Genomic DNA, 72,089 nt, shown 5'->3' on the forward strand with positions numbered 1-72,089 from the left:
TTTTACCTTATCAGATAAAAACAAAACATACATACATACAAAAAAATAAAAACTTTTTTTCATCTTACTGCTCCTGAAGCAGATTGAGATAGAAAGTGAGAATCCAAGCTTGTTACTGTGTATTTTCCAATTATTGTCTTCATTTTTATGAGAACGAGAATATAAAAAGAGTGATGCTATTTTAGCCAGGCTACTATGTATTGTAAAATAGATGTTTTTAGAAGAGCCCTTTTTGCATTCCCTTGGAACGAGAACTTATTTCCGTCCGCAGCTGCCTTTGGAAGCTGTGCGAGTATAATCGGTGCACTGCAGATGCCCGAGTGTCTGCCAGGAGTCTCCGCAACAAAGCGGCAAAGCTGGTGCCCTCTGCCTGTTTGTGTCCATGCTTTGTTCTGGCTGCTGTTGTTTTTGGAAGGGGTGACATTAACGCAGTGAAATAAATCCGTTTTGTGTGACACTAAATATTTTCATTTGCTGTGTAATCATGTATATATAATCCCTACTCCTTATGAATCCTGAAATGTGCTCATGAGGATGCCCCCATTTATTTTTTTGCAGAGCAGGAAGACAGCACAATGTCAGTTCTACAGAAGGCAAGTTCAAAGATGCAACTTTATATGTACTGACCCAGAATTTCCTTAGTTTATTTATCATATACCTCACTTTCATTCTGGTGACCAATTTGTCCATAATATATATGACTAATCCATACATCCAAAAATAAAATCTGTATAATTCATAATACAAACATCAAAAAGTATAAGAGATATTGTGACTGTCATTTCAACTTAATGTTTTGTGACTTGTTGACTCCAAATGTTGCTATGAATATTAGTAATGGAGATGTAGACTAAGAATTTCTATTTGGAATAAACTATTCTCTGTGTAATTTACTCCAAAATTTTTAGGAAATAAGTGAGTGCTCAGATAAGAGAAATTGTGAAAATTTGTCAAATGGAACCAGTAGACAAGAGAAAAAGTGCCAAAAAAATAGTTAAAAATTAGGTCTTCTCCACATATGAAAGGCATTTCAGTATGAAAGCATTCTCACAGAATTGCTAAGCTAGGGAAAGTTATAGGAGCAAAGACTGAAGTGTGAGTCTTCATTTCAGCTAATCCATCACCTAGTGCTTAATTTGAAATCTTTCAGTCATATTAATGCTGTGTCAAGTTAATAAAAAATTTAAAAGAAACTGAAAAAATTTAACAAAATAGTCATCTCTCTAATTTTGCAGAAAGCTTCATGTTTATGCATTTATAAAGCCGTAGTATTAAGAAAAGGAAGAAAGAGATGAAAAAAGATCAAGTATGTTATTATGTTATTTATAACAGCAAATGGCTTTTTGAGTCCTTTTATACATTGTGTGGCAAAACTCTAGATGTTTCAGTAAATGCTTACTTATAGATAATTTGAACAATAGGATGTTCTAATAACCATTTTCTTTACATATTAGGAGATAATTTACACTGACCTTGAGTCACTGCAGCATTCCAAAGTGCCTTCTGAGTTATCAAAGTTGCAGTTATGGTCAATTTAATTTTAGTGCTAAGAATATGTTATTAATATGAATTATTTGAAATTGTTACACACGACTAATAACCTATATAAAGCTGCTTATATTAACCAGAATATTAAGATCATAGATATCCTCATGGATCAACATATGGAATTTGCCAGACTTGAAATTTGGAAATAAATAATAATGACAGTGCTCTAGAGATGTTTCCCTGAAGCACAAGTTTCAACTCTTTCGGAATGCCATTTTTTATCGAAATTTTTCATAGTGAAATAAATGATGCTTCCTGGGCACCCATATAGCTCCTTTCACTGCATGTTATATTGCAATTGTTCGCATGTTCATCTCTCCTCTAAGGCATTCAGTGTCCAGAGGACAGTGTCTGCCTTGTATGGTACATGAACATATGTTGCATTTAATTGAATAATATGGCCATTTCCCATTTCAGTTTCACCGGTGCCCTGGCCTTTATTCAACAAACATTTTTTGAACTCCTGCAACATGATTGTCAGTGTGTCAAGACCAGAGCAGGAAAATTTGAAGAACAGAACCTAGAGATGCTTTTTGTTGATCTCCATTCAGTGTCATCTGATGGAAGAGATGAAGAGTAGGCAGTAATTATCATGCCTGATGAGTGCTGTAGGGATCAATTGGAATATAGGGAAAGAAGAATTCTAGCCTGGAGAAGAAGCGACACTCAAGAATCTTCCTGACAATTGAACCACAGTTCTCATGCACTGGAGAAAGCAGCCTGTGCAAAGATGTGGATTCAGGAGAAGTCAACAGTGTGGACTGTGAAAGTTTTGGTGGGTCTGGATGTTAGAGGACATGGGAGACAGATGGGAACTGACACCAGAAAAGGACTGAATTGTGACACGGAGGGCTCTGTGCACCTTTGCCCTGGGCACTGCGAGGTGCGGATAGGCAGGGGGAGAGTCAAATGAACAGTGTGGAGGGTTGACTGAGAGCAAAGGAGAAATGGAGAAAGGAAAACAATCTTTGAAGCTACCTATGGAAACAGCTACCTTCTATAGCACTGGTAATTAGCTGCGTTACCTACCTGTGTTATTTAATTTAATCCTTGCAACAGCCCCGTGGGCAGGTGCCATTACCACCATTTTCCATTTACCGGTGAGAAAAATAAGGCTTAGTGGTGTTCAATCACTTGCCCAGCTAGGCAAGGAGCAAATGGTACAATCAGTTTCAAATCCACATGCATATGATTCTGAAGTATATGCATATAATCACTAACCTACGCCTTATATCTAACTTAAAAAAAAATATGTTACTGGGAATGTGATCAGAGGGGATTAAGATGAGAAAACACAACAAAACAAGGAATATGTGCCCTAGCCACTCTCATGAGGCACTTTGGCATTCCCTAGGGTGGTATGTCAGGAACTCTTGCTTTGGAGCCATGGTGACTGGTCCAGAGTTTGACAGTGATTGCAGTGAGAGCGTTGTATGGAGTGATTCACTGTAACACTTGTTGTTAGGCTAATGCAATTTTTAAATGAAGGAGCATAGTAGAAGATGCTTCATAAACTGCACTGGTTAGAAATTTAGCAGAACTCTAAAACCACTGAAGAAAAAACCAAAACACTACAACAGTAGCAAGGTGGCATAAGCAAATGAACTTGAGGTCACCCAGAATGTGTACTTTTTTGGCAAATTGCCTGACATCCTTGCTATTTTATGTCCACTATTGTCTGAAGATCCATAGCATTAGTTTGCTCTCCTTTGGCCTGTGAAATTGATCTTATGAATTTTCTTTTCAATCCATTTCAGTAGGTGTTCTAATTTACATTTAGAATATTCAGTCAGCGGAGTAACAGCCTGGAGAGACTCTCTATTACCGTTACAGCGAGACGGGTGAGTACGAACATGTGCACGTTGTGTTTACTAATGTTTCAGTGAAGGGTGAGAGAGGAGCCCAGAATAGATGGAGGCCTCTCAACCATGGCATATTTAGTTATGTTTTCCGTCATCTGATTTGCCATTTCCGTCTTGAAAAGCAAGGCATCAGGTAAATGCTAAGGGCAGAGATTTATTTATTAATTTGTGTTCTGGCAGCTGAAAAGTACAGACGGATTAAATGTGCAATTGTAGAGCTGCAAAGCTGCTTAGGTCTATCATCACATGGGTTTGATTTTGTGGACGGGAGTCTCAATCCACATTTAATTAAACTTCTTTACTTTTTCGAATGAAAGCTCAGAAACACACACCCCAGAGTGTTTGTGTTTAGTGCAGTGCTTCTGTGGCTTCCAGAGTTGGACTGATTCATGGCAGCCTGACTGATCTATCTCAACAGGAAACATCTAATTGGCTCCCTTCTTGCCTGTGCCTTCTCTAATTTTATTTTAGAAGAATCTGAAATTTGAGTTGTTTGAACACTTTTGAAGGTTCACTGCTCTAATTTTGTGTGAATTTTTATTATAAATTTGCAAAATTCTAGCAATAATGTAAATGTGAGAAAATAAAATGTTGACCCAGAACATTTAATTTTATAAAGGATGTTTGCATAATATATAGAAATCAGTATCAACATCGTTGTCTTTCATGAGGCTCTGAAACTTCCAATAGTTAAAAGATATGAAGAATATGAGAAAGATATTCAATATTCAGTATTCAATAAGCAAGTTACATTTCTCTCCTATTCCCACCAGCCAATGTAAGCACAAATATATTAGGACCTGTATTAGGTGAGATTAGAAATGTGATTGGACCTAAATAAGAAGAACATAGTATATTTTATAATCAGAATATCATAGATTTTCTACTAATTTCCATTTATAAAGCACTGTTCTTCTGAGGATCTCAAAGACTTTTATATGAGTTAATAAGCCAAATCAGCATATTAAAAGAAGAATTACATTGTTGTTACAATACATTCTGCCTTGAAACAAGCAACTTTGTATATATTAATTAACTTTTATCATAAAGAATAAATATAAGTTATTACTCCTGAGACAGGGAACAGGCCGGTACTGCTTTGGGCATTGCCTTGGGCATTGCTACAACATTGCCTGAGTCAGGAAGTCTCAAAACAAAGTTTCAAATTACTCTGATCAAAACAGGATGGAGGCAGGGCAAATTCCAATGGGTTAGAACCAAGAAGGTGAAACTCTGCCCCCTTCATGAATATTCCTCCCCTTGTTTAGCCAATAATTATGCCATTGCTTAAATAACAATAGAAAGGCAACAGGAACCAGGGAGCTGGTTCTCTTCTATGAGGGAAAACTTGTCTCCCTGTCTGTGCAGTAGACTTTCTACAGTTTCTGAATAAATCTCGCTTTAGCTTTATACTGCTGACTCGCTCCTGAATTCTTTCTTGCATGTAGCCAAAGACCCACATGGACTTCAAGTGGCTCCCAGCATTGGGAGGGCACTTTCCTGTGTCACCCCCATCACTTTTCTCTAATGTTTTGATGAAAATTAATACTTCTTATAAATATGTCTAAATATCTGCTTTTTATTGCTCCCTTTTGCATTAGTAGTCTATTATAAAATAAAATAGTCTCTTCCTGATGATAAGGATTGCAATTGTAAATGCATACTTAAAAATAAGAAATTGAAGCAAAAAGTAGCATTCACTAAAATTTAGAAAACAAGAAAAATTAATGTAATGTCTGAATTATTACCACATAACTGGTATATAAAAAATTAAGTCAACCAAATTTTATGATCCTCATGAGAAAGAATTACCTTATTAGACAAATATTTTATGTCAGCCTACACAAGCGATTTTGAATATTATTTTTGTTGGTATTGATGTAAAAACTACATTGTTTCCAAGATGAAAACTGATGCAGTCATTTGAATCATTTCCTTGATGTCAGCTTAGCCTGCAGTCCGTGCTAGAGTCAGATCGTAGATCCAATTACCTTAATCTGTCAGGGTTTTTTTTTGTTTGTTTTTTTAAAGTTTTTGTTAAGGTAGCCTAGAAATTATGGGAAATATTGATAGGATGGCAGTATTACGAAATAAATAAATAAATGTATCATGCAGATTCATTATATATTTGCCCAACTTTTTCAGTTTAATTGATTATGCAAGTATTTTGTCTAGTCTTAACAAACATTAAAACTTACCCATCATACATGAAACAAACAAATTGTCAAATTTGGACTGCAGTATGTTCTGTGAGGGCAAACTGGCCAGGCCCAAACTCAAGGGATCATATGGAGTCATTGCTTTTGGGACAGGGTCTAATCAAACTAAGCTCTTAATCACAGAGTGTAGAAGACTCTGCATTAGTCATGGTTTGTGTGTTGGCATTGCATAAGAGCTGGCTTGGTCCAAGGCTCTTGTGTCCCATCAGGGAATATTTGGCCTGTATAAACAGGATATTGGAGGAGAGTTTAATAAAGAGCCTATTTACAGAGGTGTGGGCAGGGGTATGGGAATCGGTCAGGGATATTGAAGCATCCTGGTAGCAGCAGAAAGGAGAGCAGCTTAGGAATTGTAGCTGCAAGACGGGGACGCTGAAGAGGACCTCTGGCTTTTGACAGAGGCCACAGCCACTTCTGGCTCATTGCTTGGTAGGAAAGAAACCTGGGAACAAATATTCCAATCTCATTATCTTGTGTCCTCTGACAATCTGCCTAAATTTTCCATTGGCTGAGCCCAATCAAGAAGTCTGAGAATAAGGAAGACCATTAGTGCAAGACCTTATAGGTCAGCCTCCCAGGGCACAAAACAAGTTGGAAAAGTGTGGAGACAGAATCTGGTTGGACAGAGTTTAGCCTGCACACCAGGCCTGCAGAAGGATCAGCACCTGGACTGTGCTAAGCCATACGGAGTCTGCAACTAAAGGAAATCCCTGCAATGACCATCCACACTTTGTTTGAAATTTTGATATTTTGTTCATCATAGATTCTTTTGCATTAATTTTATTTTTGAAATATAGCATTATAATATTATTTATTTTGATTCCTGAGTTTTTTTTGGTGACCCCTAAATTTTGCACTCAAGTTCACTGTCTCACTTTCAAAATCTGAATCTCAGCCCAGGTAATTATAATCAACATATTGCATTTTGATTTTTTGATGATTACCCATAATTTTACTATATGCTTCGTTATGTGTTTCTTTCATAAATACATTGTGAATGATTGTTTTAAAACCTAAGTCCTGAAAAAATGTGTGCAGACCTGATATATTTTATGACAGAAAAATCTGAGAAGTTCCCCTGTTTTGCTATAAGCAAGATTATGCATATTTATAAACTTCTACCAGAAAGCTTGTTTTTGATCCCATGTATGATCTGACTCCAATAGATAAACACACTTGAATTAAAACTGCTGTAATTAAATTATCAGTAGCAGTTTATTCTATGACTTCTCTGTCCCTGGAACCCACTAGGCTATAAAATTTACGAGGGCAGGGGTAGTGGTTTGTTGTTGGTGTTGTTTACCATAGCAACCAATATTGATTGAATAAAATAAATGAAAATTATACATTTTAAAGTATATTTAATTGAAGTTTCTTAAATATGGCCTTATTTGATTACAATTAAATTAAGGAGGCCTTCCAACATGAAAAGGTTCCCCAGCCCTGGCCTAGGGGGTGACCTGGGGCAGTTTCAGAAGCAAAGAAAAAGAGATTGGAGTCGAAAGGTGGTGAAGGGCAGGGGAGGAGAGAGAGGAAGCACCCGTTCATGTCTCAATCTAAGTTGCAAAGACTCCCAGACCAAGGACAGGCTGCACATGTTTATGTGTAATTTTAATATCCAGGAATGGCACAGTTGCTCATAGTGCTATATGTGACATCTCAATTTTTTAATTTCCATTGATGATTTTTGCAATATAATGTTATTCTCGCCCACGTTAACGAATGTGACAACCTGTCAGTTCTAAGAATGGGTATAAAAATATTTTGACCCATATTCATCCTTAAATGAACTTATTAAAAAGCTCTTGATAGTCCTCAGATATTCATGTCAGGGACAACTGATTTTAATTTGTCTTTTTGAAGTCTTCTCAGAACATTCATTAAGGAAGAGAGGGGCTGCAAGAATTCATACATCAAGGATTGTATGCGTGACAAGTTTCTTGAAGAAGACATAAGTACTGCATGATTCTTAAAAACATTTCGTCTCAGATGACTGCAATTTGCTTACATTTGGAAAAAGAAAAGTATGTGCATTTAAAATTATGGTGGAATCTTTAATTTGCTAAGACATAAAGTTAGAAATGTACAATCTGTAGAAAAAAAGAAAAAAATGACTTTAAAATGTAATGTTTATCATTTTAAAGAAAAAAAGCATATCCAATTTAATATAAATGAAAATATCTGTGCTGTGGCAATACTGCTGATTAATCCCATTATCTGGTCAGTAGTTGAAAGAGAATCATGATGAGAAATGTATGAGAGAGTTACAGTTTTCAGCAGATTTTTAGTTTTATTGTATCTTTGCAGAAAAACATTAAATGAAAAGTTGTGTTGCTTACTTTGAAGTTTTTAAAAATAGATTCATTATAAATAGTGCTGTGGCATGTAAGCTTCATATTGCATCCAATGCCTCTCCCCATTTCCCTAATTTAGGATCTTGCGATTTCCTAAAAGCTACTGCGAATTCCCAATACTGAACATTAATGGGATCTCCCACCTCCTCCTTTCTCCACTGCCAGCTATTATGGGCTGAATTGTGTCCCTCCACAAAAGATGCTGAAGTCCTAACCCAGGGGTGGGGAAACTTTTCATGTTGGAAGCCACTTTAATTAGCTGTAATCAAATAAGGCCACATTCAAGAAAAGTAGATATATTTAAAAATGTACATTATTTGGTAAAAATCTAACTACTATGTACTTAATAATTTCAAAAAGTGAAAATTATTTGTTAATTTTAAAGTTAACTAAACTTTTAATGACTTTGTTATGTCTGGTTTTTGTTGGAAAGCATTTGAACATTTGGTTGCAGCATGGAGGTCTGTAGTTTCAAGAGATCCTCCAGAGGGGAATCAGTCATTTGTGACCTTAAGGGCGTCTTGATTTGGGTTAGGTAGGACAATGTAGATTCTCAGCAATACATGGTTGAAAAGCAAGAAAGTATTTTTTGGGCATGTTGCCGAAGGTGTGGGTATTTTGCATTTTTCCATATTTCAATTGGATCTTTCGTAGCATCAAACAATGACTTTAACATGTCATCTACTAAAAGCTCAATCAATTCCATCTGTAATTCTTTAGGTGCCTTGGTGATATGAACTAAATGAGGCTGAAATGCTAATTTGAGTGTGATGTTATGATTCTCAAAGTCAGTGAACCTTTCATTGTATTCTTCAATTAATAGGTCTATAACAGCTGAGTATTCTTCAAATGATTTGCATAAATCATCCTGCTCATCAATGACCTTTGCTTACTAGGGAAAATGTTCATCCAAAATTTCCTTTTGAAAAAGTGTTTTGAAAAAACACTTTGAAAAAAAGATAGGTTTTTTTGAAATGCTTGGATTTTTTTTTGTCACATACCATGTAGTTTTACTTGCAAGCAAATATTCAAGTCATTTTCATTTGAGATGATATCACACAGAAATGCAGCATTCCTATAGAAATCTTCTTTCAATAATTCACACTGCTGATTCTGTTCTTCATAAAATTTAACCATCTGTTCTCACAGAGATAAAATTTTGGCTAACACTTGTCTGCAGGAGCCAACACACTTTAGAATGATATGGTAAATCCACGTCATTCAACTTTAGCATGTTATGAAACTGACCATGCTGTGTTGCATTTGCATGAATATAGTTAACAATACTTATAACTTGCTGCAAAGTGTCACTTAAAAACTAGCTTTAGGACAGAGATTTTGCTGATGCAAGACACAATGGAAAGAAACGAAAGCATCTGGATCTGTTAATACTTTTTTTATCTGTGCAATAAACCCTTCATGTTTTCCTGTCATGGAAGGTGCACCATCTGTATTTACACTCACTAAATTTACTATATTCAGCCCAATTTCACAACATTTATCTTGAAAGTTGTTGAAGGTATCTATTCCCCATGTTCTGTTCTCAAGATTGCCCAAAGTGATTAACTCTTTGTAGCAAAGAAAATCTTCTATTATGACCTGAATGAAGTATAAAACGTGTGCCATGTCAGTAGTATCAGTTGATTCATCCAAAATGATTGAATAACATGTAGTTTCCTTTTGAAGTATTGCATGAAGTTTTTCTGCTAAGTTGAAAGCTAATTCATGTTGCCGATCAGTTATGGTTCCCCTTGAGCGAGGCAGTTGTTTGCACTTTGAAACATTCTCAGGGTCTAAGCATCCTACAACTTCAACAATGCATTCTTTCACAACTTCTACAACACTGAATGGCTTCCTTTTGTTACTGAGTATATAAGCTACTTTATACGTTGCTTCAGTGGCTTTGCTTCTAGGTCTTATTTTTGCTTGAAAGACTTGTCTTTGCTTTTGCTTTTCATCTTTTAACTTCTGCAGTACAAACTTTTGTGCCTCTCCCTCTAATTTAAAATATTTGTGGTCCTTATGAGTGTTATAATTCTGATGAGCATTGAATGTCTTTAATGTTGATATTGCAGTATCACAAAGCATACAAATCATCTTATCTTTAGCAGAAACAAGATAATATTGCAATTCCCGATCCTCATTAAAAAATCTGTTTTCTTCCTTCAATGTTCTCTTGGTCTTTTTTGACATGATGACTTGTTAAACAGACAGAATTAAAAACTACTGTCAAGCTGTGCAACTATGTACAAATTCCATTTCAAACAGAAACATAGTACCTTGTTGTCAAAAGCTGATGACAGACTGTCATACTCGACCCCCATAAATTCTTGCCAACTGGCCTTGTGTGGTAGTGTCACCAGTCAGGCAGGAGAACTTAAAACTAATCATGAGCATAGCAGCCATCAATTTAGCCCTTATGGTTTACTAATGTTCTAATTGTGTCGGTCAATCTGGGAGGAGTATTTTGTTAAAACTTATTTTATTATTTGGTAAGTATGTTCATTTTACAAATAAAATAAAAATATAAAAGATGAACAAAAATGTATTAATGAAAGTGAAAGGATTTGTTCAGCAAAATTTGGATTCAGTCAAAAGACCACACTTAAGGACCTAGAATGCCACATATGGCCTTAAGGCTACAGGTTCCCCACCCCTGCCTGAGGCAGCCAGCCAGTCTAAAGGAATCAAAGTAGCTGTTCCACAGGGCTTTGGTCATTATTATTTAACAAACTCTTTCCATGTTCTGTGTTTCCCTGATGCACTTATCAAAAGAATGAAATTGGCTCATAGTCATCAGAAATTAATGTTCGTATGACATAATTGCCTTATATCTAAAGTGACCTGACAAGAGTCTTCTCACTCTTACAGTTAGAAGTGGTAGAATGTACTTGGCCATTCCAATGCCAAGAACAAAACTCAAGTCTCTCAAACTTCAAGATTCATTCAGGGCTGGCAAACCAGGGTTTCTTACTGCAAAGGGAAGCAATCTGAGAAGATTTAGAAGAGATGTTATAAGGAATTAGGATGTTACTATTTCTTGCCAAATCAAATTTTGCTTAGGTATAACTATTTTAATTAAAAATAGGTTACATTTTCCTTGAAATATATACAAATTTCAAATCCAAAGGAAAAGCACTCTCTTTGTGCCCCCTTTTTCTCAACAAATCTCTCTCTTTCTCTCTCTCTCTCTCTCTCTCTCTCTCTCGCTCTCATCCCACTAACAAATTCAGTGGGAACTAAAAAATAACTTTGCTTACTTCAAAACATTCTCCGTGTCTAGCCCCAGGACTACAACTTTTAACAACTCTCAGCGGTCTTGAAAAGGTGATGACAAGACAGCTTTGATATTTCATGCAAATTTTTCCCCTGCTGGGAAAACCATTAAACCTGGTGCATCAATAATCTTTGTGTCAGAGGTGAAGACCCAGTAAAATTAGCACTTAATGTAGATAATTCTCCCTGGCCTTCCCAGTAAATATGTGAAAGGAAGTGGATTAGTCTTCCTCTACTCTTAGCTCTTCTATTTTAATACATTCTTTCTTCCTTAAAGACAAGTTCATTTTCATGGATTTCCTAGCAGCCTCTTCATGGCTGACTTCTAGCTCTCTCTTTAGCATGGCCTGCAAGGTCTAAATTACCTGGCCCCACTGTCACTTTCCAGCCTCACCTCCCTGCCTCCATTCTCTCCCCAACTCCTGCCTCTCTTGGTCTTAACACAATGGAATTCCTCTGCTTTCTTCAATGTGATGTTCTTTCACATTGCTGTGCTGATTATTCTAACATCCCTCTTTAATTTCTCTACCAAGAAAAAAATGCATTCAGTTTGGTAGTTTTCTCCCTTATGGAGTCTTCACCTGAAACTTTCTATCCTAAAAACAAGATAAATTTTTCTTTTTTTAACTACCAAAATACTTTATTCTAGCATTTACCATATATCACTAAATCTATACAAGAATTCACACTGAGTAGATGCTCAATAAAAAAATTCTTTAATTTGGCCGGGCGCGGTGGCTCACGCCTGTAATCCTAGCACTCTGGGAGGCCGAGGTGGGCGGATCGTTTGAGCTCAGGAGTTCGAGACCAGCCTGAGCAAGAGCGAGACCCCATCTCTACTAAAAACAGAAAGAAATTATATAGACAGCTAAATATATGTAGAAAAAACTAGCCGGGCATGGTGGCGCATGCCTGTAGTCCCAGCTACTCGGGAGGCTGAGGCAGTAGGATCGCTTGAGCCCAGGAGTTTGAGGTTGCTGTGAGCTAGGCTGACGCCACGGCACTCACTCTAGCCTGGGCAACAGAGTGAGACTCTGTCTCAAAAAAAAAAAAAAAAAAAAAAAAAATTCTTTAATTAGTTCATTATGTATCTTTTATTTTCAGCACTTTCTTTATCATATCACCAGGGCATTAGAAACTCCCTCCTCTGTAACCCAGGAGAGCTCTACATTTCTCTGGTTTAGCCTGTATCGCAGTGCATTGCAAGTGCTCCCTGACGTTGTTTCTCCTCTGATACCCACTGGATTGCACACTCCTTGAAGTCACAGCCTGTGCTATACTCATTTTTACATTCTCAGAGCCAAACAGCGTGGTTGGCACATAGCAGTCACCAGGTAAGTATTGAATGAATGAGTGAATAAACTCAAAGGGCAGCATATACAATCTCCAGGGTTTATGGCTACGATGACCTTTCTGTCCCATGATGTGAGACCATACTTCTCATTTGTGCCACTCTTTCTAACTTGTGGGTATAGTCTGTTTTCCATTTTCCATTTATTTATTTATTTTTGCTGTTTGTAAATTTTTTCCTCTTAGCCAGTAACTCACTGTATAAGTCAGGGTTTTCCAGAAAAGCAGAACAATAGAATATACAGAGGTATATTATATATATATATGTAGAGAGAGAGGTGTCTATATAGATATATAGGAGGGGATTTAATATGGGATTTGGCTCCCATGATTATGGAAGCTGAGAAGTCCCCTGATACTCTGTCTGCAAACTGGTATAAACCAGTGCAAGGCTGAAGGCCGAAGAACCTCAGTCTATGAGGATGGATACCCTAGCTCCAGATGACAGAGAGAATTCACCCTTCATCTGCCTTTTTATTCTAGCAGGGCCCTCAACAAACTGGACGATGGCCATCCACATTGGTGAGGGCAGATCTTCTTTACTCAGTCGACTGCTTCAAATGCTAATCTCTTCTGGAAACGCCCTCACAGACACACAGAACTTGGTTTTTACCTGCTATGTGGGCCTCCCTTAGCCCAGGCAAGTTGACACATACAACTAACAATTAACCATCCCACTCACTGAGGTCTTAGAGCTCTCATTTCCCTAAGAGTAAAGAATGGATGGCTGTAGTGCTAAGGGTTCGTAGAGAGTCAGGATTTTCCCCCATCCAGAAATTACCCCTGAATTAATCCTGACTGGAGGTCAGGGGGCCTCCAAAAAACATAGTCGGTGTTCAGCTAAATTGAATTATATTATGGGAACTATAAAAATTCCATGAAGGTGTCAAAGTGCCTTCTGAAGGGATCTCAGTGGAGATCCTGACAGCACATTAAAAACAAGCTCATTGTCAGTTAGTCTTACTGGTGTTAGATTTGGTTCACAGTCCTTAAATGTTATAGAAGTTTTCGTCTGAAACTACAGATTGTTATTTTGATTCTCATCCAAAACACTGTGCATTGAATAAGGAATCTAAACCTATGATCTGTATATCCATGGCAAAACTTCTTCACTTTTCTGTGGCCAACTTACAAAAAGTTAAAACCAGAAAAACATTTAGTCTCAATTAATATTAATGAGTAAGCAAAAGATATTCTATTTTACCTTAAATTATATTTAGAGTTGACTTCATTGGATCACTTTAGTCAGTTGAACAGATACAATTAGATTTATAATTACCTCTTTAAAAGTTGTTGTAATTAGTGGTAATTTAAATGATGTGAGTATTCAAGTATTTTTCTTTACTATCACATATTTAACCATTTGACCCAGAAATAGCCTATTTCTTTTTTTATGCTTACTTTTGTTTTCTGGGGGTAACAATGAATAAAAGAATCCCTAGAGAATAAAGGATTAAAAAAAAAAAAAAAAAACATGAATTACCTGAAAGACTCAGAGGTTGATCACGTTTGGAAACTGAACTTAAATTATGTTTTTGCAGGAAAAAAGCAAGTCTAGAAGGTCATTCCACTTAAGTGGGGATTGTGCTGAAGTGCTGAAGAGCTGTGGAATGTAACTTTTTTTTTTTAAGTTGGAGGCAGCTATACCTGGAATAATTACCATAACAACACAAGGCTAAGTTTAAGAGCCAGAGTGAAAAATAGAATCAGTTTTATAATTGATTCTCTGTGAAATTACTGAATCCACAGTTTCAGAATTATACAACTTTAACTTATTCTCTATTTGGATTGCATACAGTTCTCCAGATTATGTTTTTACTGCAGTTTTAGCGCTTCATTTCTGGAGAAGAAAACAAGGTTGTTTGTCAACTATCTTAAACTATAAAATAATACCTTGACTCACAGAGCTACGCTTCACATGGCTTGTTATATGGTGTGATAGATGAGAACAGGACATGGTCATTCGCACCACAAGGACATCTGCCACTTACTGTGTGACCCTAAGCAAGATAACCTCCAAACATCCCTTTTTATCCGTGTGAGGATACCAGTGAATCCCCTGTACTGTTGTGATGATGAAATGAGAGTTTAAAATTGTGCCTGGCATATTGAAGCCACTTAAAAAATAGTTGTGCTTTTATGCATTGAAAAGTACAATTGCACCAAAGTCACTGAAAAAGTGGCTAGTCAGATAATATAACTGAATTGGTCACTAGATCCACTGCATTTTAATGTATTTTGTGATACTATCTTTGGGGAAGAGGAGGGGATTATTAAAGTACAAGTAACAGAATATTTAAAAACTAATAGATTAAATAAATAAGGGATTTCCAGTTCTCACTTGGAAATGTGGAGTTGGCCCAGGACAGAGTCAGCTCCTCAAGGATGTTATCCAGGGCCCAGGTTCCTCCCGTCCGTCCTTCCCTAGTCCATGACTGTGGGTCTCATCCCCTTGATAGCGAGATGCCTGCTGCACAGCCAGGGGCATGTCTGCATTCCAAGCACAATGAAGGCAAAGTGGTAAAGAGACAAAAATCTTCTCCACATATGGACTTTTTCCTTTGGAAAAGTAATCATTTTCCAGCAGACTTTTAATTATGTCTTATTAGTGAGAAGAAACAACACAAAGAGGGCTGAGAGGTTTTAGATATTAATTAGAAACATGTCCATCTGTGTTTGTGTAGAGAGAGAGTGAGAGAAACAGAGAGAAAGAAAATTAAAAGAGAAAGGAGACTGTATATTTGATAGCCAACCAACAATGTCAGCCCAGTCATATTTAGACAATTTATTTTGCAGCTTATAAGAAAGCATGCCTGAATATAAACTCAGAAGACAAGCATAGTTAAAACATTTTCATTAAGTTTTGCATTTCATGAAGGTATCCTTTATACTTATCTGTCTCCGGTTTACTGCTTAGCCTTGTGCAAATTAACAAATTATTTGGCATATCATTTTCCTTCTCCATTAAATGTGGAAGTCAGATGAGATGCTATCTAACATCACTTTCAGGTCTTAAATCCAGTGGTTTCATGATTATAGTATTTATTCTTCTTCTTTATAAAATCAGTTTTATATTTCTAAAAGCTCAATAATTTTTTGAAAAACTTGAACTTTCGTTAAGACAGTCATCCAAGGATTATTTCTTGTTCTTAGCACTATTCTAGGCTTCATGTAAGACAGAAAACAAATTAAACATGTCTGCTACTCTTTACTTATGAAACTAAGAACATATGAGATGGCCATAATTCACTGTTAGTGCAGAAGTTCCAAGAACAGATGGGTTCGTATGACATGAGAAATTTGAAGATGGCTTCACAAGTGAAATGGAATTGGAACTCAAGTCCATCTTTAGCGTTTGAAAATATAATACAAAGTAGAGTAAGAGAATTTGGATAGGTGGAGAAAATATGAAGGAATATCTCAAACAAAGGGTTACAGCATTAACAGAAATACAGATTAGAAGGTAAGTGCTACATAGAAATCTGATCCTAATGTTGGAGGTGGGGGCTAATGGGAGGTGTTTGGGCCATGGGGACAGATCTGTTATGAAGAGATTAATGCTCTCCCTTGAGGGTGAGTGAGTTCTCACTCTATTAGTTCCTGCAAGAGCTGGTTTGTAAAGTGTCTGGCACCTCTCCCTTCTCTCTTGCTTCCTCTCTCATCATGTGATCTCTGCACACAATGGCTCCTTTTGCCTTCTGCCTGAGTAGAAGAAGCCAAGCAGATGCTGGCACCATTCTTCTTGTACAGCCTACAGAACTATGAGCCAAATAAGCTTCTTTCCTTTATAAATTACCCAGCCTCAGAGATTCCTTCATAGCAACACAAAATGGACTAAGACAGCAAGTTTGATATTTTGCCGGCCAAGGAAAAAAGCTATTCCAGTTTGGTGAGAAAGCATATGTTGGTGACTGATAAAAATAAGATTGCCCAAAGACTTTGTAAACCTCCTTCCTGCATCTCTTATTCTTATACAAATGCCCAGCTAGGACCAGGGTGCTACTTCACCTCCAAGTGTCTCCACCACTTACATACACAGCACGTACATTTAGAACCTGAGCAACCTATACCTGGGTATGAGTTCCTGTGATCCAGGAAGTACTACACATCCCTTAATCTAGGTGTCCTGTATCAGACTCATGCTCACTCTGCGTTGATAAATCAGATCTTGACATAGCTGACTTCTCATTCCTGGATTCTAAGCTGGATAAAAAAATTTTAAAAATTCTCCCTATATACTTTGGTTGGATCTTAATTGTGAACTAGTCAATCATAAATTCCAACCTAATTCTCCCTAACTCTTGTCTAACTGGTCATGTCATCCATGCATTTGTATGACAAATGGAAGAGCATAGTATTGATTCATTAAGCAATGAAAAGCCACTATTGGTACTTGAAGAGAAGTGGACTGTTTTATCCCTCAGCAGCATTCTAAATAAAAAATGACATTGTCATCTCATCAGCAAGGTGAGATAAAGGATTGCTGGGTTTTTGTTCTGTTTTGTTTTGTTTTTATCTTAGAGTAAGACCATAAAGATCTATTTTAAGGTGGTGAGCTTTTGAGTGGTGGCTGAAAATGGATGGGATTTGAACTATAGGTTAAGGACACAGAATGAATCAGATTATAAAGTGTATAAGTGTATTTATTTCAGATTTCTATTTGCCCAATATTTGTCCATTTCCTACCTCAGCAATAGAACCCAGAAAGTGCTAGAATCTGAAGTTCAAGCTGAAATGAGGGATTTCACTAAATCTATGTGATTGGGAGGAAGTCAAGGGTGATCACATGCAGTGGTTGTTCCTGGACATGCTTGCAGGCATTGAGAAGGAAATCTGGCTAGGTCTGAGATTTAGCTTTGTCACCTACTTAAAATTTAGATCATGGCAAAAAATTCTAGTGGTGATATTCTTTGGTTAGTTATGCTTACAAGTAAGAAAATGGAAAGGGAATGGGGAGAGGTTGGTCAAAGGACACATAATTACTGTTAGGAAGAATAAACTCAAAAGATCTATTGAATAGCAAGGTGACTATAGTTAATGATGATTTATTGTGTTCATAAAAATGCAAAGAGATTGGATGTTAAGTGCTCTCACCACAAAAATGATAATTATGTTATGTAATACAATTGTTAATTAGCTAGATTTAACCATTACATTATATATATATGTATATATATATATGGATATATATACACACACACATATACACACACACATATACTTCAAAACATCAAGTAATATATACTATGTTATCTGCCAAATTAAAAAATTAAAATAAGAAAACAAACAAAACTTCAAAGCCTGCATTTTAATATTCTAGTGCCATTTAAAACGTATCTTATCTATATGTTTTACATTTTTAGATGTAATATACCTGATACCTTTATAGCCTCTTCAATTTATAAACTATTCAATTGTAAAAATATTTGACCATATATATACCTATTATGTTGATTTGTGTGGCAACTATAAACTTTTTAAAAAATCTTCTTACTTTTGGTAAGTAATTTAATACAAGAGGAAGAAAGAAAAATATATGAAAATATTTTCAAATAATGGAGTGATAATTTTAGTTCAAATTCCATAGTTAACATATACTTAAGGTATTTTTTAAAAAAAACACCACTTTATAATCACCAAAGGCTTTTAAGCACTGACTAATTGAGAATCATACTTTTTTTTTTATAGTCTAAGTTTCCAAAAATACTTTTTTTTGAGTAACTTTTTGACATAATGCTATGGCTTCTTTTTGCTGTTAGAATAACTTTACCTATAAGTCCCTATGGGCTCTCATGCCACCAGCCAAACTTAGTAGCTCCTGGGGAATCATTAAAGGTGATTTCATCAACTCTCTGGCTACACACATGGCCTTAGTTAATGTTACAAGTGCTTTTTCCCCCATTTTGGGTGTTTTCTTTTTTCCCATTGTATTTGAGAAACTGAACTTTCATATTTCAAAGGTAAAGTCAACGTATTGTTTATTCTCAGAGTATTTCTTAAAATTTGGGGCTCAAATCCCCCTTTGAGATCTTGATGAAACTCCTAGAGCCTCCCCTAAAATGAAGCATTCCCCCACACAATTTCAGGGGAACTCATAATATGAAAGCCACTCTGTGAAATGTAAGTGAAGACACCGCCAAACTGTATGATGAATTAGTCACTTGTCAGGTGCGATTTAACTGAAGCAGGACTTCCAGTTGGAAGAGGCATACATACATTCACCAGCACTCCGGAGGAGATGTCCTAAAGATGATGACATGTGTGCTGTCTGGAGATGAAAGCCACAGAGCCATTGCTGCCGACAGGAGGGCGCTGGAGCCATGTGCTTGTGCAGATGACCACAACCCCAGGCACCTTATGTCCATGTTACCCACTCCTCTTTCTCCGTTCTCCGGTCATTTATGTAGCAAATACTTATTAAGGGTCTACTGCAGATCAGGCACTTGGGGCAAAAAACAACAAAACAAAACAAAACAAAAAACTCCCTGATCTATGGAACTTACATTTCAGAGGAGAAATGACAAAAAACAGAAAATAAACTTGTTAGAAAGTGATTTATACCATGAAAAAAAATAAGAGCTAGCCAAAAACACTGTGACCTTCCTTCCATCAAAAGTGGGGTGCAGGTCCTCTCCCCTTAAAACTAGGTGGGCTCTCCCTCCGCTTTGCCTGACAGACCCTGTTGGACGTGGCTCTGTGCAGGTTCTGGTCTCAGGACAGCAGAGCCTGGCTGTGTCCTTTTCCCTGAGCCACCCTGTTAGAAGTCAGGGTGCTCAGATAAGGAGTCCGTGGGAAAGGTCTCGAGAGTACATGGAGAGACAGAGGGACTCAGGCATGTGAGGCTTCCAGACGTCAGAGTGAAGCCTTCTTGGACACCCCAGATCCCCCCAGCCACCAGCTGAGCCCCACCAAATGACCATGGGCAATGCCACATGGAGCAGAAGAATCACCCGGCATGCCCTACCCTGACTTTTGACCCACAGATCGTGAACATAATAAAATCATCATTGTTTTAAGCCACTAAATTTGGGGCGGTTTGCTAGTCAGCAGTCGATAACTGGAACCGTGGTGGTTGCCTCCGCAAAAACAAAACAAAAGCCCAAGCTGTGTTATTTCAGGCACGGCCTCAGGCGCCTTGTCAGGTCTTCCCTGCACACCAGCGGACTCCTTTCTTACTCCCTGTGGCACTGCTCTGGACTTTCTCCACGCTTTTCAAACCCAAACCACATCCTCCGCTTTTCTTACAGTCATCACCAGACCTTGTCTTGCCTTAAAGGAAAGTATCAAATATGTCCTAAATGAATTATCAATGTCAACCTTCTCCACCCAGCTTCACCTCAGAGAGCCCCCAAACCCTCAGCCATTTTCTCCTCATCCTTTCTCCTCTTTCTCTCTTTTCTTAGAGGAAAAATCTACACGAATTTCCAAGGCTCATTCTCCCACTTTGCTTGTAATCTCAGTTTCCTTGGTCTCTTCTGCTGATGGCTAGGAATATTTTCATTCCTCTTCTCCACTCTCCCAATCTTCCTTTGCCAACAGGTGGTCTGTTCTCCAATTTTGCCGTGGCACCATTCTTTCTGAAATTCTTTCTTCCTTGGCTTTCTGAATTTTAAACCATCCTGCTACAATAATTATCTCCCTAAAACAAGCATTATACTATAGAATTTTCTTCTCATGAACTGTCAATGGCTCCCTAGGGCTTTCTAAATTAAGACCACAATCTTCTTAAGATAGTCTTAACTCCCCATAAATAACCTCACTCTGCTTTTCCTGTCTTATTTTGTAGGCCTCTATTCAGTCCACTGTTTCAGACACCTCTGCTTTTCTTCGTGTCAAATCTTCATTCTGAAAAACTTTCCCTCTTTTCCTGAATCTGCCTGTTCTGCAGGGCTCTGTTGAGATCCATCTTTCCAAGTCGGGCTTCACTGATCACGAGCACATTATAAACGCACCCTTCCTCCAACTACATTTCACTCCTGCCCTTGCATTTCTACTGCAGCATCCTTTATTTCTTCTGCTTTGTTAAATATTTTGTATCACCATTGTTTTTTTCATTTATTGATCTACTTAACATTTTTAAGGGCTACAGGACAACAGGCACTGGGATCTGTGCTAAGAAAACAGAGGTGTTACCAAAAACTTGTCCACTTGTCCACGAGGCCAAATCAGAAGAACGAGGACAAGTGGTTTGGGGAGGAAGGAAAGAGAGTTTACTTTGCAAAGGAGGAAAATGGCAGACCGTCTCATCTCAAAATCCCACATTTCCTGAACATAGGCAGAAATACAGAGCTTTTAAAGGGAGAATTCTCAGCTTCAGGTAATTATTGTGGTTAACTATTCTAGTTGTCCCATCTCTGCCAAAGACAAAGGCTGTAGTGCCACCTGGGAGTTTTAACAAAAAACTTAACCTGCCTCAGGGATGCAGGCCAGGCTGCAGTTCCCAAAAAGAGTGGGAGAAGTTTTAAAGAGACAGAAAATCTTCCCCGCCCCCCTCCCCCCAGGCCATTTCCTGTTCCGGAGGCACTAGAAGCCATTTGTCCTCAAGAAGCACCCACATGCCAGTACAAAGGCGGCGACTTGCAATAGATTTCTTTTGAATCCTGATGGAAGTAAAGCTTCAGTGGGGGCTTTGAAGAATGCGCGTTCAAGATTACATAAGAAACTCAGAAAAGACTTCTGGAAGGAGGCTGAAGTTGAGTCTTTTAAAAACTTGTAGGTAGTTGGGATAAATGAGGGAAGGGCGTTCTAGATGAAGGGGCAATAGAGATGAAAAGCACTGCAAAATGCTGAAGAAAGTTCAAGAAGCCTACTGATGCTACAGGGTTGGAGGACAGGCCGAGCAAAGGGACGGATGAGGTGGGAGAGACAGACTGGACTGCACAGGCTGGGGATGGTCTCGTTTGCCAGGACAAAGAGCCTGACTTGTCACTGGGAGGAATTGAGGGTACAGGGAGAACGTTTGCACATACACATGAGAAATGACATAATTGCATGAGAGATCACTCTGGCAGTTCTGGTTTCTATATTCGACTTCCCCACACAAAATGAAAGCTTTGGAAGGAGAAGGAGCTGTGTTAACTCCACATTTACGTCACTCACTCCTAGAAGTTCATATAATGCCTCTCAGAGAAGAGCTACTTAACGTTTTTATTTTGTGAATAAATAAAGATCTTTAGAGTTATTATGTTTAAGTAGTCTGTTCACTAAATCTATAATTATTTTTTAATCTTGCAGTGAAGGGAGAAAATTAATGTTTGGGGCAAGGTGCTTATGATGACATGTTCTGCTGAGCTTGCATTGGAGAAATATGACTCTCTGGACTGACTCTGCCTAGTGATGAAGGCTTTGGAGTCCTGATACAAGACTGACATCCATGACACAGCTCTCAGGGTGGCAATGCCCATTTAGGAAGCAGGATTTCTGGTCACCCTTCTCTACACCTTCTGCTTAGAATAGGAGAAACTGAATGGGCCTGCAATGGCAACTGCTCTTTTCCTGAATGGGAGGCCTCCAAACCACATGGAGAGCTGGGGATAAAAAGTTCTAGAAGGGAGTGGGTCTTGTTTTTGTTTGTGCTCTGTCCAGATGTAAATAAACTCAACACTTTTGGTTACTAACACCTTACATGCACTAACTCTGACCGGGACTGTTGCTGGATAGCAGCCTGGATGCACTCCTTCTCATAACTGAGATCAGAACCTGAGATGCCTGTTGGGAGGAAACTCAAGCCCTCTTAAATCAGATACTTTCAAGTCTGCTGAAAGCAATGAGGAAGGCACAGCAGCTGCTCTGAGGACCTACTCATCCTTCACAGAACTGTTGATAGGAAAGAGCCCTCCAAGGGCAAGGCTGCAGAAGTTGTGTCAGGAATTGCACCTTTGTGTGGTCTTTGCTGAGTGTTAAATTTTCCCTACTTTCCTCCCATCCATTTTATTCCTGCATGTAAGTGGTGCTGAAAGGCAACACATGATGCTTGAACATGTGAGTAGGGAAAGAGTTTCCAAAATAAGAAAGATATTATCTTAATTCAAGTGCAGATCACATACATTTCAACAAAGTGGAAGAGAGCAGGCTCAAAGCTCACGCTGTGCGCTAGAGGTGCAAGGCCTGGAGGAGCTCTGCTGGTCCCCACAAGCTCAGACATCCAAAGTCATTGCCGACAATAGGCGACATAGCGTGGGTGAAGCTGAAGCAAAAGGCCCACGCCACTGTAACGTTACTGTTTTCTCTCTCTTACCGGTAACATGTGTCTGGTTCACAGACAACCCCTTTGCTTCCTCCTGGTAACTCCTGGGTGAGAATTGTTTCTGCGAGAGTTTCAGAGATCAGATAGGGTCTGAAGAGCAAGCTTTGTAGTTTATCTGACCTAATAAAATTGCCAGCGAGAGAGAAGTGCAAACTTTTCTCTGCTCGGCTCTCTCATTTGGATCGTAAAATCTATGCTGAGGGGGTGATGAATGTGATGGGAAAAAACGTAACTTGTTTCAGATGTAAAGAATGCTGACCGCTTCAAAAACATGGCTTGACCTGATTTTCTTGGCAAATTTGATTTGAAAGAAAGGCAAGGAGTGGAAAATATCCAGGTGTCATTGTGGTGGTCACTTTTGAAGCAGAGCCATTGTGATTATGCGGTTATACCCACTGCAGGACTCTGATCAGCTCCACCAGCTTCTGCTGGACACTAAATTCCTCAACTTGAGTGGCAACTATACCAGGATGTTTCATAAAGGACAGTGACATTTGTTTCTTTGCTTATTACTTGTGATTAAGTGTTGCAAGGTGGACTCTGGCCCTTTTGAGCCATGGAACCTTGACAAAGGACTGAGCCTTCACTTCAGTATAAATGAGACGCACAGTAATATCTATGCTTAATAACAAAATACATGTTAAGCATGTCTTACTTAGTATTTGGTCATGAGCAGCTATGATTACTATCTCAAACTCTTCTCTTCACATGGCTAAATAACACCAGCATCTATCGAAAATACACAGAAAGTTCTTTTATTTAGAGAAGCTCAAAATTCTTGGTACAATTAATCTTATCTTTATAGGAGGGATCAAATAAACATGACTTTCTCTGTTGTTTCTCTCAGTCATTATTTTTTTTTAAATCTTCTGCCAGCTAAGTACATAATTTAAAACCATTTTATTTCAGATTCATTTACTCATTTATTCAACAAATATTTATTGAGCACATACCAATAGAACATGCGCGAGTGCCAGACACCATGCACAGCAGCAGGAGCACTAGAGGCAATAAACCAAAGCCCGGCCTTCCGAAGAGCTTATATTCCAGTGCATGTGGGTGTGGGGGGTGGAAGAGTCTGACAGTAAACAAGCAGGAAATGTGTAGTATTCCTAACAGTGATAAGAGCCATGGGAAACAGTGCAGGACAAGAGACAGAGAAAGCACAAAAGCAGGGCTGTTGCTATTTATACAGGGTAATCAGGGAAGTCCTATCCAACAACATGGAATTCAAGCAGAGATGTAAAGAAATTTCAATTATTATTAAGTACATTATATGCTACGTTGGGGGCTGGAGTTAAGGAGGCCTTCCAACTTGCAATCTGGCTTTTGGTGCTCAGAAATGGCACTTCAAAAATCATCCATTGCTCCCCTTTTGTTCTTTCTCAGGCCCTGACTTCACCACTTGCTAACAGCTAACACCATGCGGCCATTAGGGGATGAGAACGCTCTGCACTTTCTATGAGTCATGGTGGATAGAATTCCAAGCATCTATATTTGTCTAGGGTAGAATAAACTGTCTTTTCTAAATATATGCCTTACCACTTCCCATTAGCCAAATTCCCCAACACATATTTCTGCTGGGAAAACAGAACACGAACCATTTCGTTCACGTTAAGAGCAGCCAGTTTCCCTGTTGCTATCAGACTTAAAGGTGACACAAAGCTTAGAGAGGAAAACTAACATACTTGATGACAGAATAAAGATTTAAAAGGCCTTGCTATGTTGGCATTATAACAAAATCAACAAGATGAAGTTAGGAAAGATATGTATAAAGTGCATATAGTGTATGAAGTGTATAAAGATTTTTAAATAACACAGGTTTGGGATTAGGGTGCTGTTGAATACCAAGTCATCTGAAATATGCATGGACCTTCTATTGTCTAAAAACCTGATCTATTAGTTACATCATGATTATAACTTGCTTATAGCTCAATTCTAGTACTTAAATAATATCATAATTTCTTAAGAGGATATTTTCAGTTTGTGTTAGGTTGTGGGCTTCATGAAGCAAAGACTGTCTTACCTGTCTATCCCGGCCCCAACAACAATTCCTAGCATATAGTATTTTGATCCATTTATCCACTGAATATAATACAATATTTGATTTTAGTAAGGAAGTGTATGGCACACAAAATGAGAAACATCTGCAATTCTTAGGTACATCTGTAGTACTGGGTCCACATTTGGTTGCTACAGTAGAGCGTGTCCTTTAGAATATGACCAGAGAGAGCTGAAGGCTTTAAACGAACATCTCATAAGGGATTATTACATGAAATGGAGTGTTTCCAATCTTGGGAAAAAGAAGCTTTGAGAGAAATGATAGCTCTATTCAAATACATGAAAAGTTTTCATACAGGAAAAATAAGTAGATACATTCTGTGTAGCTCTAGGAAAAAGAACCAGAGTCAATAGATGAAGGCAGATTTCGGCTCAACATGAATAATCCAAAATTAAATGGGTTGCCTCCAAAATAAGGAGATGCCTCCCTTTTCAGCGATGACATTCCCATCCCTGGAAGTGTTCCAGTGGAACGTCTAGATCAGCATCTCTCCAGAAATCCTGCCCTAGATGGGAAGCCAAAATCAAGGAATGCTAATGTTCTACACAACTTTGATGAGCTGATTCTAAGATTATTCAAGTTGTCAGATGTAAGCAATATCCTTCTGAAACAATTATATCTTAGAGAGAAGAGTCATCACTTCTCAGGCTATTATTGTTAGACTTTATCTCCATGTGAACTCTGTTTTCTTGATCTAACTGCACCATTCCACTGCTTGGGGATTTGATGTAGCTTTTATACAATGTGATGGTAATCTGTGTGCTTTTGTCATCCTGCTCACGATTTCCCAAGACACTTGGTGTCACACCGCTATGCCCAGCATGCCAAGAGACTCAGGATTCTGCGAATTCATGCTCTTTCTACAGATAAGCGTCTTTGTCACAGATTATAACCTCTGATAAGGGGAACAATGTCTTATGGCACTTGTTAGTATCTTGTTGCTCAAGCATGGATTATCCATTCATTTGTTCAACAAAAATCTATTCAATAACATTTATTGAGCCCAAGCACACATGTTCTAAGGATACAGTGCCAAATAAGATGTACTTGCCTCCAGGAACTTCCAGCTTAGTAGGAGAAACACATATAAATCCAGATCATTACAACATATTGTAACATCCACTGTAACAATGTTTATACAAGACCTAAAGCTAGCAAAAAGAAGAGAGCTGCCAATTCTGGGTAGATTTAAAACAATACTGTAGAGTAAACCTTGAAATGAGTCTTGAAGGATAAGTCAGGTATTTTTTTCAGATATACAAAGTCATTTCAGCAAAGAGAAAAAGAGATACTGTCATGGAGAAGTATTGTCACAGAATTTGCCTTCGGTGTTCAGGGAACACTAAGTGGCTTCATGGGTCGATTGTAAAGTTTGCAATCTGAGGAGATATTGAAGACGTAGGCAGGGGATGAATCCTCTGGAAGATAGATTGAAAGTAAAACATAAGAGGCAGGAAAATTACTTTGGAGATTATTGTCATTGTCCACTTGAGGGAATGATCTCAGAACACGGATTTGAAAGGAGTAAGGGGAATAATGACATATGTTTAAAAGGTGAAATGCACAGGATTTATTGAGAAATTTCCAGGTGCTGTGCTAGTATTGAATAAGTAAATGTGAATACACACAATCCTTTGCCGTCAAGAAATTAAGAGGTCTTGGTAGAGACACAAGTCTTCAACATCAGAGTCCTCCATTCAAATCTCTGCTTTTCCATTTGGAATCTCTTTATCTTTCGGTTTCCTTCATCTGTTGCTTTGAGAGCCTCTCTTCACATTCTCCATCTGGAAAATCAAATAACACTGTCATGGTTACCTCCTTAGTGAAACCTTTTCCCCGAGACTCTCTTCCCTCAAAGGAAAAGTAATTCCCACTAAAGCAAATTAATGTGGAGACCAGACCTGAGGAATCCCTGATCAAACAGTACCAGTTAGGCTTCGTACGTGACCTTAACCTTAATTGGTTTGCAAACATAAGTGAAACTTAACTGAACTATTTCTTGTAAATGCCCATGTTAAAGGAAAACAGAATTTAAGGCCTACCAAACTGAAGGAGCCAACTAAGTTATAATTACATAAGTAGGGATCTTCCAAGAAGATGGACCAAATAAGGCAACTATACAACTGTAACCAATCAACTATTTTCTTTGCTTACTTCCAAGTTCATCCTTCTTTCCTTCGGTGGAGCTCCTGAACCACTTCAGGTTTGAAGCTTCTGGATTCATGAATTGCTATTCTTCAAAATAAACTCTTCCAAGTTTTATTGTGCCTCAGTTTACTTTTTAATATGCCTAAAGGATGGTACCAAACTTAACTGAGGAAATGGGAGAAATGCGAGTCACAGAGGTGCAGCACATAGTAAGTGCTCAATAAGATACAGAAGACCAATAGGGCATCCTTTGTTTTTTAAAAAAGATAACATTTTTAATAGAGGATGAACATGAGTATATTTCTATCTTTTTTTTTCTTTTCTTTTCTTTTTTTTTTTTTTGAGACAGAGTCTCACTCTGTTGCCCAGCCTAGAGTGCCGTGGCATCAGCCTAGCTAACAGCAACCTCAAACACCTGGGCTCAAGCGATCCTCCTGCCTCAGCCTCCTGAGTAGCTGGGACTACAGGCATGCACCACCATGCCTGACTAAATTTTTTTGTATGTATTTTTAGTTGTCCATATAATTTCTTTCTATTTTTAGTAGAGACGGGGGTCTCGCTCTTGCTCAGGCTGGTCTCGAACTCCTGAGCTCAAACGATCCACCCGCCTCGGCCTCCCAGAATGCTAGGATTACAGGTGTGAGCCACCGCGCCCAGCCTATTTCTAAATATGTAATAACATACATATATTTCTTTTAATATGTTATCCCTATCAAAGTAATTATTTCTTTAAATCCTAGGATATGTGCCAAAACACGAACCTGTGGGCATTTTAAGTTACTTTTTTAGAATACTTTCTCAGTATTCTCTAGGAGAAAGAAAAAAAGAAAGAAAAAAATTCACAGAGAAGAAAAAAAGAAGAAATGATACATGCTATTAAAATCAGTGCATGTTTATTTCATTTCTAAAACATAAGCTTATTGAATTTATATTTCAGTAAATTATAAAGTATTTCTCACATACTTCTCATCCTACACTGTATATTCCTCTTCCTCTTTTATTGCCATGAGTTTCTTATTTCTTTAAATGACCTTGTCAACATGACTACATTAATTTAGTTAAGAATATGCATAAAGGGTTCTTAGACTCACCTCTCCATTCTGGGATTCACAGCTGTTTGGAAGAAATGTTGGCTGGAGCTAATCATACAGAAAAATTTTACTTCATTAGATAAGCAAAGACTAAGTGGTTTGTTATGAGTTTTAAGAATATTAAGTTAATACCACCCCAAATATTGTCCATCTGGGGCCACCTTGCTCACCTACATTTGCTCCTAGGATGCCTTCCAGTGAGCACGGCCAGAGAATCTGACCTAGCATCCGGGAGTGCAGAGACCACAGAAAAGGAAGTGTATTGACTAGACACACACCTGCCAAACTCCCGGCCTTTGGTCCTTCTAATTTTGAGTTGTATTGGTAGAGGGATCTAAGCATATGGCCCAAATACTCATTCATATTAATGGCGAGGAAAACAGATCATCAGTATCCATTTCCATTCTATTATTTAGTCCCAATAAAATAAGGAAATAAAATTCTAATGCAGAAAAATAAGCTTCTCTAGTGCCATCTCCTCTTCCAATGACAGAGCTATTGAAGTTAATTCTCTAACAAAAGTCAGAAGCAGCAGCAGAAAAGAAGAAATATTATTTTTGCTGGTTTCACATGAAAGAGCTCAGAATGTTTATTCATGCTGGATAAAATATACCCAAATGTAACCTTCACTAATCAGGAGCTTAAGTCTATATTTAAAGATCTCCCCAATTGCAAATTCAACCCAGGAGCTGAAGCAGGGAGTTTTTTAAAATCTAATTATTTTTTTAATGATTTTCACCAGATGCTTTATGCCTCTATTTGGTGCCTGGTGCCTGATAACTCCGTATGAAGGCAGGTTGGCTGTGCTCACATACACCACTCTCCATGGATTAGCAACATAATCCACCTTCCGATTAATGGGAAGGCAGAGCACTGGCAGTGTGTAATCTGACACACTGACACTCCCCAGGATGACTACTGTGTCCCCAAGCACTGAGAACTCAGCCTTAAACAGGCAACTGCCCTCTCTTATTACTGTTCCCCTTAGTGAAACAGTTTTCTCAACACTCAAATAAGAACGGAATGCAACCCACTGACAGATGAATTTGAATGCTATGTGAGATTGGCTCTCTCCTCTGCTCAGACTCTGTTTTTTAACCTGGCCTGAAAATGCTTATCTTGGTGTGGTGGGAGGAAAAAAATAAAGCAGGAGGGAGGGCAAAACCTGGCTGTGAAATGGTGAGCAACTTGGTCTGAGAAGTCATGAAGGCTGAGTCAGTCCCCCCTTCCCAGTTCTCTCCAGACCTGATCTCTCCAGGTTGGGTTGACAAGCTGAGAGCCGGGGCTGCCCTGGGAGCCACAGTGAGCCACAGATCCGGAGCATGCATTCGTGTTTAAATACAAGTGGACAACTGCCACTAGGTGAAGTCAACTGTAGCCGAGACTGTACCAGAGAGTGGCTTACGCCATAAGATGACCCCGTTTTATGCAAACGAAAGAAGTTTTTGCATCCCCTGATTGCAAAATGGTATCAGGGAAACTAGGAGGTTACTACTTGGTTGATTTTATCAGTAGGTTTTGGGAAACGTATCAACAATATTATATTCCTAGCTTATATTAATATAATCTCAACTGCTTCCAAAGATTTCTCCAGGATTATTTTTCACCCCTTCTAGAATTACTTGACATTATGCCACTAAGTTATAATGGGAAATGTTGTGCAACCTTATAAATATTTTAATACACTTATATTCAGGGTGTTCTAGGTGATATTTACCATATTACATGGCATCTTCTATGCGGACATCTCTTATATTTCAATGAGCAAAAAAAAAAAAAAAAAAATTCACCTGGGCATCTTGCTAAAGTGCACATTCTGATTTAGTAGATCTGGGTGGAGCCTAAGATTCAGCATTTATGGCAAATTCTCAATGATGTCGATGTTGCTGGTCTGTGCCACACTTTGTGCAGCAAGCTCTATAGATGTCGCATGGTAGGAATTTACTATCAGAAAAGCTGTAATTGCTGACCAAATGGTTTGTTTTTATCATGTAGTCCAATGAAGTGCATTGGGTTGGACCATATGAAATTACCAATTTTTTTAATCATATTTGACATACATTGGACAAGTTCCCATGGTGTAGACGTAGCATAGTAACAGTACAGTATACTAATTAGATTTTTCTCTTTGAATTGATCGCTAGGGAGCTTGTAACCAAAAGTCTGACCCATTCATACCAAAGCATATAAAACCATTGCATGGCATATAGTTTAAGCACTAACTTCCCCCCTTTTGTAAATGAGAACTCTTTAGTTACACGTCATAGAAACCTAGATTGTTTGGCTTAAGAAAACAATAAGGACTTTCATATTTATGAATTGCTGTTTTAGACCTTTTCCTGCTGGCATGGGTGGATATAGAGCATCAGGCCTCAGCTTATCTGCTCAATCTCTCAGTTTTATTTGCTTCTCCAATGACTTCATTTTTAGGCAGGCTCTCTCTCCACCTAGATGGCTCCCTGTAGCTCCAGGATTATGGGCTATCTTCTTAGCAACTCCAGTGGAAAAAGAGTTTCTCCTTCCAGGAATTAAATTTTATTAGACTTGCTTTGGCCAGAGGAATGGAAAGCCCTGGTTAGCTAACCCTGGCTCTCATGCCCTCTCTGGACCTGGGTCAACTCTATCCAATGCACATTGGCTGAGAGTTGGCAAGGGATTATTCTTCTACAGAAAAGTGGGGGCTTTACCAGAAAAAGGAAGAATATGCAGAGTCCTTCACTGGGATGCCTTTTCTTGCAGGAATATTATCCGCCCCACGCCACTGCTGTCAGCACTGACTTGTGACTTCCTTTGACCAATGATATGTGCACAGAAGTGATGTGGGTCATTTCTCCATGGAAACTTAAAGAGCCCGAGTGTGCTCTGCCATGCTCTCTTGTCTTACTGTGATGTCCTAGATAAGGGCAGCTTCATTAGCCAGAGTCTGGAGCAGAGTCAGAGACAACACATGTGGACACATAACGTGAGCAAGAAATGAACTTTTGTTGTTGTAAGCCACCGATTACTGGGTTTGCTTCTTACTAAAGTAATTCTTAGTCTAAACTGATGGCAAAATAGGTGGAAACAACAAACATTCATAATAGTCCACTCATCTCATTCCAAATGTACATCAATTCTTTTTTTCCAAAATAAGGATTTCAAAAATACTCCCATGAAATTTAATGTATGTATTAATTATACATCTTCTTATCTTACTGCTTTGCTGACCCAGATCGGGCTGAGCCCAGTGAACCTGGTTTTCTATCCTCCAAGACACCAATCTCTCAGCTGTCACAAATTTCCAGCCACAGGCCAGAAAGGGTACCTTTAAGGACAAAATGAAACAAAGCAAAAATATTTTTCCTTTTCTTTTTGCTGTGTCTTATGTTTTTACATGATCAAGTTTTAATGAACATGAAGCTTGTCTCTTTTTATGGCACCTTTGAGAATTAGTCAACACATTCCCAAATCCTGTTATTTGTCTACCGTGTGACCAATCTCTAGCCTAGTAATTATGTAGACTAATTCCCAAGGCAAAGGCCATGGAAGTCGACCAACCACTCTCCTGCCCTATCACAAGAATTTCCAACTACCCGGCCAGGGAGAAAGTGTTCATTATACCTAACGTTACTTCAGCTCAGCTGGTGACACCATTGAGGTTCTGTGATTTGCTTTGCAGATACTTCACTTCTCAGGACCTTTTAAAATCAAGTTGAAAACAAGAAAAATCCCCTTTGGCATATTTAAGGAAAAAAAAAATTTGAAAAAATCTAAATTAGCTCACAGAAATGAAAAAAGTCCAACAACCAGACTTTGGATAGGATGAGATCCAGAAATCTCTAGAAATAAAAGCAGGAGGAACTAATAATCTTTCGTATATGGGGGGAGATTTTATAAGCAAAAGATGTTCACCACAGCCCTGACATCCTCGTTTCTACTTTACACTTCTTTATTCTGTGTGGCTTTTTAAGCTTTCGAAAACCCTTTGAGAACAAGATCTAGATTAAACAATGAGTAATATCTGACATGTGTGCCTAGAGGATGGCTGCAGTTGTGTTCTTTCTTGAGATGACAGAAGCTCATAGTCTTGCACTTGAATCTAAAGGACATGGATGGGTATGTCGTCTTCAGTTCCACATGCCTGAAGCCCAGCTTGGTCCTTTTGCCACCCTCCTACCCTGCTGTTATGACTCTTTCCTCTCCCCTAAATCCGCCCCCCATCTGTTATTCCTCCTTCGAATCCTCCACTGCTGGTCTTACTTTCAAACTCTTTGGAGACTTTGCTTCTCTTTGTGGTTCCACTGCCATTGTCCTAGTTTGGCCACTCTGCACTTTTTATTTAGAAGTATTTCCTATTTATTTTGGAACCTTCCATGATCCCTTCCATGTATCCCTTATACAGTGCCTAGCACATGACCCATAGTTAAACAAGGGAGAAAATAAATGCATATGCTGGTTTGTAAACTCCGTAAAGGCTATAATGTAATTATATCTGCCTTGCTCAGTGTTATGCCTGCAACGCTTGACATGCTAGTATGTCCACAATAAATATTTGAGAATGAATAACATGTAAATAAATTTCTTGTGCAAGATTTCATAGCCTCTACAAAATCATATTTTTTTCCCTTATAGAATCTCTTCAGTCAAGATAAGATTATGGGTGGTAAGAAGGAAGTTAGAGAGGACTCTTAGCAAGATGAAATTTCCTTTAAGTTAACAAAGCAACATTTGTGTATGCATACTTAGGAGGAAAAGGTAGACCGAGAGGTTGCCTCAAAAGCAAAGCAAAGATTGGAAGTTGCATTTGTTTTCACTCTTCTTCTCTGTGTGTTTCATGGAACTTTCACCTGGACCACAAGGAGGTTTTCTGCAAGGGGAGAACTTCATTCAGTAAGGTAAGAACAGACAGGGACGAAAACATAACCAAGGCACAGAAGGCGATCTGGGATGACAGATACTTTCTGCCCATGGCTTTACTTCTAGGGGGAACGTCTTTTTCACATACTCCTGGCAATTATTAGTCCAACAAATCCATCATAAAGTTTTAGGGAGGATGTAGGATCCTTCAGTACCAAGTATATTCAATCATTATCCTTTGGGCTGAATCTCTTCTGAGTTAATTAAATTCAAATAAGTATCTTTCCATACCCGGGGACTTGGGAGGAGGAGTCCAATGCACTTGAGAAGTCACAAAACAGCCATTAGATGTTAATAACTAAGAACTGTTCCAACCTCTGCTGGTTTCAAATGAGAGGACCAGAGGCATAAAGCCCCACAGGGCATTGCTGACTTCCTGAGGCACTCAGCTGCTGAAAATGAATTCCTCAATAATAGTTTCCTTTTCCAAAATTTAGCTGGATCAGATATTTTTAGTTTAAAGGTCCTAATGAGACTTTGCAGGAACATGCACAGCAAGGGGGATTCCTGCACAATAAATCACTGGAGGTGTGCCACCTTACCGCTGGAAATTTGAATAAATAACGTTGGTGATTTATAGCAGATGTTTTTCCACTTAGTTGTAGCCCACCAAAGCACATACTATGGTTAACTCAACGAGAATGCGAATGAGAATGGAACCATTTTTCTCATTTGCTTCCATCTAACCAGCACCTAGTAGTGCCTGGCAGATGGTAGGTGCTCACCAAAATTCTTTGAGCAGACCAGTGAAAGTGCTGTCTGGGTACAATGCAGTCTTCTCTGGCCAATCCTAGCAAAACAGGGAATAAATGGAGTTGCAGTCTTCAGGCACAAGAAAGAGAATGGATCTATTTTGAGGTGAAAATGCTTTTGCCATGGTAAATTCTTTAATGGGGCTAGAAAGAATAAACTAGAAGTTTGGGGAATAACATGGTTCTCTTCTGAAAGTCTTATGCATGAAGTCCTGCTCCTTGAACACAGATCGCTTTCCACATATATTTCCCAATTATTATTTATATTACATCTGCCTAGTCTTGGATCCTAGCCCACTGCCTATAAGTTTGAGCTTAATAAATGTTCGTTGAATGAGTGTTTACTTTAGGCAAATTGACTAAAAATACTCATATTTAGTAAAGTGTATGTTCTTAATATTCTTCTAACTGTACAGACATGTTTTTTTTTCCTGAGTCTACCTCCTTTTGCCTTCAGTCCCCTTTGTGATCAAACGCTTTATTGAGAAAAAGACTGGAAGGACATGTGGCAAAATCAATTGATGTGCTATTTGCCAGTTTCCCTATCTCTAAAACGAGAATTAAAATAGCACCTAATTCATAGGGTTATTTTATGGTCTAAATGATTTAATATATGTAAAATAGATAGCACACTGCCTGGCACATGCACTCTCAATAAATGTCATTTCAACATCCAGAATACATATCTTTGTACGTTATCACCATAGCACTAAGTGATCACCAAAAATATCAAAATCAATTTATATTGTCCTATTTCCCCAGCTGAAATCAGAAGAACTCTCAGGGTTATCTGTGGACTCTTCAAATTCTGAAGTTTGAGAAGCACAAAGAATAAAAAACTGAGAGGAACTAGAATTCACACGAAATAAAAATAAAGTGAATACATGTTTTCCAGTGGAAGGTAGGAAATAGGCACAGAGAGCTCTCAGGGGTGGAATTTATGACAAGCATCTCCATCCTCATCAACTAACACATCCTGAGTACTAACTGCGTATTAGGATTTAAATCCTAACGCTCAATCCAAAAGTGTGGCCATCGAAAGTGAGACAGTCACTTACCATGTAGGACCTACTGTAACTGACGAGGTAACATATGAAAAGTGCAATGGAACAGTAGGAAAGTGTCACAAAATTCTACTTGAAAAGAGCTGAAAAAAGCTTCTAGAGAAAAGGTGACATCTGGGTTGGGCCTTGAGGCTAAATGGACATTTCCGTGCATAGAGGGTCGGGCTGGAAGTGAGGAAGAAGAGAACATTCCAGCAAAGGAAGAAGCAATGGAACAGAGAGGAGAAATAACTTCTGTCTTTAGTAATTACCAGGTGTTAGCATGGCCAGAGTTTCAGTTTAGGGAAGAGAAGGCAAGGCCTGCAACTGAAACATGCATTTGCATTTCCTGTGCCTGGTGAAGCAGTTTGATCTCTGTCTTCCAGGCAATAGAAAGCAGACAGAGGTTTTAAAGCAGGCTGGGACATGATGACTTTTCCCTGGAAAAGTAATAGTGTGTCAGTAGTGCAGAAAGTGAATTATTAATAGGAGAGAGGAGAGACAAGTTGGCTAGGAGGTGGTGACAACAATCCAAGCAGTGGCAAAGGCAGTGGGAATCTTTGATTCAGGTCTCATGGCCACATTGGAACAGCCAGAAATGGGGAACACATCGTGTGTGGAAGAAACGTGGATCGGGATGCAGTAGATTCCAGTGCAAAGCCTGGGAAGATGTTAAGAGGATTGGTAGAGAGAGATTAGGAGAGTCAACAAAAAAGTTTTGAGCGGCTGCTAGGATACGATGGAGAGGGAATGACAGCATTTATTCTGAATTGCTTTGATAGCTGTGAAGGCTCCTGCCTTCTCCCCCAACTAGGGTTCTTTTCTTGCATCTCATTCACACTTCAACTCACTTCATTTTGTGCGAGCCCCCAAGTCCCCAATGAACCTGCCTTCCCAAAGACCAACGAAGTATGGCAATCACTAAAACCATGTTCTCTTTTCAGCTCTTTTGTGCAAGTTGAAAAAAAGTGCAGCTCTATAGCTAAGGCGGTCATATAACTCACTGTCCTAACAGAGATATTTGCACATGTAGAAGGGGCGCTATTATTATGTTGGGACATAATTATGTTGAGACCATCCTGGACTAACCAGAATGATGGATCTTGAGAGAGTTAGGAATGTGCCAGGTCTAGAAGTTGCTCCAGAGCAGAAAAGCACGTGGTGAGTAAGGGTAGGGCCACCCAAAGTGTATCTTCAGTAGTAATGGGATAAAGAGCCCAATAATTCAGAGCCAGCAGAATTTGTGCAGTCCCTGACAGCCCTGGGCACATGCCTGCCCAGAGAGGCAGCCTCCCTAGGACAGGCTGAAGAGCAGAGCAGGGGTGGGAGGGGACAGGGGGCAGGGCTGTGGGGTGGCAGTGTGGTTCCCAGGCATCTAGGGAAAAGCTGCATAGTGGATGGAACTGAAAGTACCATCGACAGATAACACTCAAGTCTGCCCAGAATCGCCTGGAAAAGAAGATCGGTAATATGAAGACAAATAATGGCTCTTGCATTTATTTCATAAATCACTGAAATGGAGCATACATGTTGGAGTCTAAAGGAGTAGGGAAAAGATTCTGGACTCATATCATTTCACCTTTTTTTTGAGCTATGCAGTAAATGATGTGAAAACAAACAACCAATAGCAACAAGATTGTAATGTTAAACAGCACTTGATTTCTGAGCCCAAGTACCTGGGTTAGCTCAGTGCAAGACTGAGCTCATGTATATTTTTGTTATTTTCCCAAAGCCCCCCTTGTGGGAAAGATAAACACCTGACTATTTTGAATGAAAATGTTGTATCTTTCAGATTTTAAAAGAAGTTGTGTTTTTTAAAGAGCATAAGGATTAGAAATACCCATTGCTGCATTTGTACTACCATATGCTTCCCCTAAAAATTTTATTTTTCCTAAGTTTGACCATCAAGAGATTTGTTGTAACTTTCCAATTTCAAGTTTTCAAATATCAAACTTTTGCAAAGAATATTGATGTTTTAAAGAATTTTTAAAGTTATCTGAAGAAGGTTTTTTAGTGAACCTCAGAAGCACTTCATTATCTAGAGGACAAAAAACCATAAACTTTAGGCTTTGAAAATGTGCATTTTGCTAAAATACTGATGCTGCCATATGTTGTTTCTGTGCCTTTGATTTGTAATAGAAAATATTTTCTTAAGAAACAATAGTAAACTTACATGCAGTTATTTTTCCTTCCAAGCCCCAAATTATGTTTTCCACTTTAGCAATTTATAGAATTTTAAAGCCAAAGGTAGTCTTTCAAATAATCTGCTTAGTCACATCATATACAACTAACTAGAATTTACACTTCTGTACAGCTATCATTTAACCTTTAAAAAGTGCCATTAATATTTGCTGGGCTACAAAGAAGTTGGCTACTCTTTTTGTTCAATGAGGGACGTAAGAAAAATAGACATATCAGGTGAGGCCCTGAAACAGGGTAGGCGAATGGATCCTGAATATATCCTGAATATAAAGTTTACAGCTGGTTCTGTTTGATTGAATTTTACAACGTTCCAGAGAGGGAAAAATGCAAAGCCCTATTAAGAAGCATGTTTAAATATGTGTTAGGAATCTCTCAGGCTGGTTGTTTCATAATCCAAATTATTGAAGTAGAGCATGTGAAAGGCCTAAGCCCCGAGTTAGAGTAAGTGATATGCTAGCTTGGGCATTAGGAACAAATCTGCTGATTGTGATAAAAACAAAAATAGACAAAGGACTGTGGTTTAGGGACATGCTTGAACAGTTAGGATTTTTTCCCCTAGGTTTGTTTTAAAATGAAAGGAAGCAGATAACCAGTGCAATAAGCAAAGGGAGGGGGTGCTGGTCCTCGTGGTGGATCCACATAATCATAGCCCAAGGCTCATATTTGTTGGACAAATTATAGCCATGGAGTCAGGCAGGAAACAAAGGAGTCTCCATAAATCTAATTCTGCTAATCTAAATCCAGAATTGACGCGAACAATCAAAGAGATAGAGAAATCATGCTGTAAGAAATAATGCTCTTTACATTTCCTTTGTATCTCTGTGGCTTTCTGTGATTTTCTGAGAATTTGGAATAAGTTCCCTGCAGAAATAGAATTTTGAAGATTGGCTATCAGTCAATAATTTTTTTTTTTTTTTTGTGCATCTACTATGCACATGAAAAAATGAGTTCTCTCCTTTTACCACTGTGGAGTTTCTGGCCCTGAGCTCTCATTCCTCTTCGAAATTTCCCACACCTATAAAGACAAGTGTTTCTATTGAGCTCACAAGTAATTTATCTTAGTTTCTTCTAATGACTAAGGCAAGTTCCGTGCAAGAAAACAGAAAACATGTCATGAGTTCAGTTGGCGTCTGAAGGTAGCCATGGGTCCGCCATGCTTGGGGTCCCCTAACACTCTTAAACTACCAACGCAGGTGAAGGTGATCACCCTGAGGACTGGTGTGCCTTGGCCACGGAAGCAGCAGGTGGTAAATGCACTTGGTAAAGGTGTGTGTTCTATTTCCTTTGGAGCCCTCAATTCACTGAAGCCACTTGCTATTCCATGCAACAGACAGAAATGTCCTATAACTCCTCCATCACAAAGATATTTTTGTGTGCAAATGTTAGTTTTGTTTGCCTTATTTTCTATTTGTTTTTACCCATAGCTTCACTTTCTCTGTAAGTTTCATGTACACTAAGTTAGAGGATAAATCTGAGGCTACATGCTCTAAACCAGCCTTTCCCTTTTGGAACAGTGATGTTATTTTGAACCACATGTCTGGTTGCCACAACCTCACTTCGTTCAGGATGCTTGAGTTCACAGAACATGCCCAGACCTGCAATGGAGACCTCAGTGTAGGCGGGCCCTGGAGACCAGTGTGATTTTTGACCGTGATTCTTCACAAGATACAATAGTGTTTTACCTGTAGGGGAAAAGACAAGGAGGTGTGGGGCAGGAATCGTGCCCTCAGAGAATGTTCAGTTTACTAGAGAAAATAAGACATGGAAGAAAAAAATTATGGCACAAACTGAAAGTGATGTCTGCCACACAAGTAAGCAAGGGAAGAATTAACAAATACAGACTGGTAAATATTGCCCTGTCCCTGGATGTGCATATGGTGAAGTTTCAGGTAGGCATAAGGAACAAAGGCTCAGTCTGGTCTAAGATGCAGGTTTCTGAGCAGGTGGTTTTGAGGGTGGTGGGGCAGGGGGACTTCTGCCCTGTTCTCACTCTCCTCACTCAGGGGCCTCTTCAGTGCAGCCACCTCAGCCATGCTGCTCATATCCCTGCACCCACGTCTCAGCCACGACTGAACAGGGAGTCCAGCCGACACCCCAGGCGGGGAGAGCCACCTTCCACCCATGGGGAGGCAGCAGGAAACATCATGTATGTAAACACGTGACTGATAAAAAGAACTTTGGACCAGTTTTGTAAATGAATTTTGAGTCCCACATTTCAAGAAAAAAGGTTTCTGTAGCTTTGATCCTTTTAGGTTCAGTTACTTGTTAATCTGATTGTGAGAAGAATAAATAAGATCAGAAACACATAAATAAGAAAATCCTTTGATGAGATTGTTACTCAAAATGTACTTATTTGTGAAAAACATAGTTTTTTTTTTTTTTTAAAAAAAAATAACTCCATATAGGAATTATAAGTAAACTCAAAAGACATTAAATGTCTAGCAGCCTATAGGAATAGCTTTTACGTTATTTTAGTATCAATGGACTCAAAGCAGATGAATCAAATTCCTTAAAATATCAAAAGCTGATTCTCTTTTCTCATAACTGAGTGAATTTTACAAAGAACAAGTGTCTCAGGTAACAAGTGCTTTATAGACTGTGTCTCAGGCCAGGCGTGGTGGCTCACACCTGTAATTCTAGCACTCTGGAAGGCCAGGGTGGGAGGATCACTTGAGGCCAGAAATTCAAGAGCAGCTTGAGTAACAATGAGACCCCGTCTATACTAAAAATAAAAAAATTAGCCAGGCATGGTGGCATATGCCTGTAGTCCCAGCTATTCAGGAAGCTGAGGCAGGAGGATCACTTGAGCCCAGGGGTTTGAGGTTGCAGTGAGCTACGATGACACCACTGCACTCTACCCATGGTGACAGAGCGAGACTCTGTCTCCAAAAAAAAAAAAAAAAAAAAAAGAAAATGTCTCAGTTTTATAAAATGCCCCTTAGCCTCCAGATTTTTATATTAATAAATGCTAATCCTGTCCTGGTTTATTAAATTCTGCTTCAGATACACATTACTTTTAAGATTAAAAGAAAAGTCATGCTTATCAGCCTAAGAAAATAATGTCTTTCCCATCAGAGACTATAACCAGACTTTAAGGACTCAATATCATAAAAATGTCCATTCTCCCAAAATTTATTTACAGATTCACTTATAAAACCCAAAAGAGTTTTTCTATATAATTAGACAAGCTGATATTAAATTTATATGGAAGAGTAAAGGGCCCATCAAAGTAGGGGCTTATCATAGGCTGTATCAAACTTTATTGTAAAGCAAAAGTAAATAAGGTAGCACAGGATTTGTCTGTAAATAGACAAATAGGCCAAGGAAGCAGTAGAAAGTCCAGAAATAAACCCGTGTGTATAGAGATATTTATTAACTAATAAAGCAGGGCTTTAAGTTTGGTGGTAAAAGGACAGGCTGTTTATAAATGGTGTAGGCTCACTTAGCTATAGATACAAACCAATGGACATTGGGTTCCTACCGCACAGCCTTTCCAAGTACAGTCATCACCACCACGTGGCAACGTTTCTGTCAAAGACGGATGGCATATACGATGGGGGCCATAAGCTTGTATTGGAGCTGCAATATTCTTAGCCTAGTGATATGGTCCCCATCTTAATGTTGTAGCACAACAAATTACCTCTTCTATGTTTGGATGTGTGTAGATACACAGATACCATTGCATTGCAACAGTATTTAGTGCAGTATTTAGTGCAGTGACATGCTGTACAGATCTGTAGCCTAGGAGCAATAGACTGCATCATGTAGCCTAGGCGTGTAGTGGGCTGTACCATCTAGCTCTGTGTAATCGCGCCCTCTGATGTTCACACAATGACGAAATCACCTGATGACACATTTCTCAGAACATGTCCCTGTCATGAAGGGATGCACAACTGTATAAATTTAAGATAGATTAAAGACTTAAATATTTAGGGAAAAACTACAAACTGTTAAAAGACAATATAAGAAATATCTTAAGTACCTCAGGGTGGGAATTTTTTAAGGAAAAAAAAGACATAAAAGAACTAGCCATAAAAAAATGGATAATTCTACCACATTAAAATAAAGAACTTTTGATCATAGAAAGAAACCATTAAAAAGTGAATGGACAAGCCTCAAAGAGGGAAGAATGTGTTTGCACACACAAAACCAACAAAGGCTTGGTTGGAAGAGCATATAAAAAACTCTTACAAATAAATTAAAAGATGATAAATGTTGTAACAGTTGGCAAAAGATAGGAATAGGAATTTCTCAGAAGCAGCAGCACAATTGATGTAGGATATCTGAAAAATACTCAACCTTATTAGTGATCAGAGAAATGCAAATTAAAACTACAATAAGAGAGAATTTCCCATCCACGGAGAGGCATACATTATTCAACAGCAGAGCACGTATATGTGATTTAACTTTTTGTGTCTTAGCTTTTCCAGTCTGAAGATGAGAGTCATTCTTTCCACCCATGTTTTCCACAGTCTGGTCTGTTAGTCTACATTCTTCTAAATTCTAATACCTTACCTTTTCCATTACATCCTTTCTTCTCACCCTTATATCAGTTTCTAATGGATTTAGCAGAAAACAGACATTCCTGTTCAACTTGTAGGAACTTGCAAAAACATTAAAGGAATGGAAATGGAAATCTCAGGCCACCAGATGTCTTTATGCATATACATAAATAACACGGCCATAAAATTGACCCCAGCCTACCTTTTAAGTAGGAAAACACTCTCCTTTAATCCAATACGAGTAATTATGGATGATTCATTGGCTACTAATTTGCTGAAAACTCAATTCAGAAAATGCTAACAATACATATATTAAGCCCTAACACATGACATTCAACAGAAATGAGCTCCCTCTGATGCCTTGCTTTTAAAGGAAGTCTCTAGACGTGTTTCCTAATCAGTATAATGAGCTGTTTGGAATTTATGAAATCGAAGGCTTCTTTCAGCTCTAAAATTTCAGCTCTGTGTTTTCACTATTAAGGAGTGTTTACCTCTATAAAAACAGATTGAAGAGCTATTATCGGTCTCCATCACTTTCCCATCCCCTTGGCTTCTGGGTCTGACCGAAGCTCTATCCTCCCCTCCCACTTCTTTCCTCTGTTCCTGCCTCTCTCCCTCACTCCATTGCTCTCACCAGAACAATAATAATTAAAAAAAAAAAAAAAAACACAAAACCAACTTAAAAATTTCAACTCTTAAAAATATAATCCTCCACAACACCAAAAAGCATTGCAAATATTCTTTATGATACAATGCATACTTAAAAATTTAATTATATAAGCATAACCCACATTCCCACTTCCCACCACGGTGAGAATGAGATTCCCTTGTAATGAACACATGATTGATCTTCCTGGTTATCAGAAATAAACTTTCCCAAGTCTGCCAGTCACTTCTTGGAGTTCTCCCTGCAATAGCACACAAGCTGGTCTGTCAGTGGGAGGCGTCTAGGCTGGCTCCCACCTGACTCACCTCTGCCCTGGCTCCCTGGGAAGCGTCTAGGGCAGTGCTCCCTCCGTCTGCCCTTCTTGAGTAGGTCGCAGACCCTGCCAAGAGGCTGCCCAGATGCTGACAAAACCTCATCCTTGCTGTGGCAAAGAATCTCTGGACTCCAGGGAGAGTTGGGAAGAGTGGCATCCTCCCTAATGTATGGTCTGGACAACAATGCAGTTCTGCTTCTGTGGGCATCTCGATTCTTCATGAAAAAGATCACTGCCATGTTTTGGCGAGGTCTGTGGTACCCCAAGGCTCAATCTTCCCCCAAGGGGCATGTGTGAATCAGATCCCTTCCGATGAGGGGTAGAACCTCATGTTGTCCTCTGAAACTCTACCCCCACTTTGAATCATCCTCCCACATATCCTCCCATAATCTATCACCTGTGCTATTTATCTTCTAAAGTCCACTCCCACCTTAGAGTTCTTCCTTCCTCCCAGCTCCCAAACCTGCCTAGTTAAAATCACTTCCATACAAAATAGGATTCTGGCACGACATTTCCCAGCGGCTTTGCTAAGTAATTAATTGGATTGACCCAGACCTGGAATTGAACCTGATGAGTGATCTTGGTGGAGATGCTTGCTGTTTGGTTTTCATCTCCAAAAGTGTACAAAACCTGCATTTGCCTATTTCAAGGTCTATTCCACACTTCGCTTCCCTTTTTGCTATTGCAGCTCCCTCTTTCATGCATCTGAAGTGCTGTATATTTTTGCGACCACATCTAAGTACACTGTAAAACATTTGCAGACTGCATAAAAATTTAAGAAAAAATGTTTAAATCATTTTGAAATCTCATCACACTGTGGCAACCACTGTTAAGATCTTAGCCTCTCTATTTCATGTTTCTCTTATGAAAGATGCAAATATATATTAATTTTATACAAATGGGATCATATCATACTTCCTGTTTACATCTTGGACATTTTAATGTTGTCTTTTCTAAAAAAGTTTTGTCTTCCCCACTCTTTAAGTGTTCTTATTAATTTCTCTATTCCTTATATTGTTCATTGAGAGTTGTTTATTGTGGATATATTTTTCTTTTTTCCTCTCTGGCTGCAGAATTTAAGAATAAGACAACAAGCACCCATGTATCCACCACCTCCCTAAAAAGGAAACATTACCAAGACAGCTGGTATCCCTCCTTGTCCATCCTCAATCGCACCCTTCTGCACACACATTAACCACCATCTTCATTATTTGGTGTTTTCATTTCCACGGATACCTATACGTGTGTTCACATACATCTGGCACTAAACAGTATGTGGTACTGCTTTATATGTTCTTAACCAACATACAAAGGGTCATACTACATATATGTTTCTGGAACCTCTATTTTTTTCACTTAATGTGGATTAATATAAGTCTAGTTCATTCATTTTTGCTATTCTGTAGCATTCTCTTGTATGAATATACGTAAGTTATTGATCAATTCCTCCATGAATGGACACAATGTCATTTTCAAATTTCTTCTTCCTTGAGGTAGGTTGCTGTGGACCTCCGCTCCAGGTTGAGAGGCAGCGCAGCAAGCAGTTTAGAAGGTGGGCTCCAGTGTCAAACTGCATGAATCTGATGTTTGCAGCTGTGTCACTTAGTAGCTTAGCAACCTTGGCAAGTTCTTTCACCTCTCTCTGTCTCAGTTTCCCATTTGAAAACGAAGATGATAATAGTGTCTACTTCATAGAACCATTGGAAAGAGTATTAGCTTGAAGTACACAGAGTCTAAGAACAGTCAAATAGTATTTTCATGTGGTGAAACCTAACGAATGAATTAATTCATATAGCATGTTCATAATGGCGTCTGCATGGTGAGCACTCAGTAAATGTTAGCTGTAATGGGGACAGCCGCGGTGAGAATGGTGGTGTCTCTCTGCATCGGTGTGTCTCAGAGTTTCGCTGGCTACACAGTGAGGAAGAGAATGGCTGGATCACAAGAGCTATCTAAATCCAACGTTTACTTCCAGAATGTTCTCCAGAGTCTTTCTACCCAAGATATGTTTTATTTTTCCCTATATTTGTGTCCTATTTAATATCTTTCAATAAAGTTTTATAATATTGCTCATGAATGTTACCAGGGTTTTCTCTCCCTCCTCCCTAGAGAGAGGATTATTTTAGTCTTAAATTCTTCTCACCCAGAGCTCTTGGACAGTGTTTCTCAGACTTTCCTTTGGCTCCCAGAGAATACCCAGGGGACTGGAGGAGGCCTTGGCTTTATGGCTCAGCCCCCACTGTGCCTCTCTGCTGGTCGCAGCAACGCTACTGGCCGTCCGGCCCAGCTGCCACCCCTCCCCATCTCCCTCCTTCACTGTTCTCCTCCTCTCTCCTTATCAGCAGATCAAGGGCTCCACCCTGCCACATATGTTCTTTCAGTCCCAATAAAAAGTTCTGCCTAAGAATAGATATATAACTTTTGAAAATGGCCAATTAAATAAAAATGTTTAGTTTTATAAGCAATAATATGCCCCAGAAATGTATTAATAATAAGGGAATGCTAAGTTAATATAAGCAATTATCAGTAAAGATTTGTGAATAGTTTCAGAACAATGCACAGTAAACCATTTAATGTCAAATGTTATATTAAAAGAAAGAAGAGCTAAGCAGAGAATTTCCATAAGACAGCACAGAGCATTTTTCCAGATTCAATAATGTCTGAGAGAAACAAACTACTCAGGATTCACTCCTGTCTGCAGTCTCCCTACACTGCTGATTGTCCTCGTTTTTCTCTCGCCATTTTCTCCCTCTCTACCGGGCCTTTTCCATCAGCATTTATATCTAATTCCGTATTTGTCATCCTTACAAATTAAAACAAAATGACTCCCATAACTGCTGTTTAATGTCCACTTTTCAAAGCCAAAATTTTCAATCCATTATTTATACTTTTTGTCTCCTCTTCCTCACTTCCCATTTCCTCCCTTCCTGCCCCATGAAGGCTCCCCACAGTCACCCACTCTGCACCCAAAGGGCACTTGCCAGGACCACCTGCTGTCTTCCATGGCATCTGTGTGTCCTCATCTTCCTGACACTCCCGGAAGCGCCTCCTTCTTGCTCTACACCAGGTTGTTCCCTCCTGTCCAGCTCTTCTTCCTCCTCCTCTGCCAGCCTCCGCCTCCCTCCCCAGCCTCCCATTTCAGTCTTTCCCTTTTGTTCCAGGCATTGGCCCTTCCAGCTCCCAGAACATGCTAGAATCCCTTTTGCACATGTCTTAACCTCGTCTGGGAATGCCTTTCCCGTCCTTTCACATGGAAATACTGGGCAGCTTCCAAGCTACTCACTCAGGAGGATTTCTCTGATCATCAAGCCTAGTTAGGTTCACTTATTCTACATTCTCATTGCAGCCAGTAATTGACTACTATAAAATATATATGTACATATAATTATCTTACTATAATTTTGATGAAATAAATATTTATGAAAGAATGTGTTTATTCTCCATGTTCACCACTAAATTCTCAGCTCCATAAAATCAGAATCTCTACCTTCCTTATTCACTGCCACATCTCCAGAATTAGCAGATAGTTGGCATAGTATTAATTGGATAACTGCATAAAAAATTCTAACATAAAAACCGAACAAAAAAGAACATGTGTGATGGAAACTAAAATACATTTTGCCTATTTATAGAAAGAGATGAGTTGAAATTTCCCTTGGATTTAGAGAATCCTTAGCTATGAAAGGAAATGGACCTTGAGGCTGGATGGTATTCAACAAATATTGGTGTAATTTCCTTTGTGGGTCATATTGTTGACTTTTTAAAAGATTTCAATATGCTGACATATGGAAATGGCAACTTCCATTCTGAAATGGGCTAGGATTTCTGGTGAGTACCACCACTCCTGGAGAAAAGATAAGATGCCCTCCCATTAGAATGGTTTATGCTCTGAATAACAATAAAAACTTTATAAGATCAGAAAGTCAATATAGATTTAGTGGACTGTTTAATAAAATTTTTTATGTGTTATGGTTTATAGGTAGTTTATGTTCTTTTTCATTGCATGATGGGAAAACCCCACTCTGCTTCCACGAGAATGTGGGAGGAGGCCGAGCTTGGGGTCTGGATCCCACGGGCTCTCGAGGGAGCATGCACCATGCCCGTTCCTGGGCCATTTCCTGCTGAGCTCATGCAGAACCACTGCGACAATTCTTTGGAGAACTATTCACTGGGAAAGGATTATGTAACCTAATAGGTTCATTTTTAAAATTCCATATTAAATATTTCTATAAACTTTTTAAAAAGTCCTGCTTGTAGCTATTAAACAAGGATCATAACCCCCATCAGTAATATTTGATACTTAATAACAGATGCATATCAGCTCTGATAAATGGCTTATAAGATATTAAAATTGATTCTATAGATAACAATAATATAATTTTAAAACATGTAGGAAATAACAGATGAAAACAATGAGAATGCAGCATACAGTCTTCAAGGAAAAGTTATAAATATGGATTTAAATCATGGATATGGAGAAATTTTATTCATTTTTAAATAATAAAATTATAATATATAATTTATATAGAGATGACACTAATATAAATGTCGGAGGCTCCACATCCTAAATTATCATTACTGGTGTTTTTGTCTCCTTTTTGCCTGAAGAATTTGAAAGCCGCTAATTTTTATTCTGCTTTGAAGCATCTACCCCATGGTGAGCACGCTGATTTAACCCAGGTGAGGCAGTGCCTGAGCTCCCCGGCGCCAGCACGCACCACGGGTTAGAGTCACGGTTTATAAGGCTTAGAATAGCGTTGTTGAGCCAATTTCTTACACAATTATCCAGCAGCAGAACACATCTAAAATACACTCCAAATATCAGGTAATTATCTCTGTTCCTCATTCTCTTTTTCTTTCACTCCTCTCCTCTCCCCACCATCCATCCACTCCTTCCTTGTCTCTTCCTCCCTCCCTCCCTCCTTCCTTTCCTCCCTCCTTCTCTTCCTAACTTCCTACCTTCCTTCCTTCCTTCCTTTTTCTATCAACTATACCTATCTGTCTATTAGTCATCTATTTATCCATCGTCTTTCTCCCTCTATTTCTACCTCCAACATCTCCCTAAACATATTGTTTCTATTTTTGTTACTTCCTGCCAGCACTGTCCAACAGAACTTTCTGGGACGCTGGTGATAATTCCATATCTGCACCATCCAATACAGTAGCCAGTAGCTACACTTGAGCTATGGAGTTATTTCAAGCTATTGAGCACTGAGAAAATAAAATTTCACTACTTAGTATTAATTAATTTAAATTTAGATTTAAATAGCCACATATGGCTAGTGGCTAGGATACACATATGAACAAAATGCAGCCCCGATCTTTGGAATATCCCATTCCAGGGCACTTGTAGTGACAAAATTCTGCACTGGACATTTAGAGGCTTATTGAATTGGTGAGTATAATGTTCCTCATCACATATGAACTTAACTAACAATAGAGTAGAAAGTCAAGATATGTAAAGAAAATTTATATTTGCATAACTTTTTAAGAGACCCAAGGTAACAAAAAGAATTCATTGTCAACAAACATATTACACAATTCCACAAAATGGAGTACATAGGATTTTGATCAGGTAATTTGTCTTCACAGTGTTTTATATTCTCTGACAAATAATTTTTCTGGCAGAGCTGGGACTTGTGTTCCAGGCTGGGCTCTTCTACATGTAGCTGTGTGCTATTAGACAACTCAAATGGTTCTGTAAGAGCTGTAATGTCTCCACCTGTAAAACAAGGTGTAGGGTTAATGATCTATGAGCACCTTTACAGCTACAAGATTCTGGAAGTAAAGCTCTTAAAGATTTTTTTCCCTGCAACATCTTTAATTTATAACATGGCTTGCTTGTCTTTCAAATATTAATCCAGAGATGTGGAAGAAATGCTTATATCAGCTTCGTGTCTTAGTCTTTGCAGTAGTTTAAATACAGACACTAAATACAATCTTAAATTGTTGAGAGAGAGAGTGTGCATGCGTGCACTATACTGAAACTATAATTATTTATTTTATTCTCTGCTTTTTTTCCCAGGAGGGAGTCTTCAAGTACAACTATGAGTGTCAATAGAACACAGCCTTTTTTTTCATCAGACAGCTAAGATGCCAAGAAGTATGGTATTGTTACTCCCTTATCGGTTCATAGAAATTCTATTTACAGCTCCCACTAAGGCCTTTCGAGAATGTGCTATAAGTGTTTTCTAGGGCAGAATGCTTTTTAAGGAATTTTTGTGTGTGTGTGTGTAAACTATATCTATTTTGCTTCCTTAGAAAATTTTCATAAATATTTAGGAACTAAGGTCTTGTGTGGTGGCTAGACTGTAGTCAATTAGAAAACTCCACCTTGTTTGTTTAATAATGTGAGCCTGTGGCTCTTGAAGTTTGAGTACCCAATAATTTTTTTTTATATAATTTCAAAACCTCAAGGAGTTACTATGTATTCTCTACATACTTTCAACAAGTTTTCATGGTGGGAATTGAACACATTTGGTAATTGCGATAGTCACTTTTGTAGATGGGGAATCTAATTCCTTTTTCCTGCATATTAATAGTAAAGACATTCAATCAGCTCTCTAATGTCTACACTAATGGATGGAATCAATGGAGCAGATAATTTAAGTCACCCAAATGCACCAAAACCCATTTTATATTTTACTTTGGAATATGCTTTAATATTTACATTTCAATGTAGGCATGATTGATGTTTAGCCATTTGATCTGAAAGGCAAAAGCAAACAGGTATTAATAGAAGGCCCATCAGAGGAGCAGAAGGATGCCTGGCTTCACACGTCTCCTTCTCAGTATTCTAACCTTCTCCACAATTCACCGCTGAAAGTGGAATGCATCACTTAACATACTGATGAGAAACAAGAGACCAGTACAGGATTTCCTTATCTCTCGAAGTTTCTGGCTCAACCTTTCCTGGGACAGAGCCAATTAAGTGTTCTGGTTTAGACCATTTCTCTTCCAGTTAGCGCAGGAAGGGACAGGTTTAATTACTTATGGCAGATGATAATGCCAGTAAGATTCTACACGTGCACTACTTTGAAAGACGACTGAAGAATCTCCTATGCCACAGTTAGTCTCCACTTGTTAAATACTTCTGTCACTGTGTTTCACAATGCAGAAGCTTGTTTTCTTTCTTTCTTAGCCTATTTTAATAGGGGAACCAGGGTTGTAGGAATTTCACAAACTCCACCCAGGTGGATGCCAGTGCATTAAAGCAATTCACAGGCAACAGAATATAATAGTATAAACCAGGGGAGGAGAACTTATGGCCTTAAGGCTACAGGTCTTTTGACTTAATCCAAATTTTACAGAACAAATCCTTTCATTTTTATTCATGCATTTTTGTTCATATTTTATGTTTTATTTTATTTTTAAAATGAACATATTTAAAATACCAAAGAATAAAATAAGTTTAATGAAATAATCCTCCCAGATTGACTGGCACACTTAGTACATTAGTAAGCCATAAGAGCTAAATTGATGGTTGCTATGCTCATGATTTAGATCTAACATCCCCCACCTGACTGGCACTATTACCCCACGAGGCTGGTTGGTGAGAGTTTATGGGGGTTGAGTACGTCAGTCTGTTATCAGCTTTTGACAACGGTGCACTGGGTTTCTGTTTGAGGTGGAATTTGTGAATTGTTGCATAGCTCAACAGTATTTTTTTAATTGTCTGCTTAACAGCTCATCATGACAAAGAAGACCAAGAGAACACTGAAGGAAGAAAATAGATGTTTTAATGAGGATTGGGAATTGCAATATTATCTTGTTTCTGCTAAAGATAAGATGATTTGCTTGCTTTGTGATACTGTAATATCAACATTATACTCATAAGGACCACAAATATTTTAAATTAGAGGGAGAAGCATGAAAGGTTGTATTGCAGGAATTAAAAGATGAAAATCAAAAGCAAAGACAATTCTTTCAAGCATTAGGACCTGGAAATAATGTCATTGATGCAATCTAAAAAGTAGCTTATATACTTGGGGACAAAGGGAAGCCATTCAGTGATGTAGAATTTGTGAAAGAATGCATTGTCAAAGTTGTAGGATGCTTAGACCCAATAACATTTCAAAGTGCAAACAACTGCCTCTTTCAAGGAGAACCATAACTAATTGGCAGCATGAATTAGCTTTCAACTTAATGTCAGGCAATATTTCAAAAGGAAAATATATATTATTCAGTTGCTTTGGATGAATCAACTGATATTACTGACTCAGTGCAGGTTTTATACTTCATTTGGGTCATAACAGAAGATTTTCTTTGCTGTAAAGAGTTACTTGTTTTGGGCACTCTTGATAACAGAACACAGGGGAATAGATATCTTCAACAACTTTAAAGATAAATATCATGAAGTTGGACTGAATATAGTAAATTTAGTGAGTGTATGTACAGACATGTTTACCAAAAGCATAAGTATAAATGAATAATAATACACAAGAGGACTTACTTTTTAATGAAGGACACAATGCACATTAAATATATTGCATTTCTCCTTAAAATGTGTTGAGATCCAGACTGGAATGCGGAGGAGGTTGACTTCTAAGTAATTTATATAATTTTAATTGTTTCCCAAATTCCTTAAGGGCAAATCAGAGAGACTCTGTTATAAAATGATGCATGGGAAATAACAATGCGTTCAATTTTGAATTGGAAAACTTGTATATGAACAGACAGGATGAGTAACAGAATAATTAATGACATCTGAAAAGGGTAACATAAGGTTAATAATCATGTGATGTACTATTGAGCCTTTTAGGTTTGACTTTGTTAAGATTAGGTTCTAAGACTATTCGTGAAAAATTTGGTCTCAATTGTTTAACTACAGGACTGTAAACAAATCTGTTCAAAAAGAAAATTAGTTATTAAAATGTTAGATTTGAGCCGAACATGGTGACATGCACCTATAATCCCAGCTACTCTGGAGGCTGAGCCAGGAGTATTGCTTGAGCCCAGAAGTTCCAGGCTGCAGTGAGCTGTGATGGAGCCACTGCAGTCCAGCCTGGGAGACCTGTCTCTAAAAACAAAACAAAACAAAAATTAGATTTCTTCTCAGCAGTATTGTTTAAAGTATTTAATTTAGATCCTGGGATTTTCTCATTACAAAGTATAATGGGAAAATTGTACATAGCAAAGATTTTTGCCACTAATGTTCTACAAATGTAGTAAAGACAAGGTGTTTCAATTATAAAAATGCAGCTAGAATAAATGTATCTTCATTGTAAACATCACATTATATGATAGTTATATTTGTATCTTCTCTGTCTTATTTACCTTTATATTCTCATCCTGACTCATTATTTGACCTTTAATAAATATTTGTTAATTAAATAAAATGATCAGTACATATGGCAGAATACAAACTGAACGGGAAGTCGAGGAGTTCAGGAAACAAAGAAAGGTTGAACCAGGTGATAAAGACTTCTTTGTGGAAAATGAATTGGGCATTAAAAGGCAAATAGGTAAGAAAAAGAAAAAATTATAAAATTTAGTGTTAAATACATTTGGTTTTTACTTCTAGAAAACTGTTTAAATATATTTCTGTAGGAATATAAACCCAAAAGACTATTCAACTAAATAATTTTCAGCATATTAATAGGCATTTGAAAAGAAAGAAAATAGTAATAGAATTTTGAGCAATGAAGATGAGTTGCATTTAGTAGAAAACATATTTTACCAACATAGTCTCAGAGGAGTAGAGAAATATAGTAACTTCCAACTAAATATAAACAAATTTTTATTCAGAGTATTATGAAACCAGTCCTTACCTATCAGTCAAAATTTGGAAGAGACGGAAGAAAGGAATTTATATTTGTAGATCATTTCACACACTAACTCATTCAATCTAACAATTATAATTCTAGGTTATTTTATACCCATTAGAAGGCTCAGAAAGGTTGAATAACTTGTCCAAGATGACATAGTAAGTGGTAGAACAGAAATCTAAACCCAGAAATATAGATCCAAAATCAAGCCCTTTCTGCTACAATAGTCAGTGTTGGAAGAAAGATTAGAGATCAATAATTATTAAAAAATGTGCTTCCTGCAAAACTAATTAAATCTATGATTATCTTTAATAAGTTGTTTCAAAGTAAGATTAAATCAACCATGTGGATTAAATTAGCTAAAACTCAGGGAAAAAAAGAAATTGAGAAAATTTCTAGATATTAATTTAAATGTCATTATAATTTCAATGATATTTAAATTTCTATTTCAAATGTGATTCTTTTGTTAATAAATTTGCTCACTAGACGTGTATTGAACATCTCCTCTGTGCCACAGAGCGTGTTAGAGACTGGATAGACAATTATGAATGACACCATTTTTGCCCTTGAGAAATTCATAACGTAGGGCTTTTGCATTTTCAAATTTTGCCTAATGGGATGTTTGTTGCCATGGGGATCAGCACAAGACAAATATTAGTAGATTTAGGAGCATAGTGTGATTCCAAGGAAGAAGACATTTCCACAAGCCACACAGGAACATTTTTCTCATTATTTTATAATCACACTGGGTGCCTAATGATTTATTTTAATTTGTTTCTACTGACAGCCTCTCTCAAAACCCTTCCTTATTTTCGCCTCGACTTGCTTCCCATTTTTTTATTATGTAGGCTCCACACTTCGCTGACTCTTTGGGCTCCAGTTTGGTTTTGTAAAACAGTTTTCAGTCTGTCTCCCCAGGTCAGTTCCACCTCAGTTCCACTAGCCCTTCTGAACATTGAGGCATTCTTTTGTAAATCCTCACAAGCACTAGGAATTCCCCACAAGTATGCATAAAATTCTACTACTAGCTATAAATGTAAGATCAACTATGATTGGGCACCTATACATGGACAGAAAGGGCATCTATCATAAATATATTTTAATAAAAAAATATTTAACTTGATTTAAAAAGTAATGTTCTTTTCATTTTTATCTGCTAGCATATGATGCATTGTGTGATTTTATAATAATATTCTTTATAATCACTAAAATAAACTCTTATCTCTAGTGGCTAATACTTTTATTTTAATTGCAAAATGTAGAAACTGAAGGAAGAGAACATCCAGAGAACCCCTAACCCATATCGGGCAAGAGCAATGCCTTTCTGGAAGAGATGTCTTGGCTGGGGAAAGTCGTATTATATTTGCATACATTGCTCTGTCTCTATGTTGAAAAGAGCACAGCAGACTAAGAGATGCCCAAGTGCTTCATTTACTTCAACTCACCAAGGTATTAATAATTCTGTTGATTGTTTGGATGACTTGTTTCTAAAAACTTCTTCCATTTTGACCATGTGCTTTAAAATACATATAATATATTGTGTAGATACAAAGAGGTGAAAAACTATTGTTTAGCAAAAATCCATCCATTTGACTGGAAAAACAAAGCCCTCTGTACATATTTTCCATTGAATTTGAGCTTTTTTGCAACTATAATAAATAGCCCTCTGTTATCACACAAACATCTAATGCTATACATAAAGGATAGCTTACATTTGGGAAAATAGCCCACCTTTTAATATTTTCCCATGAATATTTAATAATGAGACAGAGATAAAATCATAAAATATAGGTACATAAAAAGTAAATATTTTCTTTTATTTCTCCAGGTACTTAGTCCCTTCTTGTGCATTTATAAAATGGTCCCCTTCACTGTCCTAAGTTACACAAAATCCACACACACAAACACATAGACACATGAGCTGCAACTCAATCCCAATTTTCTTCTAGCTTTGCATTCACTTGGGCAGGCATTGGCTACCTCTAAAGCAGACCACCTTCACCTTTTCTCCACTAGTGTTATATTTTATTGGAGTGAACCAACTGCAGACCATTTATTCTACCTATTCCTGATTCCACTGAGAAAAGGAAACATCTGAATTATGTGAATAATGGAGATACCTTTGATAAAAACTAAACTTACTTTCAATAAAATATAATAAACTAATGTTTTTTTCCTAAATATCACAAATTAAGTATCGATAATAGAGATATAAGGATAAACTATTGTAATATTAATAAAATAATCGATTAAGTTCCTAGAACATGGAAGGCTCTCCTGGACCCCAGTGAACCCACACACCATTAGTCATTACTAATAATTATGTTCCTTGTTCATTTGTCATTGTTTCTTTCTTTGTCTTAGGTTAGAATTTTCAGGGCTACTTTTCTATCAGAACTTTTCATGAAATATTTCCAATGAAAATGCACAAATTAACAAATTTCAGGCCGGGCGCGGTGGCTCACGCCTGTAATCCTAGCACTCTGGGAGGCCGAGGCGGGTGGATTGCTCAAGGTCAGGAGTTCGAGACCAGCCTGAGCGAGACCCCGTCTCTACTAAAAATAGAAAGACATTATATGGACACCTAAAAATCTATACAGAAAAAATTAGCCGGGCATAGTGGCGCATGCCTGTAGTCCCAGCTACTCGGGAGGCTGAGGCAGTAGGATCGCTTGAGCCCAGGAGTTTGAGGTTGCTGTGAGCTAAGCTGACGCCACGGCACTCACTCTAGCCTGGGCAACAAAGTGAGACTCTGTCTCAACAAAAAAAAAAAAAAAAAAAAAAAAAAAAAAACAAATTTCATATTGCAATTATACTGTCAAATTTTAGATATTGAGAAACTAAGAAATTTTTAAAAAAGACTTAAGGAGTTGGAAAAATAGAGGCAATTTGTAAATAAACACATTTTATTTCATGAGTAACCAAAAAGGAATCCTACTTCTAATCAAGACAGCAACAGCTATATAGTGATTGCTTTTATTTTCTGTTTAACAAAGGCTTTTACATTCTCACTTTCTACTATTAACCTCCTCCATCATATAAATTTATTTTTAGTGGGCTTTAGGTCCTTCATTCTTTTAAGATAAATAACAGTTTTAGTAAGCTCTCCGATTCCTTCTTATTCTATATATTATATTGAAAAATTGCTAAATAAAGAATACAAGATGGGAGGTCCATATTTAATAAGATGGTGAGAGAAAAAATGAGCAGTGTTAACAAGAAATATCCAGTTATTTGATAGAAATAGCAAAAACAAGGGGAAAATTAAAATTTAAAAATAGATATACAGAGTTACTTTGAAACAGCAACAGTATCTGTCGAGAAAATGGATGATCTTGACCTTGAATGACAAAGAGCTATGATTTAAAATTATGGGTTTTCTTCTTTAAAATAATGGAAAAAAAGAAATAGGAATTCTCTATTGAGAAATGTTTTCAGATACAAAGTGAATAGAAGCTGTCATTCTGTAAGAGTGCATTATTTACGAATCTGATTCATGTAGTGATAAATTAAACTCAAATTGTCTTAAGCAATGAAAAGATATCGCTGGCTCAGAAGACATCAGCAAAGACTTGATCAAGTAGCACAACGGTATTACCGAAGACAGATTTCTTCCATCTCTTCTCCCTCTGTCTTCTACATTATTGCTTCAATCCAAAACTGGCATTAGCTTTAATCTAAGGCTCTCCTTCTGGTCATAAGATGAAGGTCAGCCGCTAGCAGGAGAGACATGCTTACTTAATTACAATCAGTAGAAAGAAAGATTGTTTCTTCCAGTACAGTTCTTGGAAAAACAATCCAACTTCTTTCCAAAAAGTCCACAGAAAATGTCTCTACAATTTGCATTGGCCAAAACTGTGTATTGTTTTCACTGGTGGGGTGGGTGAGGTGGGGGTCAGTGGTCAGCTGCCTCAAAGTACAGGTGTTTCATGGGCAAGGGGTGTAGCCAAGAGGAAGGGATCCTGAGAAATCCAGTCTGGCAAATATCTACCAGTGGGAGGTTATTGGATGAAATTCATCCTGGATTTTGCTGCCTCCCCCGTAAACTCAGTTAGAACAGGTAAAATTCTGTTACTGAGATTACTCAGAGCACGCAGTCTACCGTACTTGAGAGACAATGATAAATGTATCTACCTATGGTCAGAAAGTCCAATACCTTTAAAGCTAAGTTCACTTTCCTCTTTTTCAGTTTCGCTTTCTCACCGTTCAAGCCTTGCCCTCAGAGCATACACCCCTTCACAGAACTGGAGCACAAACCCAAAGTGTAGAAATCACATGACGTGGTTTCTCCACATGCACACTATTGTTCTGATATTATTTTTATTCTTTTCATATATGTAAGTATTTAAAGAAACTTGAGAAACATATAAAAGAGGTTGGTAGATAGTGCAGAATGGCGTTGAGCGTTCCGGGGGAGGTGGCGCCCAGGCGGTGATGCGAGAGATGGAGAACAGCTGCAAACTCAGATGAAACTTTGCTCCCTCGCCACCCTCCTCACCTCCTGCTGTGTGCCCCGCCTCGTTCCTAAGTTTCATTGAGGATAGTTTTTCCACAGAAGGTGGGGTGTGCAGCCGAGCTCTGTGGCCCGGTTGGTCCGTACCAGTCTTGGACCGGTACTGGGAATTGGGGACTGCAGTACTAAAGGACATTTGTCAGTTTTCTGGTACTCATATCCCAAGCCTTTCCTATTTTGAAAAAAAATCCCTAATTATTAGGTTAAAAGAACTAGATAATCCTTCTTAACATCAAGGAATCAGCAGAGCACAAGAACTAGGCTCTGCCAATTGTATGTTTCTATTTCAGACTTTTGAATCTTAAGGTAGTGATTTAAATATAATAAGATAGCTAATATATATATACATCTGGTTATGTTGTAGACCATCTTCTAAATGCTTTACTCGTTTAACACCTAAAACAACCTTATGGGATAAAGACTCTTATTTTCCACATTTTACAGACATGCAAACTGAAGTCCAAAGATGAAGGGCCAGTTATTATAGTATTATTAATAGTGACAAGCTTTGAAAATCCACCCAGAAGATGGGCAGTAGGATGCAAGATCCAGAAAGTGCGTTTCTGCTTTCGAAAATGCTGGAGCAAATGTCTCCATAAGCAACTCTAAAACTGTCCCTATAAGCAAAAAGAAACAGTGTTCAGTCATTAAACAATGGGCAGCTAAAGAGTGTGATCCCCGAGGGAAAGAGGACCTAGGAGACGAGACCCACGCCACCCCAGCTCTCAGCCTGGAGCAGCTTCCTGATTGGAACACGAGGAGCTCCAGCCCAGGTGGAAAAGGATCGTCCCACTGGGGTGAGAAGTGCAGACCCAAGTTTGAGACCACTGAAGGGCTGCTGTCTGCTGGGCGAAATACTGGAGAGATTCAAGATTGACACGATGTCCATTCTCCCAAAATCTATACATTCAATGCAATTCCAATCAAAATCCCAGAAGGTTCTTCTTAAATTGGCAAACTGATTCAAATTTTATATGAAATCAAAAGACCTAACAATTCTGGGGGGAAAAAAAAAGGAGAAACAACTACAAAGTTGGAAAACTTAACCTACCTGATTTCAAGACTTATTTTAGGGCTTCAGTAAACAAGATAGTTTAGTGTTGCCATAAGGAACAATTAAATACACCAGAGAGTCTAAAGTGTGCCCACCAATATGGGCAATTGATTTTTTATAAAATTATCAAAGTAATTTAACAAAGGAAAAATAGGCCATTTTCAGCAAATAATGGTAGAGAAACTAGACATCTGTATGGAGAAAAAAAAAATGAACCCTGAATAAGATGGTGTGCTACCTCACACTAACATAAAAATTAATTCCAAGTGGATTATAGACCTAAATGTAAATGCCAAAACAACAAAGCTTTAAAAAGGAAACATAGATGAAAATTTTTGTGACCTTGATATAGGCAAAGATTTCTTAGAAAGTACTTCAAAAGCACTAAACATTTTTAAAATATGAAGTAGATGTCATCAAATTAATTCTGCTCTTCAAAAATCACCATAAAGAAAATGAAAAATCCAGCCAGACTGGGAGAAATATCTGCAAACATAAAGCTGATACAGTCCTAGTGTTCAGAATATAAAAAGAATTCTTACAACTCAATAATGAAATAAACAACCCAATCAAAAAATAGTCAAGAGGCTTAAACAGATACACCAAAAAAGAGAAAAAGATCAATAAATACATGAAAATATGCTCAATATCATTAGTTACCAGTGCAATACTAATTAAAATTACAATGATATACTACTTACTAGAATGGATAAAATTAAAAATAATGACAATTATGAAATACTGGTGAGAATGTAGAGTTAATGGAACTGTCATACATTGCTAGTGAAACTGTGAAATGATGCAACTCTTTTTAAAAACTGCTTGTCGGTCTTATAAAGTTAAACACATACTTAAAACATGATGCAGCAATTGCACGTTCATATATTTTACCTAAGAGAAATAAAATCATATGTCCATTTAAAGGCCTATACAACAATGTTGACAGTATTATTCAAAATAGTCCAAAGGTGGAACCAACCCAAATGTCCATCAACTGATGAATGCATAAATAAATCGTGATATATTTATATAATTAGAATACTAATCAGAACTACAAAGTAACAACCAACTGATATACACAATAATATGGATGCATCTGAAAATATGATGCTAAGTGAAAATAGCTAGATGCAAAGACTATATTAGTATATCCCTCCATTTATATGATGTTCTAGAACAGGCAAAGTTAATCTGAAGTGATAGAAATACATCAGTAGTTGCCAGGAGTGGGAGATCAGGGATTGACTATGAAGGGAATGTTCTGAGAATTGAAAATGCTTTGTGTCTTGACCAGGATGGTGGTTATAGAGGTGTGCACATTTACCAAAACTTGTTTAACTGTACATTAAAATTATGTATATTAGTCTATTAAATTGAACTGTAATAAATCTGATTTCTTTTAAATCCTAGCACTAGCCCTGAAGTCTTGAGTCCAATGGCAGGAGTACCAAGTGTCCTATGCAACTATCTCAACCATGCTTTTCCAATGGCTTAACCTTCACTGAGGTTGCAACTCCTTTGGCGCTTGTCCTTCTTTAGAGCCTGAATTTCCAGATGTCACCTTGATTCTGTAAGCTCTCCGATTCTTTCATTTTATTATTAATCTGCTGAACTTAATCACAGTGAGTTTCTGTTGTCTGCTGACTAATACACCCACCTCTGGATATATAGGAACAGTGCAATATAGGCTCATAATAATTTGCTGGAAATTTAGGGTCTGCTTTTTTTAAACCCAGCTCCTTTAGTAACATGTTGTTTGATCTTCAGCAAGTTGTTTCTTCTACTTTGTGACGCAGTCTCTCAATTTGGTAAGCATGCCTAATTTCCTATGCAAGTCTTCATTAGTACAATGTCCTTTGCATGTTGGTTGACTGAGAGTTTTGCTTCTTATAAAGGCCTAACTGCATTCATAATAAAAGTGACCTGTGAAAAATTAAGTTAGTTATTTATATTATTTCAATTCCAACTTATGCTAATATAATACTTTCCTTCATGGTAAGAAAATCAACTACATATATACATATGCATTTTTGGAAAAAAACCTTGTTTTGTCCATAAATGTTATACGAAGTCACAACTTGGACTTTGAAAATGCAATGAAAATATTGATTTAAAAAGTAAAATTATGTCAGAAATATTACTGGGTATTTCCTTAATTTCAACTTAAATGAGATCTAATTTAAGAATAGAATTCTTTATTAATAGATTTTTCTTCCTTTGGATAGACATGTTCTACCTACTAAATGTTTTTAAAATGTTTATTGTTTTTAAATGCTCATTGAAAAAGATTTAATTTGTATAACATTATCATATAACTCTAGTGGAATTTAAGATCATGTCACATCATGTGTATATTATTTCTAAATTTTATTTGGTTGTACATATTATAAAATAAAGATATTCATTCAATTTAAAGTGTCTTATAAATGCATGAAATTGTCTTGATTTTATTTTCCATTTAGTTGTCTAGATAAATGTTATAATATAACCAAACAAATTACATGTTTAAAATAAAAGCATTCATATGATACTCAATTGCTATATACTTATAGTCATCATGCTGGCTTCTAATGATTTGACAATCTGTCAAAAAAAAAATGAAAATAGTCATTAGAACATTCCCTTTCCTTCAAAACTTAGATTAGAGCAATTGTAATGCCATGAAAGTAAGTCATTCAATCCCAGAAGACAACATGCTTGTATAATTTCAAATAATAGGCCATAGTGTGTGGTTTGGTCTAATTAGTATGGTAAGCAATATACAACAATAACTGGATTCACAAGAATAATTTTAAGTGAATATAGAAATTTCAAAGGATCGTAAAAATTATAAAATAGCAGGCATTTTAGAATTAGGACAGCTGCTAGGGATGTGAAAGAAAATGAGAAATGGGTACCATGAGTGTATCAGATTTCAAATACTAAGCAAGAGGAATAAAATGCATTTTCATTAAGCTGTACATCTGTCCATGCTTTTTCAAAGCAAAGGTCATTTAATTATACATGGTGTCTAATACAATAAATATTTGAGACTTCAACTAAAAATCTTTTCATTTTAAATATGGGGTAAGAGGGAAAACGTTGAACACAATGAATGGACTATTCAACTTTATTCTCTTTAACTTCATTTTACAATAGATAGTGTGCATATTACTTTTAAAATATTGGTCTTTTCATAAATAAATAAATAAGCTTTTTAACTGTGTAAATTGAGATCAATAATATTTTATTCATGAAAGTTAATCATCTCTATCATAGATTCTTGCTATCTATCTTATAAGAGTGAATTTCAACTACCTTAATTAGGGCAGTCATTAAGATCTTCATAGCCATTATTTTTCATCTAATATTTTAAAATTGTTATTAATGTAATATTAATGTATTTATTTACTTATATACATATTTCATCAGTAATACAATTAACCATTTTGTTCTTCTAAATATAGTGTTTGGTAGTAACATTAAGTCGATGACAAAACAGGTTTTGGAAGGAATTAGCAAATTCTGCTGACTTAGTTGCAGACAGAAGAATGAGGTATATAAAATTACTGTTAAATGCCTTATTAACGGTCAAAATGATGACAGATGTTAAAAACTTACATGCTAGTAGAAGTTGTTAATTTCCTAAAAATTAAGTAAATGCTATAAATTCATATGAATACTTGGAACTGTTATTTTTGGCAACTCACCTGTCAATGCCAACATTTCTGGACTGATATGACTTGTTCTTGATCACTGAATGCTTAAATGCACATTGGCTTGAATGGACATGTGAAATCCCCACCCAGCTGAAAGTTAGGAATATGTTTCTAAATATTTTAGAAACAGGAAGAAGAGTATAAAAGGTGGTCCACTGGGGGATCCTAGTGCTCTCACTCCAACCTGTAAGATGGCTAGGGCTGCGTGTGCAGAGAACTTCAAGAATTTTTCAGTGTGTGCAGCAGACCTGCAGTGGTCTTTCTTCCTTTTGTGTTGAGCAGTGCCATTTTGCATTATGGGATGAGTATATTGAGCCCCTCAATGGTTTGGAGCAGCCTATCTGGGGTAATCGGTGTCCCTGTGCTGTCAGCATGTAAGGATGATCTGTGAAGCCCACCTGTTCCATTGGGTCTGAACATGTCCGTTCAGAGCAGTGGATCTTCTAGAAGATCAGCCTGTCCAGTTGTCAGCATAGCTCAGCCAGTTGGGGTGTTCATCACACCTTTGTATTTCTCCCACATCTTCTTCCAGGTGAAATGCATCCAAATGGAGGTCATCATTTAGATAAAATCAGAATGAGGAATTTCTTTGCTCCCCCTGTCTCAGCAATGCCCCTCTGACTTGTGGATGTTTTAAAAGAGACTTCACACTGTGGAAAGGGTAATCTTCCTCTGCCCTACACAGCCTCTCTCTGCCCAAGCTCTGCCAACCCTGTCTGCGATGCTTCATGAACAAGGATGACGGCAGAGGGAACCACAGGAGAGACCACCACAGCCCAGCTCCAGGGACACCAGACATTTGTGGAACACTAGGATTATGGAGGAGAAATAACACCATGAAGCGAACTACTGATCCTGGGGAAAACAAAATAATAAAGTAAGAAATAAAGACCTTTAAACAATACAAATTTCTTAAGAGATTTGAGAACATACATAACCATAAAATAAGAAGAGGTTGCAAGAAAGGAGTCATCACAGACTAAGGAACAGTTCTTGGAAATTAAAATAATGTTGTCAAATAACTATCCACTAAGTTGAATATCACATTCGTCAGCTAAAAATAAATAAATAAAAACCACAAAGTACAGGAAATTTCCCAGAATATAGAATAAAAAAGCAAAGAGATCATATGAGAGAAATGGTAGGTGAAGTGGAGGCTAGAGCCAGATGGTCAGATGGTACAATAAACATCTAACAGAAGTTTCCAAAGGAGAGATTTGTGACAATCAAAAAGAGTCTGTTTTCCAATAGTTAAAAGTCCTGGGGTTGAGTCTTACTGGACTAACAAATTGTAAGCCTATTCATGAAGCAAGTTCTGTACCAGGGATATGGAGAAAAAGCAATATATTCATTTTCAAACGCTTAAATTGGCTTAAAGACACAATAGAGATGTAAAACATTTACAGATTTGAATGCTAAGGTTGTTAGTCTTATCTTCATAAATATAAAGCTATGAGTTTACAGAAGATGAGAAAAAGAACCATGGAAAAGATATGTAGGGAAGAACAGATGACTTAACAAACTGGGGCTTCAAGAGATGTTTAAAGTTGTCAAAAAAAAGAACTAACCATTTATGTACATTATTTAAAGGTACGACAATATCAATAGAACTAAAATAACTTTCCTTAATTTAGAAAGACAGAGAGGTAGTGTTAAGTGAGCTAAATCCTTCCTCTTGTATAGAAGAAAATCAAGAGTTAGTTAACATAAGAAACAATAAGTGCTTAAGGCAATGGATACCCCAATTACCCTGATTTGATCATTGCACATTGTATGCTTGTTTATCTCATGTGCTCCATAAATATGTACAATATTTGAATACAACATGAATATGAATACAATATGAACTATGTACAATATGAATATACTATGTATTCAAAATAATTAAAAATTTTAGAAAATTAATAAAAGAAAAATTAAAAAACAAAGCATGTTATTTAGAACTATGTAGTGAGCATCAGCAGAATTTAAAAGAGAAACAGTTAAAAGTTATCTCCAGAGAGTTGGATTGGATTTCAAAAGGGATTGGGGGAGTCTTTTAGTGTATATTTCATACCTTTCTCTATCTTTTCAAAAACAATTTCCATGTACAGTTGGCCCTTAATATCTGTGGGTTCCAAACCCATGGATTCAACCAACTATGGATTGAAAATATTCAGAAAAAAAATTGCATTTGTGCTACACATGTGCAGACCTTTTTCTTGTCATTATTCCCTACACAACACAGTATAACAATTATGTACACAGCATTTACATTTTATTAGGTGTCATAAGTAATATAGAAATGATGTAAAGTATATGGGAGGATGTGTGTAGGTTATATTCGAATACTACACCATTTTATATGACAGACTCGAGCATGTATGGATTTGGGTACCCATAGTGGTCCTGGAACCAACCCCTCCACGGACACCCAGGGACAACTGTATTATTTTATGATAAAAATGTGTGCATAAATGTATGAATAAAATGCTTAATTACAAAGCTAGAGATTTAGAAAATTTTTAATTAATTTTGATCATCTTAGCAAAGGATCTATATGCATTTGAATTATATTACTATGTATATATGTCAAACATTTATCATGTGAGCTAGGGAAATAAATACGTATGTTTGCACTCGTAAGAACTCTTAAGAGTTGGAAAAGATTTCTCGAAGTGATTGACAATTTTTTTCTGTAAAGGGCCACATAGTAAACAATTTAGGCTGTGGGGGCCATGAGGAGCAATTGAGGATATCATGTAAGTACATGTAAAACAAGGGGAGAAAATTTTCTTTCAGTTTCAATTGTCAAAATTTAGAATATAATAAAAATTGACTACACTTTTTCTTTTGTAATACAAATTTAATGAGAAGAACAAAATTCTTTTTTGAAGGGGAAGGTGATAACATTTTGCTTAGTTGGGGTTGAAAGTCAATATCATCAGATCAATCACAAATGTTCAGTTGTAAAGACAGATTCATTTGTGGGCCATTAGAACAACAAAGAAAAGCAGCAGAGGTGGACTAGATTTAGTCTGTGGGCTGTAGTTTGCTGCCTGCTGCTCTGTCCAATCTGTTTCCCTTTAGCTGGAATCCAAACTCAGGTTTGTCGATTTAAAAGAAGCCAAACTCTGTAAAATAATTTAAAGAGATTTACTCTGAGCCAAATTTGAGGACCATGACCCGGAGTCATGCCCAAGAAGCCTTGAGGACTTGCTGTGGCTGGGTTACAGTTTGGTTTTATACATTTCAGGGAGACAGGGGTTACAAGTAAAGTCATAAATTAATACAGGGAAGCCGTACATTGGTTTGGCCAGAAAAGGTGAGACATCTCAAAAGTGGGGCGTGGCCCTTACAGGTTATAGGTGGGTTTAAAGATCCTTTGACTTGTAATTGGTTAAAGACATGAAGCTTTGTCTAAAGACTTGGACTGTTTTAAGATAAAGAGGTCTGTTAGTTAATCAGAGACAAGTTCCCAGACATATTTGTTGTGTAAATTGAAGACCTGGCGGTTTGACTTGCATAGCCTTGGGCCTATCAGTGAGTTACAAAGGATATTTACAAGAAGGGTGGGGGGCATGATGAGCCTCCCTGACTTCCCTCCCTGTAGCAGGCAATTTAGTTTTAGGATATCTCTTTGGCCAGGAGGGGGTACATTGAATCAACCTGCGGGAAGCCTTAAGATTTTATTTTATTTCACAGGTTTCTCGACTCTCCATGGTCCATCTCCAGATTTTTTTCCCAGCTTGTTGCAGAATCAATACTCTGTTAAACAAAATTAAAACTGAGCTACTGTAAAAATGAAATAAAGGTGAGGGGGTGGGTAGTGAGAAATTACTGAATGGGGACAATGTACATTATTTGGGTGATGGATACCCTAGAAGCCCTCACTTCACCACTACACAATCTATACAGGCAACAAAATCGCACATGGACCCTATAAACTCATATAAACAAATAAAAAAAAAACAAATAAAAAACCAAAGATACAAAATACAACCCCAATTTTTTTTTATTATTAGAATCAATAAAAACAAAATTATCCCGTTAAATTACTCTAAAAGTTTTTAAACACATTCCATTTCCATATTTATCTAGGGACAAAATGATAATAAAGACTTTGTGGCTTGACACCAAGTATTTCACTATTTTGGATTTAAAAAAAAATATATGCTCTGAGTAGACTGTAGATATAATTACTAACATATACGGCATTGACAAAATCTGGAATGTGCTTTTCTGTGTCTTAGTGACTTCTGACTCCTCCAATTGGACCACACATGTGTTTGTTTCCTTTGCAGGCCTAATTGGCAAGACTACAGATATTCCAGAAGGATTGAGGGAAAAGGAGATAAATCAACTGATTGCTCTCTCCAGGACTCTTTAGTGAATTCCTTTGTGGAAGTATTCATTTGGTGGACACCCTTAGAATGAACACTAATAACCACACTGAACTGTCAACTCTTTTCATAAAGACAAACCACAATTTCCTGAGTTCATTACCCAATATTTGATACTGATTGTCTTGTAGTATTTTGTTGTTATAAAATGCATTTATTATATTACTGCTGACTTATATCTACCAATTCATCAGTAAAACTACTGATGAATTTTATCACAATTCTCCATTTCATATTTAGCCAACCCAGAGTTCAATAGCATAGAAATAATATGCTTTATGCTCTATCTAAATGACTCAATTACTGTATTCAGAAGTTTCTACAAATGCTGCAGGTACTAATGAATATTTATTTAAATTCACATTTTCCAGCCCTGCTCATCTGACTATGTTAAGTTAAAATGCAATAGTTAGAATTTTCATTTCGTAACGATACTATTCCCAAGTGTGTTATGTTCATTTCTTTGAGGAAGCATCTATAACATTTCTAAACACATTTTCTGTCATTTTCTTTCTTTGTAAGAATAAAAACACTTTAGAGATACAGCAGACTCTTAATTAACATACGAAAAAGAAGAAAAAGCCTTCCTTCCTTTCTGTGTTTCCGTGGGGCTGCAGGAGGACTACATTCTTGAGTGGGAAATGAAAGATTTACAACTTTTTCAAGACTATAATTTTTAATGAGATGCACATTCCTTTTCTGATGTAAGCCTGGCCTCCGGAGGTCTGGTCTCAGGGAGAGAAAACATTTCTGTCTGCATCTCTTTTGAAGGCCCTCACTAGATAGGTTCTGGCAGAGTGTTTTTCAGTTGGAGAATTATCTTCTTTTATATTGTTTTCACCATTAAACATCTCACATGGCGTATATGTTTTGTGCCATACACAGCAGATGAAATAAGGCCTGTTTATGGCAAGTGCTAACCCAATTATCTGGAATCTATTTAGTGAACTATTTTCTCCAAATTACTTGTACACGTCTGTTTTTTTAAATAAATTATAAGTTAATTATAAAATAGTATTCGAGGTTTGTAATGTCTAAGATCCTAACGTCTCTCATACATACTGCTACGAATGGCCTGACATCAAATGAAATACTCTTCATACGCTGCTCTCTGCTTCAGTTGGCCTAAACCTGGCCTGGGTAAGATTGATCCTCTTCCAATACAGAGTTGGAGCTCAACCATAGTTGCATGTTCTCATGTCACTGTTAGGAAAACAAAAAGGTGCTTTTAGGATCAAAGAAAAACACAAATCCAGAATAAACAATCATGGTTTGGAAGCATAGTTTTAGAAATTTAAGTTTTCATCTTAAAAGATCAATGAAAGAAAAGGTTTGTGTACTAGACTCTGCCACAGATGAGTTACCTATATGTTGGATGTGAGATACTGAATATAATCATATTAGTCCCGGTGAATGAACATCAGGTCACGTCAAAAATGCAGCATCTCACTCTGATTAACTGTCTCATATGCTGTTTTCAATCTTCCTCTAGGAAGAAATCTATCTGACATCAACAAAGTTGATGTTTCTACAACTAATGTAATTTCAAACTACTGTATGTAGCCTAACATAGAGCAACCATGAGCTTTTAAAACATTTTTCTTATAGAATATCAGGGCTCACAAATATATTTCTAAGCCTACTTCATAATACCTTGAGTTCTTATCAACACTGACACTGTTATCCCAGGTACCGATATTATAAATAACCAGATAAGAATAATCTCATATTTTTTTGCAATAAAAGGATGCTATGCAGCTCATACTCCATAAAATTTTCAAAAACAGAAAATTTTGGCTCCACAGACTTCATGTGAAGCATCTTCCAAATGTGTGCCATTTCTGCAATCAGAGAGATGGTGGCTGGACAGTGATCCGGGGATGCTGATTAGAGGTGTTCAGGGATGAACCCAATCAAACCTGTTAAGGGGAGGGACCTGTCAGTTCCCAGGAGCTCCACACTGAATGGAGAATATTGAGTAATCAGAATTTCAAGCCATGGTTATTGACACCAAAACTCATAAACACTCTACAACGGGAATGTTGTAGTAATGCCATCTAATTTTTTTTAATCTGTAATAATAATGATAGCTAATATAGACTGAGTGCTTATTATGTATCAGAACTGTTCTAAACGTATTTACATATATTAATTTACTTTAATCTCACAGCAATTCTATGATATAAGAATATTATTATCCCCATTTTAAAATGGAGAAGTAGAAACACAAAGAGGTTAATAGCTTGCTCAAGAGTATACAGCATGCAGATTGTGTAACTAAGATTCCAAACCTGACAGTTTGATCCGGACCCTGGGCTCTTAACCACTTGGTATAATGGTAAACGAACATTTTGTGAAAGAACAGTGCTTGTCTAAAACTATGGAAATTAATCTTGATATCACTATCACCACCATCATTTAAATATTGGATATACTTGGGTTCAAAGCACAGTTCAGTTTGATACTTATGATATCCATCACCAGCATCAAATTTCCAAACCTCTTTGAGTCTTACATTCTCCTAATCTATAAAATGGCACAATACCTGTCCTTCAGCATCATTGTGAGATTGTTAATAATGTATGTAAATCACCAACACAGCTTCCTGGCACATAGCAGCTACTCAATAAAAGGTGCTTTTGGCATAAGTAGGACAATCGGAGCGAGAAATACACGCTACATGTATTACATTAAGTGTTTAGCAAGCCAACAAGCAGATACAAGTCTGACCACAAATAAATATTGTAAATGCCACACTACCAAATATCGCAACAAAACATTTCAAAATGTGCTCCACAAGACACTAATATTCTACAGGATGTTATTATTAAGGGTTTTATGAAAAAAAACCCGACAGTTCCATATGTTTCATCAGTATAGCTTATTACAGTTCTTACTTTCTCCTCCCAAGAAAATTTAATAGCCCGCTAAAGGGTATGAGAGGTTGTAGAATAAAAAATTTCATAAAGTAGCATTTCAAACTTTTTACATAGGATATCTACTCACATGGCAGGGGCCCCATAGGTAACAGGTAGAGAGGGAAAGAGAGTCATCAGAATTTCTTTCAGGCAGCATTGTAATTTTTTAGAAAACATATCACGACCGTGAGAAGTTGTGTGTCTGGGATACTGTCATTACAGGGGAGCAATTTCTACTTTAAAGATTTTTAAAAGGGTGAGAAAGAAGACAGTGATGGGATGGGCAAAAGAGAAGCCAGAAGAGGGTACAGCACATTACCCCTCCCTGATCTCTCTAGAGCATCAGTAAAAGTCTGTAACATCGTGAAAGTGGATGGTATTTCTGACAGAAGACAGTGACAGACAAATGCACACACCAGCAGCCACAGCGACAGTGACAGCATGCACAGACAAGGCGCGGAGGCTGCTGAGGTCACTCAGCTCTCTGAGGGACGGTGGGAATTCTGCCAACATGCAGGTAACCCAAAGAGCTCAACTCCTGATTTCTTAAACTCCTTTGGAATATAATGCAATAAGACATAAGCAAAATGTTCCAGCTCATTTCTGATGGCTTAAACTATATGTTCAATACACCAGCTTTCTGCATTTCAACCTAGCCAGGCCACACAGACTCTTCAATTTAGAACCGTATTTTCCTCCAGAGACTGATACATGATTTTCTGGTAGTTAGAACTGAAATTTCATTCCTCATCTCAGTATCTTATCCCTTTTTATACTCATTTATTAAAAGCTACAAGAAAAACAGTGAATTAAGCAGAATTCTTTACATATTGGCTTTCATATTAGCTAAATTTTATTTGCATATAATAGCCATTGCTCAACAAAAGGCCAGATGGTTTTTGCAAAATCTGCAATTTAATGGTGTGTTATTAAGTAAAACTTATAAACAAGTAAACAATCTGTTTGGTCCACAGGGGCGAGGCCACAGAATGTCTTCTCTGAGTCAACACAAGTGATCTCTTAACATGCTGATTCCTAAGACCAGATCTATTAAACCCAGGGGCAGGGCCAAGGAGTTTGAATGTGCTTTTTGCTCAGTGTGTTCTGAGAACCACTGGGCTGGATCTTCACAGATAGCAAACCTGGCCATAAGAGTTACTTACAGTACAATGAAAACATAAGAGAATGAAGAAAAATTCAGTGGATTTCTGAATTTAAAGCACGAAAAGGGCCTTAAAGGATCATTTCGTTCAACCCTATGCCTTTATAGAAGAAAAAACTATGTTATTTAACCCAGGTCACCACATTCAGTCAGTTGAACATTCTTTCCTATCTAAAATGTCATTTTGACTAGAAATTGAAGAAATGAAGAAAATTTGAAAGTAAAAAGTAAAAGGAAAGAAACATATCTTTGAAGAAAGTTAACAAATTTTAGAGACATGTTCTAATCTTTCAAGATGTATTCAACTTGAATCTCTGATCTTTTTAAAGATCTTTTAACACTAAATTTGCAAGAAAGTTCTGTTTTAATATTGTTATTGCACTAGACAACAGAAACTAAATATGTGTGGTAATCCAAATCATGAATATATACTTGCTTGGGCCAGGAAATTACAGAGTAAGTAATCATTTTCTAATATCAAGGTTCCTATTCTTTTAGTCAATTAGAATTCAGACTTCAAGCCAATCTGTGAATGCCAGGTTTCCGTTAATTACAAACAATTCATCTTAATTAGCCTAAAAGACTGTTCTAACAAGAAATAAATTATTGAGCACAAAAAGCAAGTTTTGTGAAATGTTTAATGATCATGTGAAATCCCTTTCAAAACAAATGGCAGTTGAGAATGTGGAAGGTTAGAAAGAGAACTTTTGTTGCTGGATTGATTTCAAATCTTCCTCTGCCTGCTTGCAGGTGTAGCAGTGTTTACTTAAAAATTTATTGTAACAGATCACAATCATAATCATGATGGTAATCAATGTTCATTAAGGATACAATAAAAATTCTGTGATTAAAGACCATTTGTTTCATCACAATAAGATGATTTATTACTGGGGAAATTGTTACAAATTATACCTCTTTGGGGCAGTAGAAATAGGGAATACGTGAATTTGGATATTGAGGCTGGAATTTACTGGGTGAAATTCTGGCAATTCAAAGAGAGGACTGAGTGTGTCTTGTGTAAGAAAGGCAGGCTTTGCGTTTACTCACCGCACAGATCTACACTGTGATCTGATGGTACCAGTGCTGGACATTATGCCACCCAAATCTACTAGTTCTTCATTTTTCTAAATTAGACAATTCTGACCATGTCAAGGTGTTCTAAGCAGCATGGAAATTGTACTTTTTCTTTAATTCCATAAGCGCTCTTAGCTACTCTACAATGTAATAAAAAGATACTTGGAGACATTATACGGGCTGCTTCTCTTTGTTATTGTTTTTAAACCAAAACAAAAATCTCAGATCAATTCTTTTTTTTTTTTTTTTTTTTTTTGAGACAGAGTCTCACTCTGTTGCCCGGGCTAGAGTGAGTGCCGTGGCGTCAGTCTAGGTCACAGCAACCTCAAACTCCTGGGCTCAAGCGATCCTCCTGTCTCAGCCTCCCGAGTAGCTGGGACTACAGGCATGCACCACCATGCCCGGCTAATTTTTTCTATATATATATTTTTAGCTGTCCATAATTCTTTCTATTTTTAGTAGAGATGGGGTCTCGCTCTTGCTCAGGCTGGTCTCGAACTCCTGAGCTCAAACGATCCGCCCACCTCGGCCTCCCAGAGAGCTAGGATTACAGGCGTGAGCCACCGCGCCCGGCCTCAGATCAATTCTTAAAAAAACAAAAGAGTGGGAGAGCCATGCAGAGGTGGAAAGTATGAACACTTCAAATGAAAAAAATTTCTTTCCCTAAATTGACACTCCCTGTTTAACTATCTAATTCAGATTAACACTGTCACACTTCGCAGCCACCAGCTGGGTCCCCCTACCCCCCTGTTCAAATTCCAACCAGTCAGTACAAACAAATATCTTTTTGAGACAATTCAACTGTTCTGGCATAAAACTGTTTGGGACTCATCCCCAGGCCAGACACGTTGCGCAGCGAAATCTCGTCGCTGTCAGACAAAGGTTGTTACTGTGATTCTCATTCCGAGTTGTTCTTAGAAGACTGCCTCAGCTGATCAGACAGGGTGAGTCAGACGGTCCCAGGGAAGAGAAAGGAAATACAGCCCACAC

The sequence above is a fragment of the Eulemur rufifrons genome, chromosome 18, assembly GCF_041146395.1.
Source record: "Eulemur rufifrons isolate Redbay chromosome 18, OSU_ERuf_1, whole genome shotgun sequence".
Taxonomy (NCBI): Eukaryota; Metazoa; Chordata; class Mammalia; order Primates; family Lemuridae; genus Eulemur; species Eulemur rufifrons.